The sequence below is a fragment of the Epinephelus moara genome, chromosome 9, assembly GCF_006386435.1.
Source record: "Epinephelus moara isolate mb chromosome 9, YSFRI_EMoa_1.0, whole genome shotgun sequence".
Classification (NCBI taxonomy): Eukaryota; Metazoa; Chordata; class Actinopteri; order Perciformes; family Serranidae; genus Epinephelus; species Epinephelus moara.
The window spans coordinates 33,536,784-33,598,647 of record NC_065514.1 but is presented as its reverse complement, the minus strand read 5'-3'; the positions used below and the strand labels follow the sequence as shown (position 1 = coordinate 33,598,647).

At 39.6% G+C, this 61,864-nt stretch overlaps 2 protein-coding genes across 2 annotated transcripts in view; one reads left to right on the top strand and one right to left on the bottom strand.

The window, feature by feature from the left end:
* Positions 1-17,689: 17,689 nt before the first annotated feature.
* Positions 17,690-51,191, bottom strand: lmo4a (LIM domain only 4a). Its single transcript, XM_050053731.1, has 5 exons — positions 50,876-51,191; positions 35,579-35,826; positions 22,838-22,934; positions 22,562-22,720; positions 17,690-20,737 (listed from the first exon to the last, which is right to left on the bottom strand). The coding sequence occupies exons 2-5, from the start codon at positions 35,818-35,820 to the stop codon at positions 20,729-20,731; spliced, it is 507 nt and encodes a 168-aa protein (XP_049909688.1). The 5' UTR covers positions 35,821-35,826; positions 50,876-51,191; the 3' UTR covers positions 17,690-20,728.
* A 6,663-nt stretch (positions 51,192-57,854) lies between these two features.
* lrsam1 (leucine rich repeat and sterile alpha motif containing 1) overlaps positions 57,855-61,864 on the top strand; it is a 29,214-nt gene continuing 25,204 nt past the window's right edge. Inside the window, exon 1 of the mRNA XM_050053001.1 lies at positions 57,855-58,160. The gene's annotated coding sequence lies outside the window, so the exon portion shown is untranslated. The remainder of the gene's footprint in view (positions 58,161-61,864) is intronic.

Below are 61,864 nucleotides of genomic sequence, written 5' to 3'. Positions count from 1 at the left end.
AAACTATAATCAAAAAAAGCACAATCAATCCCGAGTAAGACAAACTACTTGATCCCCGTCTCCAGTGTACCAGCAGAGAACCTGCAGAACCGAATCAGCGAAAAAACACACCGGGCTACACAGCCTCTCTACCTGAGCAGCTGAAGCTGCGGCTCGCACCCTCGACACACAGACACACAGACGGCGCTTCTGCTTGCCAGCCAAACGTGTGTGCAACTGTGAGAAATAAATACGTGAGGTGTACGCTGCTTTTCTATCTTTTTTAAATTTTTCTTTCTTTTTTTCTGTCAGCGACAGAACGATTAACTTCAAATATTTAAAGTTAGTCCTTAAAATTGCTTTCAGTAATGTAAACATTTTCATGCATGCAGTAATGTCACTGTAGCAAATGCCGTGGGACATTTACACAGTGGTCAAGAGTGCTGGACCGGAAGTGTCGCACAAAAAAACATTCTGTTTTGCCTCTGTGTCTCCATGAAAAATAAGGTGAATAACATGTAAACAGCAGTCAGGAAAAATCGGATATAGTCAACACAGAGGTACCAAAAACTGCAGTTCCTCTACCGACCACTTGAGGCTGGCTCCAGAAGCCAGTCAATCCACACAGACCCTAATGTNTGGACCGGAAGTGTCGCACAAAAAAACATTCTGTTTTGCCTCCGTGTCTCCATGAAAAATAAGGTGAATAACATGTAAACAGCAGTCAGGAAAAATCGGATATAGGCAACAAATTGGAATTGGGCATCAAGACATGGCAGTGTAAAGGCAGCCCAAGTCTCCTGGGCTGAAAAATGAAGTCAACACAGAGGTACCAAAAACTGCAGTTCCTCTACCGACCACTTGAGGCTGGCTCCAGAAGCCAGTCAATCCACACAGACCCTAATGTTAAAATGCCTAACTTTACAGCAAAAATAAACATGTTTACAGCCTGATACGGAAAACAGTTATGGTCTCTGTAGCTAATTTCACCCTTCATGACAACTGCGCGGGGGTGAATTTTTATATCACCCTCCGTTTATGTTTTATTATGGCTTTAAGTTGCACATAATTAAAGGCAGGGCAGCTTTTAGTGACAGGCTGTCTGCCAATAGTGTCCTCGACTTCTCAGTTAGATCAACCCCTCGCTCCTCCACAACTCCAGCCTCTCACCCAAATATGATCACTTTTGGCTCCAAAAAGCCAACATGGCCATGGCCAAATATCAAAACGTGAGTCCACAAACCAATGGGTGATGTCAGGATACACAGACCCTGAAGGATGTCTCCAGAATCATTATATTGAAATCATGAAATCATGAAGAAAACTTTTGGATCTTTTATACTGTGTGCAGGTTTCTCCACTCTGCAAACTGACATTCTCCCAAACTGTAGGAGGCAGTGTGTCAAAAACATACATCTACAATATGGTGGGGGGTCTGATGGTATGATGCGACCCTCACGAAATCAAGCATTAGACTTGACTCAATACTGAATTTGTAAATAGAAAATTAGTTGAAAATTAGTTGAGCTACTCCACATTCTTTCCATGTCCCCTCTGGTAACTGCAGAAGTAGTTCCTGGGGTGCAGCCCCTGGGAATAGCTGCTGTAGATGACTTTAATTTGTCTGGGAGCTGCACTGTGCCATTCTGTTTCAGCTCTGCCTTTCTCATTCCATTAACATTGCAAGGAGAAACCATAATGTTATTAGAAACATAGATTGATTCAAATATGTTAACTGAATGATAGAATAATCCTGATTCCTATATGAAGAGATTTTGTTCGTCCATCCCAAATCCTCCAGGTACCAAACACATGCATGCAAGTATGTGAACAATGTGGTTGGTATTGTAGCAGATTGTTTGTGTAAACATGTTGCGAGTCCCAAGTCCCAAGTCAGAGGACATGCATGTGTGAGCACATACAACATGTTTGAGTGACTTCTGTTGTGTTAGAACGTGTACTAACAGCTTATTGTATCATCATTTCTGCCTGTGATCAGAGGGATGCTCTTCTGTTCATCTTCTCCCTCCTTTTCCCTTTTCTTCCTATTATTACAAAAATGATGAGAACTATCTGGAAGGTTTGCTGTGGGAGGTGGGGTGTAAAACTCAAGCAGGGACCCTCAATGTTGCTAATTCATTTACAGATTTAATTAGATGGATGGAGCCCTTGCCGTTATTAAAACAGAGAGGGAGAGAATGTTGCCAGCACTACAGGACTTTTTAATTACAACTCCACATCCCGCTTGCTGACGTCTGGGGAACCAGTTAATTAAAATCCTCATTATTTTACTTTTAATTAGTTCCCCCCTCTTTTGTTTCCTTGCGCCATATGGCAATGTTCCGTGGTCAAATCAACTTAATTGAGCTAATTAAGTTGATCAGTTTAATTATTCAAAGTACTGTGATTGGATGAAATTACTACCCCATCCCCCCCTCTCTCACCCACCAAAAAAAGATCCCTGCTTTAAACTCCCATCTTACTCACTCACGCTCACACAGCATATCCATTTCATATCATAGTAACTGATGGGTGGAGGAGCTCAAATCTTTCATCAAATCATCAGCAATTTCTGTGTTCCTTACACAAAGACAAAAAAAGGGAGGAGTCTCCTTTAAAGCTTCCATTATACTTTGACCTTCAGGAGTGCTGGGCGACAAGGCAACATTGATAGTTAAAAGATATTTCCCATTTCAACAAAAGGGCCCAACTGCACTACTCACCTTTGAGGACACCAGGTCTGGCCAGTGTATGGCCCTCTGAAGTTTTTTTTTGTTACAAAAGATGTGACGTATAGGTGAGTGAGCCAGGGTGAGTAATGATGGGTAATGTAAGGTGACGCATTAGCAAAGTAATGTAATTACTTTTTCAATAAGTAATGCGTAATGACTAATTGATTAGGAGAGAACAGGGTCAGTTTGGACACTTTTGTATCGATACAGAATGACCTTTTACTTTACTCACAGACTACTTAAACAGTAATGGAAGTAATTTGATCCCTGAACAGATACAGGTGTCTGCTAACAATTTATAATTTTTTTTGGTAAGAGGTACAATTTAGTTAAATGTACGAGGAGTGCAACGGGAGAGCGGGGCACAACCTAACGCAGGGGAAATTGTAACAGAGACTTTTTTACCTGGTTACACAGTGTTGATCCATTTGTGCTTCTGGCCAGCTGACCACACTATCACCAAACAATGACCGGCAAGAATTCCCCAGAGACTGGACGTGTTTCAGTGGTGTTCAGCAACAAAGAGTGTTTTCGGCCAATTTAAGTGCATTTCTTTGTTGTACTTGTTTTTTGATTACAGAGCTGTCTATGTAAGGCAACAAATCCAACCATATATTATCTTAATTTCTGCCTTCTTGCCTAAAACATAGCACCATTTTGGACTACCACCACTGCGGGTGGTGGGCCCACAGGGTGGCAGCTCCATATTATTTATTCAGGCTGAGCCCGACCGAGCTTCATGACCCAAGAGCTGGCCCCAGACACTCCCCAGTGATAGATGGATGGATGGGTGGATGGATGGATGGATGGATGGATGGATGGATGGATGGATGGGTAAACACTGTAAATAAAATGGGAGGGATGGTCAGTAGGTCTCCACTTTGAGTTTAAACTGAAGATGGTGTGGCTGAGCATGAGCATAGTGAATGGTGATGCTTTCTAACTTACTAAAAAGGAACTTTCCCAGTCGACCTCTCTCCCCCCTACTGTTTTGAACTATCTTGCTAAACACTGTCCATCACACAGCTGTAGACAGGACAGATGTGGAGGATCACTTCTTACTCAGTGACCTCTTACTCTGTTTCACCATCAGTTTCAGGCATTCACACTCCTGTTTCTTTCCTACTGTGAATCATTTGTTGACACCTCAATTATTTGATACATTTTTGATTTTCACATCACAAACTGACTCAGATGAGCACCTGCATCAATAATAAACTGACTGTAAAGGCAGAAATTACCAAAACAAAGGTGCAATCATCACTTAATAATATTTACATCATCAAGGACAGCAGCCAGCTCACTACTGCCATCTGGAAAATACCACCAGAGCAGTAAAACACGTACCAGCTGCTTTAAGGTCTTCTTTCTACCCACAGGCGCTCAGGCTGATTAATGGTACACACATACCGAAACACTCTGTACATGCACCATGTAACAACACTAACCCTTTCCCTACAGGTTTAACATCTACAATTAATGTGGACTACAAAATATAAATCTGACTAATTAATTGACTGTATCCAGGCAGAGAGCAAAAGATCAATGAATCAGATGAGCTCATAAATAAAGCAGCTGTAGCAATTTGCAGAGTATAAAAAAGGAATTCTAAACATGCTCACATTATTAGGCACACCTAACTGAAACGAATGCAGTCTAACAGGTCTTTATCGCAGAACGCATTGTGACGTGACAGTATGAAAAGCACAGGTGTAAGTAATTGAATGAATGATGGCTGAATTCCATTTAGCTGCTTCAGTTTCAGGTTCCTGATATTGTCCATGTTATCAGTAACACCTGAGGTTTTCCCATTGACAAGTTAAAATATGTCTGTTGTGAAAAAGGTCTATACAACAACCTTTTACAACCAGGGCTTTACATTTACTTTCACACACCAACCACTGTGACTGATGGTTTTTCAAAGTTAGTGGACAGTCAGCTGGGAAATAATGTTTTATTTGATTTAAGTTGACTATGGCGTGCTACAATTTACTTTAAGAACTATATTTAAAACTCATTTCAAATGCTTTATGCCAATGTACACTGAACAATTTAAACCCCAAACTTTTGTTTTTGCTCCCATTTTTCACAGGTTTAAGCTAAAGATCTTATACTTTTTTTAATGCAAAACTTGCCACATCTGTGGCATTATGTTGTGTGATCAAACAGCTCATTTTAGGGTGGCTTTTTATTGTGACCATTCCAAGGCACACCTCTGTAGTAATGATGCTGTTTAATCAGCACCTTGACAGCCATGCCTGTCAAGTGGATGGATTGTCTTGGAAAAAGAGAAGTGCTCACTAACACAAACTGTAACAAATTTGTGACCAAAATTTGAGAGAAATATATCTATTACATGCATGAAATTTTTTGTTCAGTATAAATGTCAGCTGCTTCAGTCATTGTTCTATCCCTCTGTGTTTTTGCGTCTGAAGTCTGCTTTAAAGCAGCAGAGATAAGGAGCTTGCCTCTGGTTTGTTTTTGCCTCATTCTGGTGATTGGCACATCTGGGTGATGCTGTCAAATATGTGTTAGCATGTTCAATGTATTTTCAAGCAGCGGCTTCTCCACTATGCTCCCCTCTCCACTCAGTCGACAGCAGAAAGCTAAAAGTTTCCTCGCAGAAGTTGCACTCGTGAAGTCGCGTCCCACATCGAAAACATCTATTTACATACTGTGTGACTGCATGCATATATGTTACCTGCCAAAGTGGCTGGTAAGAGTGAGTGTGTTACACACCACTGCCAAATTCTACCTGCATTATGTGGGTTTGTGGGTGCTAATGTCAAGCCCTAAACTCAAGGTATTTGAAAAATTTAAATTCTGAGCTGATAATAGTGCTAGAAGAACATGTAGAGGATATTTCACCCAAGACAAAATTTCATGGCAATCCATTCAATAATTGTTGAGATATCACAGACTGCACCAGTTTGGTGCACCAACTGATCAATAGATAGACGTCACTGTCATAGCAGGACCCATGCTGCTAGTTTGGCTAAAGATACAATTAAGCTTAGCTAGATCTGACATCTCAACAATGCTGCTGTTGACTGTATGCTTGTTGTATTCATTAAGTCATTCTAAACCCTGTACTGTACACACACGATGTGTGTAAAAACCTCAGGAGGGCGGCAGGTTTCATTGATGCAGGAAGCACCACATCTGCCACCAACACACTCATCATTCTCACTGTCTAACCCTCTTAATGCTCAGTCACACAGTCTGTCTGCAGCCGTACATACAGAGTAAAGTTGCAGGAACATGGCCTAGTGTAGAAGAGAGTTGATGAGCAGGTTTATGTGTCATGTGTCTTCTATCAATATATTTTATTCTGTCAGTGTATACTGTAAAGCTGATAGCATAACATTGACTTGATGTATTCCTTTAACATTTCCACTAGGTGAAGCAGTGGGTACTGAATGTAATACTATAGAACATGTGATGCCTCCAGAAATTTCATTACCACATTGCAGGCTTTGGAAAACTGCATCAGTGCAACTAATTAATGGAAAATTCCATGAGGTCTGTCTGAATCACCTGGAAAGTGTTGTTGTGATTTTTGGGAAATGGATGTTAAAGACACACAGCTGACTAAAGGCTCTGCATCATTAGTGAAAAGGCTGTGCCACATCATGCTGTTAGCTGTCAGTAAAATGCCTGGATTTTTAACATCTGGAGAGTGCAAGAGGTATGATGAAACATCTGTCACAACTTTTCTTTGATTGAACACATCTGATATAAAAATACACTTAAGTGCAGAATGACAAAGCTAGATCCAAAGTCACAACTCCAGAGTTTTTTGTTTTTTTCTGATGGACCTGTCTAATTATCTGGCCGTGTTCTCTTGGACCTGTTTTACTTGTAATAAAGTGTAGTATTCCTTTAAAATAGTATAAGCTTGGAACACAACGCACCAAAATGTAATAATGCTGTACGTTTACTGAGCAATAATCTGAAAGTATGGGAGGAATTTAGAGAGAATGTATTTTTTTGTTACTGTTTAACTACTGGATACCTTTTCAGTTACTATTACAGGATACAGTATGACCATATTGAATAACTGTGGTAATGCCCGCATGAGGTGCCCTGGTAGCGCACCTGGTGGAGCTTGCGTCCCAACTGTGGCCTAGTTCCTGGCCTTTGAATGACAGTGCTTTAGATTACAACCCAAATACCCCATAGATATGCCAAGGGCCCCACCATCTCTTCTACACAGGAGCAAGACACACAGATTTTGTGGTGGTTTTGCATTTCTTTGTTGTAGTTATGCTTTTTGTTCATGTTTTGTGTCTCTTTGTGGTCATTTTTATCTCTCTTTGAGTCATTTTGCATCTTTTTGTAGTGGTTTGGGTCTCTTTGGGATAATTTTGTTTCTTACTAAGGTCATTTTGTATCTTTTCTGCTGGTTTTGTGTTGCTTTGTAGTCATTTTGTGTCTCTTTGATGGCCTTTTTGTGTTATTTTGTGATAGTTATGACCATTTTTATGCCTCTGCACTGGCGATAGCCGTAGCCGCCATAAGGGAATTTCTTAAAATTTGGCGAAAATGTCCACTTGGACTCACTGATGAATTGAGTAGATTTTGGTAGTCAAAGGTCAAAGGTCAAGCTCAATGTGATCTTGTCTGTCTTATTCTTGTAAACCCGATATCTCAAGCACACTTAGAAGGAATGTTTTCAAATTTGGCAAAACGTCCACTTGGACTCAACGATAAACTGATCAGAATTGGTGGTCACAGGTCAAAGGTCAAGTTACTGTGACTTTGTCCTCCATGTGCACACGATATCTGAAAAACATCTTAAGACATGTCTTCACATTTGGCACAAACATTCACTTGGATTCAACAACAAGCTGATGCAATTTTAATGGTCAAAGGTCACTGTGACCTTTAATCCGTCTCATTCTCATGAACGCAATTATCTCCAGAACACCTAAAGGGGATTTCTTCAAATTTGACACAAACGTCCACTTGGACTGAAGAATAAACTGATTAGAATTCAGTGGTTGAAGCTCAAAGGTCAGTGTGAATGTTTTTGGTCATAACTCAAAATTTCATACTGATTATGACAAAACTTCACACAAATGTCTAATAGTATAAAATGATGAAGTGATGACAATCACAAAAGTTTAAAGGTTGACTTCACTGTGACATCATAATGTTCTGCATAAAACACTTTCCTGGCCATCACTCAATGTCATATCTCAGGAACAGAAGGGGAGACATTTGGTCAGGTACTGAATTGGTGACTCTAATCGTGGGTGTCCACCTTGAAACTGTCCTGGTTGTACAGTATAGATCTTCTGTACTGTTGGGGTGAAGATGCGAAGCATCCATGTTTTCACAGACACGGATGTAAACTGTAAGAGAAACTTGACTGGTGTGCAGAGGTATACAACCACAAGGCAGTAATTCTACTTGAAGTTATTTTATGTCTCTTTGCAGTTCCTTTGCATCTCTTTGTGGTCATTTTAAGTCTCTTCCTAGTCGATATATGTTAATTTGATTGACATTTTGTAAGTGAAGGTTAGTCCCTTGGGCCTGTGCCCGTTAATCCATCCATGCTATGAACACAGACCCAATATGAGACAGAGAGAACAGCTGAAGCTGGAGCATGAGCTGGGTTCACGTGAGGATTGTCTGTCTTGGTGATGGCAAAGATCACACAGGATACAAGATCTTTACATGTGCATCTATTGCTTTGCATTAATTCTATAGAATTTCCCTCTCTAGTGATGGAATAATGAGGCAGTTTTCAGTTTGTTGACTTCACACAATCATGACAAAGGCAGTTTGACATGCTCAGTGCTGATAGGAAATCAATTATTTACTCCATGTCTGTGATCATGAAAAGCATAAGACAAATTCATTAACTCATGCAAATGACTTTAATTGCAATTATCTCCATATCTTGATAAGCAAGGAGGGGGGTCTCTCAATCTCCCTCCATGGTGCGAGTTCCATGCCACACTCAAACCAATCAAGCCTCATCTGCATATCATTAATTAGCCTGATGAATTCAAGAACCAATTAGCAAGACTGCAAAGATACAAGGTGAGGAGAATAAAAGTTTTCAGAGGGTATGACTCACAATTGGCCTCATATGTACATACATATACAACACCACGCATCAAGGATGTTTCAGGTGTATGTCAACACCTGTGAGCAATTTAAAAAAAGTTAAATGCTGTTATTACAATTATTATCCTTGTCCTGGTCTTACAATAAGATTCAGATTCAGTGTTCCAGACTGAACTCTTGGTTTTACAAATGTGTCCTATAAGTATCAGGACATTAACCAAGCTCACTAGATTTTATAATTTTATCATCTGACGGCTGAAAGATATATTTTGCACAGTAACAATGTTGTATATTCTAAAGTAACATTTTTTTTTAAATTTTTTTTGCAATAACCTCGGTAAGATCATAACTGTATTCTTCATGGAAAATATTGTCTTTGCTATAGATGTTGAACAAAAGGACTGTTCTCTAAGGAAGCAATTCATGTCTAAAGCTACACTAATCAATAGGATTTAATTAACAATGGGTAAATTACATTTTCTTCTGTGAAATGGGTTGTTCATACTGACAAACCCACAGAGAGATTTCCCCAACCCTGCAGTTCCTGTCAGCTCTGTGGGTGTTTTAGCATTTTTCAGCTTATTGTTTTGGTTTTACCAGAGGTGGGACCAAGTCCTTGGTAAGTCTTTGCGCTCAAGTCCCAAGTCCTAAACTTTGAGTTCTGCATCCTTAACATGTCATAAAACATGTCATGACATGACATGTTAAAACAAGTGCAACTGAAATTAGTCATCAATAATAATAATAATAATGATTAAAAAATAAAATAAACAGAATTGTGTATGTTTCTGTCCTGTCTTGTTCTAATTTACTCATCTTATATTGGAAAATGTCCACAACTTTCTCTTTTTACATTTGCAAGATATTCTTCCTTTAAAATGTTATTGTATGAAGTTGCACGTTTTATTTGAAAAGGAAGTAAAAGCTTGACATTAATGTTAGTTGATGCAGAAAATAAAGGAAATTAAGTGATTCATGGTACAGTTTTCAACATACTTTTTACAAGTTACGAGTCTTTTTTGATTTTGTCAAATCGAGTTAAAAGTCATCAAATTTGGGACTTGAGTCTGACTTGAATCTATGTCATATGACTCAAGTCCATATCTCTGGGTTTTACCACCAGAAGCTTTACTGTCTATTCGCACTGCTCCTATCAACTTTGCTTTCAGTGGAAATCCCTGATAATCCCGCTGTGTACTTCCTGCCAGACAAAGTTAGAGACTAGTTTGTGAACATATTGGAGCATTTAGCAGTTGAAGTAAGACAGTATTCTCAGTAGCTGGAGCTAAAAGGAGAGTGAATATTGGACTTCCATTTGTCAGAGGAATGGAAATGACTCTAAATCATTGCATCTCTGTGTCTGCTGGTTGTGTAAACAAGCTAATCTGTTTACTGCTAATCCATTCACTCCAACAAATGTTCACTGTACAGTTGTCAGATGCTGAAAGGAATTTATTTTAAGTACAACACATGAAGAATTCATGTCAAAACTTGTGCTGGTTATCTAACTACTGAGTCTACTTTCACTGGAGCTGAAAATTACAAGTCACAGTCTGAATTGTTTTGTTAAGTTCGAAGATTCGAAGATTTTTTTCCCCCTGTAAAATTCACCTAAATTCACCTAAAAGGCCCATCCAAAGCAATCCCAAAGTAAACTGAAAGCTGTTCCTGTTCCATTTTTAGTTCATGTACATGCATGGTCTCATTTGAAAGGTAACACTGAAGTTTTTTCCCAACAGTCAGAATCACTGTAACTACTTTTCATCACTTCCATGCATTTATAACAGTCTGGGGTCTGGGGGGCCTACAAGAAGTTCACTTCAGTTCTACTGTGGAGCTTTGAAGTACCATTGACTACAAGACCCATAATTCATTGGGCCAAATGGGCCAATCGCTGGCTCTTTAAATGGCTATTAACCCCGAAAATCTGAGACCACATGTGCCTTCAGCACAGGCCCTCAGTGGCTATTGAGGCCATAGCAACAGCATAAGCTCCTATGGGCTCAAAAGAGGTGTCAAGGAGTTGGCCTCCATCTTGAGATTTGCCAGTCAGTTTGATTACATGCAGAACAGGAGAAACTATGGATAATATGTGGAGAAATATGAACCTTTGAAAGAATGCAATGGCAGTTTGTGGATATCTATGGAGGTAATAATGTGTTTGGAATACAAGTTTTGCTAGATTTAGATCATCTGGACTAATGTCAGTGTGTAACAGATCAACTGAGCTTTGTAAGCAGCAAATCTGTCTGGATAATATGGATCTATGGATTATGCCAATGCCTCATAAGTAAGTTATATCTGTTTTTTGTCTGGTGGTTTTATCTTGAAATGGTTCACATCATTGGCACGAGGAGCGTAGCTTTTGAACAATAGGTCATATACCGGTAAGTAAACCACTTTAACAACAACAAATACAGCTGTTGTTTACATATAACCAGTGGTGTAGTGGAGGGTATACGCAGGTATACGGGGTATACCCACATCTTTTTCTGGCCAATTACAGTATACCCACTTATCAGACAAAAAACCATGAGACTATATAGGAGAGTATGCCCACATCCTCCTCTGTAACTTACCCAGCTACTAAGTAGTGCATCCACCTCATCAGCTACCACTACACCACTGCATATAATCATAAAATAAAATCCTTAGGAGGGCCTGCAGATGGACCGTATGATTTCTAAGAGTTTCCTTAAGCTAAGCAGTTGCATCACTGCACATATGCACTTAAGTATGAGTATGACGCATCAATGTTCGTATGGCCCAATGTTTGGCCCAGTTTGTTGCTAGTCCAAGCTGTCACGTTCAGTTCACTACAAAGCTAGCTTGTACAAGCACAGTTCATAAAGTAGACAATTATTTCCAACAAAGTTATCAGATTCTGGCTTCTTTGGCTTTCACTGTCTTTTAAAACCATCTTTCTCCTCATAGTGCTTCAAATGGCATTTGCCACAATGTACCGCAGTCGTTGGAAAACAACTGATCAGAGCCGAGGAGTCCCCAACACAGCTGTCAATCATGTCAATCACTGCTTTTGAACTGTGGTCAAACTGTCACACTAGGCAGCACTGATGAAATAGAAGTCAAGTTTCTGTTACTGCATTGCCTATTTATCACTTCAGATGCTTTCAGATATCTTAGTGTATTGTTTAGCTGTAAAATGAGAAAGTTTGCTCTGGCGAGTGGGCAGTGCTTAGTTTCCACTTGACTGTATCCAACATGGCTGCTGAGTCACAAACTATGTCATTTTACAGCTAAACAGTTCACCGATATATGTTTCTAAGAACATTTTAGGAGAGACATACACAACGCATTAACAGCATCTTGATTCATGTCTGATCAGTGCTGCCTTGTTTGACAGTTTGACCATAGTTCACGAGCAGTGATTGACATGACTGACAGTTAAATTAGAGACTCCTCGGCTCTGATTGGTTGCTCTGATTGGTTGTTTTTGTTTATGTGTGGAGGATTCTTAAAAATTCCATTTAGCAGACCTACAGATGATGATTTTTTCACAGATTATTACCATATCCTAACTGGATGCAACATGAGTGATAATAAGAAAGTAAGTACTCTCCAGTCAGTGGTTACATCTCCAGTCTGACATCTCTGAGCACAAGCTGATGGATATGTGGGGGGGGGTTTATGCAGTGTAACAGAGTTCCATATTTACCTGAGTCAATGTAGACAGAGAGCGTCTGATGTGGTGTGATAGTCAGATGCTTGCTTGCTCTTAGGATGCGGCGTATCTGTCTCATGTACTACTGTCAGGACATATTGACAGTTTTCAGTAAATATGAAAACGACAACTACAGCTTTAATCTGCTGTTGACGAGGAAGTAATGTACTGTGAATCACAGCTGAGCTGACAACAATGCTCTCAGTCACCAGTGAGGAGCTCTAAAGCTCCAGATTCAATACAGTTGGTTCAGTTAAAAGATTCAATGTAAAAGATTTCGCAATACATGTTCCAATAAGCTCTAACAGCCACATGACTCAAATAGAGCCTGGTAAGACCATCCTGATGACGTGAGCTCAACATTTTGTTTCGCTCTCTGTATCAGTGTGGACTCACTGTCGCCTGCAGAGTTACACTTTTCAGAAATTAAAATTCAATCAGGGCCAGTGTTTGGGGTGGCCCAGAGTCCAGACTGATACAGAGAGCGAAGCAGAATATTGAGCTCACATCATCAGGATGGTCTTACCAGGCTAACTCTAATGCACAACCAATGTTGACACTTCTCCCCAGCTCTACTGAGGCACAGAGGAGCTTTAAATACTTAGATTGTGCTAACATGCTCACTACGAAATTGTTGGCACTTGTTTATCACGGCTTCCATCTTAGTTTAGCATGTTACTATGCTGACATTTGCTAACATGCAAATTAACACTTTACCCAAGTGCACCTGAGGCTGAATGCCAACACGTCTAAAAACAGAACACATTATACATGTGTGCATATGAGTTACCTCACTCCCTAAAGGTGCCATGGAATGAAACTTGCATCACTGAAGCTTTTATCCTCAGTCACCCAGAGTATCATAGATCACAGTCTTTAGAGGTTTTCTCTCAACATTAGAACCGCATTGTCCAAAAATAAGAATTTTTAATGACAATCTCTCTTTAAATCACTCAGTCAGGCAGAGTATTGCTAGCTGGTGTCACAGCTGCTGGTAATGTGCTGGCCAGCTCCCCATTCTCTCACACACTTGTACATGTGCTTTCAGATATCATTCATATGGAATGATCTATTGTTAAAATTCATGGAGCAAGTCAGGAAACTCTCGGGGCTTGTTATTTACCAGCTTCAGAAATTAGGAAAATAATCTGATTTATATTGACACGTAATATTTTCATTTTGCTTAGTCTACCTCAGTTTGACTTTGTTACATATACTTACATACTTAATTTCAGCCTTAGATAATTTCTGCTTTTTGTTAGTGTGCCTCCGTAAGTGCTGTATGACATGAGTGAGCTCTATCATTGTGTCATTGTGACAATATACTGACCTGAGGTGGTGCGGAACAGAGTTTTTATCAGCTTGTTGTGATTTCCCGATTTAGAAAAAAAATGATGCTGAGGTTGAATAAAAGCCAGAAAAGTGTTTTGGCAGAACTTCATGATTTCACAGTCAAGCTGACCTTTGACCTTTTGGATATAAAACATCATCATTTCATCAATTTATCCTATTAGACACTTGTGTGAAGTTTTGTCATAATTAGCTTGAATGATGGCCAAATGTTGGCCATCACTGATGTTTTATGAGGTCACAGTGACCTTGACTTTTGAACACCAAATTCTAATCAGTTTATTCTTGAGTCCAAATGGACAATTGTGCCAAATTTGAGGAAACCCTCTGAAGGCCTTAAGATATTATTATTAAGAGAATTATATGGACACAAGGTCATAGTGACCTTTACTGTTGACCACCAAATTTTAATCCATTCAGTCTTGAGTCCAAGTAGATGTTTGTGCCAAATTTAAGGAAACTCCCTCATGGCATTCTTGAGATAACTTGCATTTCGAGAATGAGACTGACACCAATACATGTTTTGTGAAGTCAAAGTTACCTTGACCTTTACCTTACACTACAAAAATCTAATCAGTTCATTGAGTCCACTTGATAGTTTGTGCCATATTTGAAGAACTTCCCTCACAGTATTATTGAGATATCATGTTCTCAAGAATTAGAAATATGCAAGGTCACAGTGACCTTGATCATTTACCTATGACTACCAAAATCTAATAATTTCATTGTTGAGGTCAATTCAAAGTTTGTGCTAAATTTGAAAAAAAAAAAATCCCTCAAGCTGTTCTTGGGATACTGCATGCACAAGAATGAGACAGACAAGAGCTGTGTTCGAAACCGTCCACTCACTCACTCACTTACTATTCCCTATTTCGTGTTTACTATATAGTGCACTACATGGGGAACGACTGAACGAGATTTCGGACACTAACCGAAATTTTCTGAACGTCGTTGCGTCAGTAGCTGCGCCGCATACTCCTGTGACGCAAGTGGAGCATCATGTAAACAAACCGGGCGCTTTGAGGATGATCGAACTGTATGGTGGTTGTACTTTTTGTCAATAAATTGTTGAAATGTCAATGGTGTGGACGTTTGGTTTTGTCAGCTACGGTTGTGTGTCTGCATTGTGAGCTGTAATAGCCCACGATAGTGCATGAGCTACAAGCTACCTGGCTCGTGCGAGCTAAGTGGCTATTGTTAGCTCGTGAGCTAACGTTACCGGCTAGCATCCTATTCGTTTCTTTTCTTTTTGTGTATTAAAATAATGATTCCGGTGATTGTTTGGATGCTGCTGACCCAAGTCCTGCTCCTCAGGCAAAGACGGAGGCGAAGGCAAACGTATCTTAGGCGTTTAAGGCGCCTTTTGTTGATTCGCCGACATCAACTGGTAATTAGCCTAAAAAAATCGAAGCTAACATGCTAGCTGCAAACTATTGGCTTGTTGCGCCTTTCTTCTTCTCCTCTGGCAAAAGACGACCGCATTGCATTGTGGTTTACAGGAGTAAAATGTAGGGTACATCGTTTGTTCACTCACATTTGCTGTGCATTGTGGGTATTTTATAGTCCACTACATAGTGAATGAAATTAACCGCGGAGAATTCGAACAACACTACAAAATGGTGAACACAATATATAGTGCACTATATCCGTGATAGGGAGCGATTTTGAACACAGCTAAGGTCACAGTGTCCTTGACCTATGACCGCCAAAATCTAATCAGTTCATCAGTGAGTCCAAGCGGATGTTTGCCTCAAATTTGATACTGCATTCACATGAATGGGAGTACAGATGGACAGACAACCACAGAACATGATGCCCTCGGCCACGGCTAGCACCTGTGTGGAGGCATAAAAAGGGAATGCTGTCAGTTTTGCTGGTATTTGGTCAAAAACCAAAGTACTGAAAGGACTGAAATTTTGACCTGATGATGAGAGTAGAGAAGTGAAAGGTATGCTATGTAAAAACTGTCAGTCACTCGGTTACAAGTTAGTGTGGGTTTGTAAACGCAACATTCAAACTTGGCCCCTCTCCCTAAGTTGCTTCACTGTTAGCTACTGTACTTTTATAGGAACCTTACATTTGTTGTAATGCAAAAGCCAATACTAGCAAGCTAATTACGCTAACTGCCTCCACCTACCTGTCCAACAGAAATCAGGCCAAATAAGTGTTGGTCTTCATCTTTTCCTTCAGTGCTCGCTATTGAAAGTGAAAGCCAACCCCAGATTAACTCTCGTTTTGGATCAAGCTTTATCCGCCTGGTGTTTCTCATTGCTATATTTTTAGTGGCTTCTTCTTGAATACCTGTTTGCTACTTTTTTTACAAAGTCCAGACCTCACCTGTTATTGGCTAAGGGCTACACACTACTGGCCAAAGGTTGCAGCTCATACAAGTCCCAAACACAGCAAATTAAAAGGACAATCAGAAAATAGGTGTAGAATACACTGCCACACACTTCTAGGTCATAAGTGATGAGTGAGAGGGATGACTTTTGAATGAATGGATACAATGTTGTGTAGGAAAATCCTGCATAGTATACCTTTAAAGGTCCAGTGTGTAGGATTTAGGGAAATATATTGGCAGAAATGCAATAGAATATAGTAAGTATGTTTTCTTTGGTGTATAATCACCTGGAAATAAGAATCGTGCGTTTGCTACCATAGAATGCGCCATTTGTATCTACATAGGGAGCAGGTCCTTATCTACAGATATTGCCATGTTGCACTGCCATGTTTCTACAGTAACCTAGAATGGACAAACCAAACACCGGCTCTAGAAAGGGCCATTTGCATATTCATTTGCATATTCACTTTGGCAACTGTAGTTAGTAGCCCCTCTGCAATGACTCTGTTTTTACTGGTTTAACCACTGTGTCTGTTTGTTTTGGATAGGGAGAAACCTTTATAGATAACCGGATTACCTCCTAAACAATGAACACCAAAAGAATTTTAACATGGACAAATTTCAGCTTGTTGCAATCTGCAATCCTCACCACTAGATGCCACTAAATCCTCTTAAATCTGACACGCTCTACCGTTAAGGGATTACCATACCATTAGTATTTGTGAAAAATCCCAAAGCGGTGGACCGACAACTTTAATATGTCACTACTCAGGTAAATATCAGGCACTGGTTTAACATAATGTGGGGATTTATAAAAGAACAGTAGCAATGTGTTCCAATAAAAACCTCTCACAATAATTTCTCGATATTGTCCAGGGTAAGAGAAACTTGTGTGGCAACATGCCTCTAAATCGACCCTTTAATTGAGTTGAACACAAAGCTAACTGTGTTGGTAGCTGCTGTATTTTGTGACATTAGATGCCTTTTTATTCATTATTTACTCCACAATCTTCATGGTGATCTGAAGCAGGAGCCTGACAAAACAAAAGCATTAGAGTGGATTGAGAGGAAACTTGGTGTGACTCAGGTTTGGAGTCATGACTGAAAAACCAGAGGAATGTGTTCACCCTCCATCATTATGAAAGAGCACTTTGAAACACTGCCATTAAAAGTCTCATTGTTACTGTGAATGTGAAGCTAATTGGACTAACCATGTGAGGGGAGCTGCTGAGTTCTGCGGGCTGTTAATTTGAAGAGTCACAGCTGGCTACTCATGTGTACCTCTACCCGTCCTGCCTGCTTCACATCAGCCTTTAATTCGGCTCTGCAGAAAGCCACACAAACAATATGGAAAAGGAGTGATCCTAAAATTAGCATGGAAGAGATGATCTCGTAGTTTCCATGCCAAATGTCCATATAAAAAGGGCTAATTTAAACGCACATTTCATGCCAAAAAGCAATCATGACAAACCAGAGCAGAGACCTTGGAAAGATCAGAGACCAGAAAACATGTTAAAAATGTCAAGTTAAATGTTTTAATTTGAACGGACAGAGAATGGAGGAATACCAAACTTCTCATGGATGAAAACAATGCATTTACTGACTTGCTTTTTCCCCTCAGACAGCTACGGAGAGCACAAACTGCTGGCTGCATGGTGCCCACAGGAAAAAGCTCCCTCCCTTTTAATTAGACCAGCTCACCAGATTAGGCCTCATTAGGCTGCAACACTGGAGTGCAGCTAAAGCCCATGCAGGCCTCCAGCGCATCCCACTTTAATTGCTTCTGTAATGGCTTCGGCTCAGGCCTTTGAAATCCCATTCCTGTGGGTAATCAGCCATGTTTGTCTGAGAACCACAAGCATTTCTTACTTACTCCTCAGTCTGCATTGGCTACCTGTAACTCGTTGCTGCACTCTAAGTGTAGCTTTAGCCAGATTATTCTCAACACACTCCTCACATGTCAGCTGAATGGCTAAATCATTACTACTATAAGTTCTTCTGAGGAATTATCTGTTTCCATACACAGCTTAGAGCATTAATGCTCTTGACTGAAACTGAAAAACACAACTTGCAACACAGAAAACATGATTCATACATTGTAGCACACAACATAACAGGATATTAGTGCACTTTGAATATATCCAATCCAATCTTCCCCCACTTATTCATGAACTATGAACAGATCAGGTGAAACTGTAAAAACTTGATCCTTGCTGCAATAACAATTAGAATGTACATTATACGTCACTGCAGCTAAATCTCTTGCAGAGTATTATTAATAATAATCTTTCCAAACACACTTACAAACACTTATAGACCCCCAAAGTACTTATAATGTCTGGAACTACCGTCAACAGCTGAGGGACAGAGGGTACATCATGATGAAGTATAAAGAAAAGAAATTCATGTGGATGGGGACCGTTGATCTTCTGGGCTCTGTAGTACCGTTTTCCTAACAAAGTCAAGAATCACTGTGTATATCTCCACTGACTGTGTAGAAATGATTGTAAATCCAGAAAAGCTTAGTTATTGGCATCACAGGCCTTTGGAGAAATATAAAACAATGAAAACAAGGAAGAACCCCCACTGTTAGAAAGCCTGCTGTAAAAATGTTGTTCCGTTTCTTCATCAGATATTTAGAAGCAATAAAGGCTTGCTTAAATCAACTCTAAGTGGCATTGCCACTGCTGGTTTTGCCTGTTACAGCCCATTAACTAACAGGACTAAGAGTATACCTACCGCCAGGCTAGCAGCTCCTTGAGGCTGTCATGCTCATTAGAAATAGAACCAAATTGTAAGATGGAGAAAAATTGAGGTCCAAAGTTTGTTTGTGGCGAAGTAAACCTTAATATGAATGTGGGTGTCATGCACCAGAACACCATCTAAATTTAGAATTCCAATATGCAATTTCCATAGCCTAGGAAAGTTTAATCAATATTTGTGAATATGAGCTACCAGAGAAGGAAGTCTCAAACTTGTGATGTCATGGGTATAAAGTCTGGAGCTGTTCCACAGACACTGAATGGGAGCCTGATTTTGTGGACTCAAAAACATTTTTCTTTTTTATAACCAAATGAGCTTAATGTATTGTAGTGTTCTCAGTTGTGCAACAGAAAATGTAGACAAAGTACTCAGGACATCCAGGGGAATGTCCTGAGTACTTTGTCTACATTTTCTGTTGCACAACAGTGGAACAGTGGTTCCCAACTGGTGGGTCGAAAAGTGGGTCGCTGGTCCATAATGAGTGGACCGCAATGGACTTGAGAACATGTCAACTTTGTAAAAAAAACAAAAAACAAAAAACAACTTTATTTTGAAGTACAGCGAATTTCCTGAACAGAGCTTTTATTTTGAAGTTGTGTTTTCTCCTGTAGATACTGTCTTATATCAGCAGGTGTTAACGGTGTTTTTAAAAAACATGTTTCATATTTAGTGTCTGAATATTCTTAAGAAATAAAAGTTCATTGCTCTTTGAAAGGGCGCGGTTGAATTATTATGTTATTATAATTTTATTATCATCACATCAGTGACATAAAATTGTCTCAAAATGCTGTTACTATTGTTTATCACAATTTTATTTTTGGGACGATAAATCATCCCACATAAGCAGTTATTGTGGCAGGCCTAAAGTCTAAAATAAAATAGTCTAAAATAAAGGCCCCGGCTTCTATTTGAGAATTTATGGTGTACACAACTTGTGGCTTATGGGCTGTAACAGGCAGAAAACTATGGTATGGTCCTTTATTACTGAGATATCAGTTTTTTTCCCAAACATATTTGGAAAACTCAAGCTACCTCTATCTGAGGTGGGAACACTACCACCAGAGGGTGACTATCACTTCCCCAACCCACTGTGTGAACAAAAAAAAAATGCCAACACTAACATGTTTGTTGAAAACTGGAAGAGAATTACACAGAGAAACAGTTTAAGTATCAATATGGATGTTTTCTTTTTCACCTGTCTCTCTGTCTGGGAGGACACACTCAGCAGTAGAATTCATGACTCAAAAGAAACATACATTTTTTTCCTTAAACCAAAACACAAAACAAAAAAAGGTCAAAATATGTTTGTGGTCTGTGTGATTTTGAATGTGTTTTAGCTCTTGCAGAAATTGCACTGCTGCCAGTCTTCCCTTAGTAATCAATGTCCACTGGTTAGCTGGATAAAGGTAATGAATTCCACGGTAGTCTTCTATTTGTCCCCCACTAGCCATGCCACTTCTTATTAGTCATATTGCCACAGTTCACAATAGACTTCAGTCTACTGTATAAATAAGTTCCAGCCATCCTCGGCATCCTCAGCCCTCCAATGGGGGACTGCACTTGTCCAGATTTCACTCCTCTCAGTCTACTAAGAGAGACCAGTGTCTGTTGGGATGTTAAAATCTAAAGGAGTAGCAGGAGTGGCTACATCCAGACTGTAGAGTGACAGTTCATCAGGCTGAAGGGTGGTCAACCAATGGTAGGATTTACAGGTAGAGGGGGGGGGGGGGGGCTCGGTGAAGGAGAGACAGAGGAGTAAGGTGGGGGAGAAGGCACACATTTGGTTTTTTTTTATCTTCCTCCTCAGCAGACCTGAAAGCAGTGGAGAAAAGAAGCTGTACATATTACTGGTAACACAGCTGTACAGCATTGCATTGAATTTACGCCGTACCTTTGCCATAAGCTCTACGTAGATGTGTACCTTCCTGTATCTGCTGTAGCCTGACTTGCACCTCACCAAAATTAAAACTACACATTGCGGCGACAGAGTTGAAACCATTTCCCTAAGTGGAAACAATGCTTTATTTTTACTTTTTTCCCCTCACAGACATGAAAATATAAATTGGCAAGACGATAAAGCTCTTCTAAAGTAGCTTTTGAAGTCTTGAGTGTGATTTATCCTGGCTTCATATCATTGCTAGAGGTAAAGTCTGCTAGCCACTAGGCTAATTTATGCAATGTAAAATGCCATTAGTTTATGCTAATAATGTTAGCATGTTGTATACGTGGAGAAAATGTGTCTAGTATAAGTCAAATTGTTTTGTCAGTGAAGTTAATGAGTTATAATGGAGCCAAAATTTCTAACTTTACCTTTTTAAAATTTTGCTGTTGTTCCTGGCTTCATATGAGTAGAAGATAAGTCCACTAGACACTAGGCTAATTTATACAATGTAAAGTGTCATAGGCTTATGCTAATAACATTAGCATGTTGTATTTGTGGGGAAAGCATGTCTAGCAAAAGACAGTTGTTTGTTAGTGAACCCTGTGAGTTATAATGGAGAAGAATTTTGTAACATTATCTTTGTTAAATGTTGCTGTTGTTCCTGGCCTCATTTAAGTAGAGGAAATGTCTGCTAACTGCTAGGTCTGTTAATTAGGTGTAACAGACACACCACTGCACAAGTATAAATGTTTACATGGTGTACAACTAAAAATCAGCCTTAAGTGCGTTTCCGTTCACCTGTTTTTATGTTGTTGTTTTTTTCAATTTGTGCATTAAAAAACCTGAGATTTGACTGGAGCTCCTTTCTTTACATTATCTCATTGTGCCATCTCCCGACTGGAGAATTATGCCACCAGCTGTTTATCTCTCTGCGCCCCATTCAGAATGTTTGCATCACAGTAGTTGATGGAGATGCACATTAATTTGAATTTTCTTTTGCAGATTTGCTGTAATTTAATGAAATTTTATGCTATTTAAGGATGAAAAGTTGATATTTGACAAGCCAAAAATTCCAACCCAACCACTGATGGTTGTGTGCTACTGATTTCTTTTCAGACTGCATTGCCAAGAAAGGGTTATGTATATAACCACAGTTCTATAAATTCTGAAAGACAGTATGTTATAATGAGATTTCCACCATTTCTGGTGGTCAAGAAAGTGAATCAGACTGTTCACTTGGGCAAGAATTGTTTTATTCTTTTTTTTTTAATAGGTAATTGGCATTGCTGAGATTGTCTTGAAAACGGGCTGTCATTGATGCAAAAATACAGTTTACAACAAATAAGGACTAACGTCATTTGTTAAAATTAATTCAAACACAGATCTCATAGCCTAATATTTAACTAACCTTACCTAACCGTGCTTAATGAATTGTTTTATATACAACTGAATTAGACCCTATGTATTGTAAATCTTGAGGATTAAAGTGCCAAGATAAGTACGCATTACTTTATACAAGTCCTTATGATTCTATTTACCTCACTGATTAACTCCTTTGTTAATGACAGTATTTCTAATTCGTAACATTTCATTTCTGTGTATTGAAAATATCATCAGTTCTTCCATTCCTGATACTGATGAATAGTTGATGACTCCTTTTAGGTCCCTGTGTTAGAATGTGCACATTTGTTTTTTTTTTACTCCTTATAAAAGGTGGATAAAGAAATGCTTACTAGCATTGCAGGGCCTCTCACCTTCTGGTCAGACATCATGCTGTTGGCCTGCAGTGGAGTTGGATGTCCACTGAGCAGACCACCTCCCGGCCGGTCGTGTTCACAGAAGATCGTCCCATTGATGTAGTGAAAGCGATCGCCAGGCACCAGGCGGTTCCTACAGGTCGCACAGGTAAAACACTAAGAGGAAAAAGACAGTATTATATCATGAAGCTGTCAAGATAAGCTCAGCAATGACAGCCTGGAGAATATGGTAATGTAAATGTTTGAGTGATTTGGTTACTTAATCACACTCACCTTGAGGTGGTACACGTTGCCTTGTGCTCGCATCACCATCTCACTGGCAGGTATAGACTGTCCACAAGCACTACAGGCCCCACTGTGTCCAAACAGCCTGCAAATGAACCATATAACAAGTCTGTCACCTCAACTATTTTAACACCACTGCAACAGCAGATACATCAGCACTTTGTTGTCCAATGGAACTCACAAAATGTGACTAATCTGCATTAAGTTTTTGTAGAGTAATGTATCATTTCACAACAATCTAATTTATTTTGTGTTATGATGTCTGTGGCCGTCACACTCAGATCCTGAAACTCCGAAGGACTGGGAGGAAACTGTGTAACCACTGGAATCTATTAATTGTAAGTGACAGGAAGTCAAACATATTCTGCTGTTCTTTGTGAAGGAGCAAACTAACTACAAGCTTTTTAAAGCCATCTTTCAAGCCTAGAGAACAGTGTTGTAGCCAGGACCACATAAATCAAGACCAAGTCATGACCAAGACCAAAGTGTATCAGATGGAGACAAGACCAAAACTTTAAAGGGTTGACACTGAGTCAAGACCACGACCACGGCAGGATGGGACTGAGTCAAGACCAAGACCAGAGGAGCATGACTCCCACAATGCGTGAGAAAAATGTAGACCATGCAAACCATAAGCACTCCTCTAACTGATTTGAAAGATCCACGACCATAAAAACACCCAGAGAAAACAAATGAAGATTCCTCTTCATTCGCATTTTTAAGCATATGTGTATGTATTAGTGTACCATGACAAATGGCATGATAAAATAATCAAAAGCCATTGCAGAGGTGAATATTATGTATGGGAATTTTCTTTTGTTTTCTATGAGCAAACAAACACTAAAGAGCTGATCAACTTAACCATGTTTATTCACTCTCCTTTATTGTACAGGAAATTTGGTTATATCGCAGTTGTGGTCTCGACCTAGCCTTGAAATCAAGTCCCGAGGCCTCTTTGTCTGAGGGTGAGCCAAGACTCAGTAAATTGTGAAAAAGAAAGTGACAACAGGTGCAATGCAGAGGCTAGGCCTTGAAATCAAGTCCCGAGGCCTCTTTGTCTGAGGGTGAGCCAAGACTCAGTAAACTGTGCAAAAGAAAGTGACAACAGGTGCAATGCAGAGGCAAAAACAAGACAACTCCCAAAAAGAGAATGGTTTTTGCATGTGGTGGCCACAGAGAGTTGTTCTCTCCTTATCATTCCTGACTGATTCTTCTCTAGTTTTGTTTTCTGCTAGTGTCCTTGTTACTACTGGTAGCATGAGACAGTACCCCCAGCCCAGTCAGGTTGCACAGGTAGTCCAGCTCCTCTAGGATGGCACATCCAGAAGTGCGGTCACAAGCAGGTTTGCTGTGTCTCCCAGCACAGTCTCCAGAGCATGGAGGAGATACCAGGAGACCGGCTGTTTCACTAGGAGAGCTGGACAGGGCCGTAGAAGGGCATCATCCTAGCTGCAGGACCGGTATCTGCTCATTTGTGTGAGGAAGAACAGGAGGAGCACTGCCAGAGCCCTACAAAATGTCCTCCAGCAGGCTACTGGTGTGCATGTTTCTTGGCAGGTCCGCCATTGGTAGTCTGTTCTCTTCACAGATGAGAGCAGGTTCAAACTGAGCACATGCGACAGGTGTGAAAGAGTCTGGAGACACCGTGGTGAACATTATGCTGCCTGTAACATCATCCAGCATGACCGGTTTGAAGGTAGGTCAGTGATGGTCTGGGGAGGCATATCCTTGGAGGGTCGCATAGACCTCCGTGTTACAACGATATGTAACGATATGTGACGGATGAAATCCTCTGAGCAGTCCTCAGACCTTACGCTAGTGCAGTGGGCCCTGGGTTCCTCCTGGTGCAGGACAATGCCTGGCCTCATGTGGCCAGTGTGTAGGCAATTCCTGGATGATGAAGGCATTGGTGCCATTGACTGGCCCTCTCATTCCCCTGACCTAAATTCAATTGAGCATCTATGGGATGTTATGTATTAGTGCATCTGACACCACCAAATACTGCCACAAACTGTCCAGGAGCTCACTGATGTCCTTATCCAAGTCTGGGAGGATATCCCCAAGGACACCATTCGCCGACTCATCAGGAGCATGCCCAGACGTTGTTGAGAGTGCATACAGGCATGCGGGGTCCATACAAACTACTGAAACACATTATGAGTGGCTGTGATAAAATTCCCACAATTTGTATCAGCCTGTGACTTAAATTTTTTTACTTTGATTTTGATTGTGATTTTGAATCCAGCCTTCAGTGGGTTGATGATTTTGGTTTCCATTGACCAAAGTTACGTCATTTTGTTCTCAACTAATTACACAACGTACATCAGTAAAGATTTTCAGCTTGAATAATTCATTCATCAAGATCTGATGTGTGATGTAAGAGTTCCCTTCATTTTTTTGATAAGTGCATATTTTAGGTGTTGCATCACTAAAGTGCCCAGTCCCCCAATTCATTTATAAATAAAAGAGGAGGGGGAAGGTAGGATGGCACAGGCAATCTGAAAGGCGAAGCAGCAAGTGTGCGCAATCCAGTGAAACTGTTGGAGTCATGCTCCTCTCACCCACTGCTGCCAGAGTTGATTTGTCCTGACCTGAAGTTTTTTCTGTGATGCACAGTGCAAATCAGTGGATGAGAGATTCGATCCTCGTTGTAAGAGTTGAAATGTACGGTTGAACTGTTGTCTAAAAAGTTATCTGGACATACCTGATCCTGGACATGGTTTTTGCATGGCAGAGCATCGGCACAAGACAAGATGTATCAGGAAATGTTAGATATAGTTTTAACTTCTGCTAGGCTATAAAGTCATGACTGTGCTAATTTAGCTAACTTTAGCCATCAAGAATAACAGTCTGTTGTTGGCATCAACAATAAGGAATGCTGCAATGTATCAATACATTGACCTGTGATGAGGCATATATGGTATTGCTGCCATGGTTATCACACAGAGGGCACAGAATTCACTCGTGGACTGCTCGTCTGCCTGTCTATTCAGATGAGGAGCACAGTGAGACCTCATGGATGGCTGCTGTATTTTTGTTGTTAAAATATTAAGTTGCAACCAAGTACCGTATGGTTTTGACACTTTTCTAGCTTGTTAAAAAAGGACATACAGTAAAAAAAATAAAAATAAATAATAATAATCTCTCAAATTTTAGGGGTGCTTCAGCAGCCCCATAAATGGGCTAGAAACACCTATGTGCTGTAAAATGACTTGAGTGAGAGCTCACCAAACTGCATTTTTTCAGACCCTTGTGAGCTTGATTAGACAGAGGTTTCGTTACAGGAGATTAATTGAGCTGGTGTTGTCCCTGACTGACTAAAAGAACAGAATACAGAGGCACTCTGAGGGTTTAAAAACAGAAAGAGAATATGTGTTGGAGCTTTATGTGGCATAGACACTAATACCTTTAAATTCCTTTACGTACTTTAGTCTAACTGCTTCTCTGGCATTAATTCATTGGGTTAATTCATGTATACAGTATGTATACAATATAATGTTAGTGATCAGAGAGGTAGCAGAGGGAGATGGTATATTTAGATCTCAAGCAAAATTAAATATAAATATATAATATAAATTTACGACACTTGATGCAAACAGCATTCTTTTGAGCTCAATGGTCCACAGCTTGTCATCAAAGGCACCTAAAGCATTACTTGCTGTAATAACTAATTATGCAGCTCACCCTGGATGCTCAGTTCTTGTAACAAGGGGTTCAAATTAAAACTAGACATATGGCTGTGAAATACGCCACTGGCTGATCAGTTCTCTTAATTGAATTATCTGCCTTGGCACAAAGCCACAATGTTTTGGTTTTTTTTGGTTTGGCACAATGGTTTTTAGTGGCAGTCTTGCTCCTGGATTTCACCAGGTACAGCTGCAGCATGTTCCAGTTGCAACCCGGTTTTGTGCCACGGCTGGGGTGTTAAAGCAGTGAGGCATTTTGCAGCAGCAGCAGCAGCAGCAGCAGCAGCAGCAGCAGCAGCAGCAGGACAACAGTGTATGTGAAGGGGGCAAAAGTCTGAGTAGGGTGGCTGGGAGGGGTGGTAGATCCGTACAGCAACCACTGACCTTCACCCGGGGGGCCAGAAGTGTAATTTGAAAATACACAATGCAGATGACAGGCTAAAGTTGACACGGCATCCCAGAACGTCAACAGTTAATGCACCCAGGGTACCTTGCACGTCATATGTCAACATGGAAAGTCCATGACCAAATGCCGATATGTGACAAGGTCAGAATAAGAATGTGTTGCTTTTTATTTATTCTGTTGTTTGTCAAATGCTGTTTGTTACATTTTATCAATACATTCCATGGTTTTATTATAATTTTAATATAATTATAATTTACCTTTATCCTGTGTTTTTATTTTAATCATTCCTGTGTTTTACTCAATCTCTTTGTGAAGTACTTTGGTCTTTAAATGTGCTCTAAATAAACTTGACTTGACTTTAGTATCAGGCGTAAGTAGATGGATGTTGATGCTAATTCAGCCCCAAATCAACCTGCCTGCAGCTACTTTTCTCCTGTGGTGGACATGATGAAGCAACCTACTGGACATTAAGTTAAGCCGCAATGCACATAAGCTGAATGGTGTCCTGCAGGTTCTTACCGACAGGACAAACTGGACAGTGATATCACTCTCAATGTCAATCTGATCGAACCTCAGAGCATCAGTGGTGACACACAGACAGAACTTTCTTCATACTTCCTGGAACAGAACTGACTCAACTGCACTTTGGTGAAATCACTTCAGTTCAGATCACAGGTAGGTATGTCATTTACAGTTTGTTGTCTCTGCTGTGTTGCTTGTAATTTATTGTGCATTTGGGCTCAAGTGTTGTGTTACAGTTTCTGTGACCCTGTAGATGTGCTCCTTCTACAGCTGTGTGACTGCCACCATCGTACCTTTTCTTGTCACAGTTCTGTCTTATTGAATTATAAACAGCTGTGCAGCATGTGTTTGGAATCTGATATGCTTTCAAACCCGTGGATCCATTGCTCAAACCAGTTTCCCTGGATATTTCATTGTCACAGCAGTACCTTAAACAACACGCCAACACCAACACAGACCTTTGTGTTGTTCTAACGCAATGCTGTTTTCAGTTACAACATGTTACAACGCACACTCTCTGGGCTCAAATACACACAAGTAAAAGACAGAGCTGGTGACAAAAAGCTGGACTAGTTTCTCAGGTCTATTGATATTCAGCCTTCAGCAGAAATTAACTTCTTATTGGTTTCCTGTTGAGTTGAACGTGACAAGGTCTTTTTTGTTTTTGAGTGTCGTAAAAGCTCATCAGAGTTTACGGCTTTGGGATTTGTCTGTTACCTTAACTGCTGTAAGCCATGGTTCATGTGTTGCCATAGCAATTGCAGCCACGTGGATTTGTGATTTGTTGTGGTGTGGCACTAGGTATGCCACAATGTGAAATTCTAATATCAAGATAACTGTCAGAGGGAACAGCATGGTTCTCACAATTTTGAATTAGGAAATTTGTTATTATAGAAATGATTATAATAATAATTTCTTACATTTATTATCATTATTAGCTATATCCAGTTAGTTTTTATAGTGTAATGTTTGGCTACTTAAAAATAATTTATATTGATTAAATGGGACTAAGCCATAAAGACATAAGTTATGTTAGAAAAGACAAAACTGCGTTGGTGCAGCTAACTACATATGTTAAGGCTTTTTTTTCATTTTTTTCATGCCTCCCATAGGTGTGCCCAGAGGCGTTACGTTTTCGGGTTGTCTGTCCCTCCTTGTGTCCATCTGTCCGTCCAATCCATTCTCATGAACACAATATCTCAAGAATGCCTTGAAGGAATTTCTTCAATTTTTGCAATAATGTCCACTTGGTGATGAACCGATAAGAATTTGATGGTCAAAGGTCACTGTGACCTTGCATCGGTTTCATTCTCATTAACATATTTTCTCAAGGACACCTTGAGGGAATTTTTTTAAATTTGGCACTAATGGCAACTTTGAGTCATGAATTAATTGATTAGAATTTGTTGGTTAAAGGTCAAGGTCACTGTGAAATAATTATGTTCTGCAAAAACACTTTTCTGGCCTTAAGGATCAGAAGGGGAGATATTTGGTCAGATACTTAATTGGTGACACTAATTTTAGGTGTCCACCTTGAAACTGAGCTGATTGTATAGATCTCCTGTGTTATCGGATTGAAGATGTGTGTGAAGCATCCATGCTTGACATGCAAGACATGGATGTAAACTGTAACTGAGACTTGGGTGGTTTGACGAGGCATTCAATCACAAGGTGGTACTTCTAGGTTTACCTTGACTGGGCATACAGGGCTGGATGATTATCTTCAAGATGTTATAAGATGTTGGAACATATTTGAAGTGTTTGACCCCTTTGCAGTAACTTTTGACAGCAGACTTTGCAACTGGATGTTCATCTTCTACAGCCACTTCCTGGTCCTTTTGTAGATATCCAAATTGCTCCCACACAGCCAATTTAAGGAGCATTTTTGGCAGATATAAGGCTGGAATGTAACTTCCCTTTGACATTTCTACATCTTTTCCTCTCAACCCCTCAGGTAAGCAGCATGACTTTCTGACACAAAACAAACTGACACACACACACACACACAACCTGACTGGAAGAGTTGTTTTCATGGGGCAACAATGTGGGAATCAGGACACCAGAGATATCGCAGCTTCTACAGTTCTTACGGTGTGAACTGTGACTTAGTGTTTCCAGTGTTATGTCAAAACTGGTTAATCCCGATGAGGTACTTTGAGGTCATGTGCATTTTTTACAGGGCTATCTAGATTTCATTACGTCTGTCAGAAATAAACCAATTAAACTTTGGTCATGTATCTACACTATATGGACATTTGGAAAAATGCAAAAACATTCCTGCAGCTTTAAACAACAGCTTCGAACAAAAGAGCACATTAATGCTGGTGCAAATAAAACCAGCACAGAAGAAGAATGCAGCCACACAGCAGCAGTCAGTCCTTATCTATCAGAGGCTGGAAGCATGTCAGCGCCTGAACTGCAGCAGGTTCAAGTTTTAATAGGAAACCTCTGTCATCATTACAAGCTCTTGTGAAACCGATGCCTTGTGACACTTACTTGACCGGTTTGGGTGCTCTCTGTCTCTCTCTTTCAATGACTGCACAGAGTAATGAATTTTTTATCTTAATCCAAACAGTCATTTAATGAGTACGCCTGAGAGGATTCCTGTTCTCCTTAATTAACCCCACCCCCACCCCCACTCCAACACACACACCCACACACACACTCCTCTCAGGGCTCAGTTACATCTTCTCCTGCATTACTGGCATGAAGGGCAAGAATCTGAGGACCCAACATGAACCAGGCCTCGGGGCAGCACTTTCTCGTCCACCTCAGCTCAGGGTCTGATCCCACTAACTTTGCTATGGGTCTCAGGCATGATTTGATTGGACCTGACAGATCCACAGGGCCACCGAGCAGTCTGATAACATCAGCAACACATGCTGCATCATTTGTTAACCACACAAAATATAAATGTGTACTGTGTTTTCATCATGTAAGAGACCTGTAAAGCCTTTTATTACACATTTATGAGCTTTTTATTTGAATAGCTGCTACAGAACTGAATGCTCAACAGTATAAAAGGTCCAGTGTGTAGAATTTAGGGGAACATACTGGCAGAGATGGGATAAAATACAACTATGTTTTCTTCAGTGTAAAGTCACTTGAAAATAAGAATCATTGTGTTTTTGTTACCTTGGAATGAGCTGTTTTACATAGGGAGCAGGTTCTCATCTACAGATACCATCATGTTGCACCACCATGTTCCTTCAGTAGTCCAGGATGGACAGACAAAAAAAACACTGGCACTAGATAGGGCCATTCCCATTTTTGCGTTGACCACTGTAGTTAGCACCCCCTTAGCAATGAACTGCTTAATACAATATTATTATCAATATAAATAACCGGGTCTATTTGTTTTGGAGAGGAGGAGACCTCTGGGGATATCTCAGCTCCTGGTAAAAACCTCTTGAACAATAGGGGTTGACAATACCACAAAGTTTGGTTTTGATGTGATACCTAGGGCCAGAGGTGCCAACATTGATATCAGTACTGATACGATACTTCTTCTTATTAAAAGTGGCTCTTTTTTTGGTAATGTAGGGGAGAGCAGCGTGTCATGATTTCTGAGGTAAATAATCAATCTGCATAAGTAACAGTTAATGATGACTAATTACAGTTTGAAACTGTAATGTTAACTAATGCTAAAGATCTAATTTGACTAGAATATTCATTTCACTACTATATACCTGTATATTCCTTGTCTGAGCTTCTCTGAACAGACTCTCCCTGGGAACTCTGTCACTATGTCAGAGGTCTGGATGCTGAGGCATTTCCCTCCTCCCTTCTTTTCAGCTGTTGTTCCAAGTTCTCTTTCTCAAATTTATTTCCTCTTTCATTAAGCCATCGCCGCTGTTATGTGTCGGATTAAAGTAGTCAGGCTCGGGCATACTTTCTGCATTGAAGGTCTGTGGACAGCTACAGTCACGCGGACACACACTTGGTTCTGTTCACAGCACAATTGAGGGTCTGCGTCAGCCCTCAGCAGTAAATGGGAGGGCTGGGAGGTGAGCTAAGCATCCTCCTACTGCCAACATTGGGTAAAAGTGAAACTAGGAGGCAGTGGAGAAGCAAAGAGTCATTGCCCTCATACTTCCATGCATCCTTTATGATAGATGACACTAGAGGGCAGAGTCAAGTTTCACACAACAAACGAGGTGATGGTGGAGGAGGTTGTAATATTGTACCTTTAAACAGAGGCAGCGTTGTAGATGGCAGTGATCTGTGCAGCCACTATGGGGGCCTACATCCCGTGTGGAGGGAGAATACTTTTCACTAAATTACCAAAATGTTCCATTCTGCCATTCTTTAAATTTCTTGGTCGCATGGACGGACAACCCAAAAACATAATGCCTCAGGCCACAGCTATCGCTGGCACAGAGGCATAAAAACAATGCCTGGAAGAAGATCAGCTACAAACTAGGGATTATTGGTACGTAGATTATGGTTGCTTAGCAACGTCAGGCCCAACCAGCCTCCTCCCCTTGAAAGTTGGCACAAAAGTAGCACCCAGTGTCAGACCTTGCGTTTTCCAGGAGGTAAAAGATGCTGCATGTGTCTCAGCCTTAAGTGATCAAAATAAGCTGTAAATGTGTATTTAATGCTTGTTAAACACAAAAAGTCCACAAACAACTCTGAAAATATGTCTGCTGAGGACCAGACTGGTTGACCACTTCTTAAACGCATCCTGTGGACATAAGAGGTGAAGATAGTGGATTGGAGCATCAGTTGGACACTGGTACACTGACTAAACTGGCAGCTGATTGTCTCTGGCAGCAATGATGGAGACCAAACATGTCACAGCCACATCCTGTGGACAACGGGACATAACATAAGTTTTTGAGATTGCTAAGAATTCCTTCAGAGCCAGATTTTTGCAATTTACTATGGACATGTTTGGTTTCAATGAGTTTAAATAAGCTCAACCTGGAGCTAGTCCCAATTACACCAGGAACCTATCCACATCCAACTTCTAATTTGGATTAACGCCACTGTCATACCACATGAATATTAATCAGGGGCATTTTAATGTGCACCTGAATAAACATCAGCTGACCCATTTTACTTGTGAACTAAATGTGGAATTTCCTCCATATACAGCGGACCTCTCATGACTATAAAGTGTATCTTATTGCAGATTGTGGTGTAATCTGAGTGTACACTAAAAACTTTATTTATTTCATGAGAGAGGTCCTGAAAGCCACTGTATTATTACTGGCCTGATATACAAAGTCTGCTGTGTCTCAGGTCGTCTTTAGCAGGCCTTGAGCTGCAGCTTTCAACATCCAGCCCAGCATTTGCCCCGGACATGTGGGCACCCACAAAATCTCCATCTGTCTTACACCAATCTGCCACACAGACACTAAATGCACAGGCACAAGCTCACACACACATATACGTTTACCAATACCATGTTTACTATATCATTTTTAACCTGACCTTTAACATTTGCTTTCATTTCAGAATAATTCCCTCAATGTTGGTTCCCTCCCTCCCTGCTCTGTTTATCTCTGTCACAGACAAAATATGTTACTCAGCTTCACTAATGAGGCAAAATATGTGTTTGCATACTAAATTTAGACCATGAATTAGCGAGGTACAGAATGAGTACAGTATGAATAGGTTTAATGATCACAAACAGGATCATTACTTTCTGCAGAGAGGTTTTGATGTGGTAAGACCGTAAATGCGGAAAGGCTTAACAGGGTTCTTTGTTTTTGAAGAACAGCATTTTTCCAGAATTCTGATTGGCTGCATTCATATATCCTGCAATGTGGTGTCCATTTTACTCTCACTGTAGCGTTCTATTCCCTTACATGTAGGTCTCTTCGAGCAGCCCTCTCCTGTTTATCAGCATCACCTTTGACTCTCAAGGCTTGGTAAAGCTGCAAGGCATCATCTAATCAACATTTGATAGATGTAAGCAAACTGTGTTGCATGCAACAAATGTAACCAGCTAACCATGCTAGCATCAAACAGACTGTGTATTTCTTATATGTTGGTATTCATTTGGTGAACTTTTCGGTTTGTTTATACTTTGGGCTTTTTGGTGGAAGAGAAGCCTGTAACAATGGGAGCAATATTCGAATCTCACACTACTGAAAATAAAAGAAGACAATGAGAGCAGGTCGTAAAACTATTCTACCTCAGCTAAATGTTAAAACTTTTTTGATGAAATGTAAGTGTTCTATTATGCTGGAAACCACATATAAACCCCGTAAAGTCAAATTTGTAAAAGTCTATTGAAGTATAAAACACAAAAACTACAAAACAAAATACATCCTCAATCCAATTTCATCATATCATTCATATATTACCTACTGTGTGGAGGTCTGGGGAAGCACATACAAAACAATCACAAATCCATTTTTTTTGCTACAGAAGAGCACTATAAGAATCATAGACAGAGCTGATTATCATGAGGCAACTAACAAATTATTTATAAACTCACATGCTCTCACTCTTAGAGATTTGGTGGACTTTAAAACTGCACAATTAATGTATTAAGTAAAAAATAAGACGCTGCCAGACTGTACCCAGAAGTTGTTTCAAATTAGAGATTATACAACAGTTAGTTCCGACCAAGTAATTTGATTGGACGAGAGGCATTCAATGAGTGCTGATATAGAGTACAACATCACTGGGACATGAAACAGTAAAATCACTCTGCTCACAGGTGTTATAAATATAAATACAACCGTTAATTAACCAACTGTCACACTCGCTACATTGATGCAAACTGACACTATAGACTATATACACTGACCTAAAATTGTCTTTGGCACGAGGCCACAGGCCACAGCCGTGACGATATACAGTACAACATCACTCCCTCTTGTGTGATATTGCTTAAGTGTCAGCATGTCAAAGGAACTTGTATGTTTATAAAAACACATATTAGAACAAATGCAAAACAAAGATGTGTAACAGTCAAATGAGTTAATGGGTGGAGTAGCTTTGAATGGGAAATGAAAATGTGTCCAAAACTTGATGAATTAAGATGATTAACAAATAAAAAACCAAGTTATGAACACCAGTGTGTATATGGATATTTGTTTGGGACTTAAGGATATATATATAATATATTGTGTTTTGCTCATTTCTTCATTCTCATTGTATAAAACTAAAGAGAACAGTACAAAACTGTTCACTGACAAAGGGCGGGTGCGATAAGCTGAGACTTCAGCCTACACCTTTTTGGTTGAATTGTCTTTTGCTAGACATGTTTTCCTCACAAATACAAAATGCTAACATTATCAGCATAAGCCTATGATATATCACATAACATATATTAGCCTAGCAGCTAGTAGACTTTACTCTACTCATATGAAGCCAGGGTAAACCACACACAAGATTTAAAATGCTATTTAGTGAAGGCTTTATTGTCTTTACAATTTATTAATTCCTATCAACGAAATAAACATTTAAAAAAGCTTAATTTCCACTGAGAGAAATGGTTTCAGCTGACAAAAATAAACTATGCTACGGCGTAGGGTATGTGTCTACACAAAACCAACAGTGTAGGTGAGCTGTCTATTAAACGCAGGAGTCTAAAGCCTGCTGAACTCTTTGTCAGTGATGTGTTTGAGAATAACCAATTGTGAAGAATTACTAGTAGCATGATGTTTTTTGTAGTTAGTAGGGGAAATTAATTTTTTTTCACTCTTTTGTCTTATACACACAGGCCCAAAAATACACACACAAGCACAAACAGGTCCTGTATATGCATTAAGGCGGTTCAGTGCCTTGTTCAAGGGCACCTCAGCAGTGCCCAGGAGGCGAACTGGCATCTCTCCAGCTTCCAGTCCAGGCACCATACTCAGCCCATACAGGGACTTGAACAAGCGACCCTCCGGTTCCCAAGTCAAGTCCCTATGGACTGAGCTACTGCCGCCATTTCTTATGCGTGTATCCCTTTTCTGACTTTAGAACTTAAGAAAACTAATTCAAATCACTGGTAAACTTAGTTTAGACATGTGATGCTGTCAGTTTTGGGAATGTTACTTCTAAAATGCATTAAGTTACAGATTAATAGTCACCCTATTAAAATATAATAAGTAATGTAACTATTTTCTGACATTTTTATGGCTCACTGCAAAGATCAGCAGGGCTCACCTGATGTAGTCGTTCTTGCAGAGGATCATGCCTCCTTTGCTGTAGCAGGTGCTGCTGTATTCGCCCAGCTGAGCATGGCAGCAGGAGCACTTGAGGCACCGTGTGTGCCAGTACCGCTCCATGGAGAAGAGCAGGAAGCGGTCTGCGATTCGACCTCCACATCCTGCACACAGCCTGCCCGCTGTCCCTCCGCCACCGCCCATCACTGCCACCGCGGGTGCCTCCACCCTGCTGTTCACCATAGCAACCTGAAGACAGGGCAAGGAGGAAAGTGAAGAGGACAAACAGTTGAGGCAGGACAGTGGAAACAGAAGTGGAAACAACTGAAATAAATACATGGCACCCTATGAAAAGCTCCAAACTAATTACTTATCTAAAATTAATGTCCGCAATCATCCTTATCCTTATAAAAATGTTTGTCTGAATGTAGGTCGATATAATATTGTTTATCAAAATTTGGTATTGACCTAACACACTAGTGTGTTTATGTGTGTGTAGTTGACACAATTTTAAAAGTTTTTCAGGAGGTTGTTGGCTTTTTTTTTTTTTTTTTTTTAAATCAGTACAAAAAGTTAATTTAGGTGACTAAATTGTTATTGTGATCAGCAAAGTAGACTTAAAACTATAACTTATCATGCAAGCCTACTAAGGCTGTATAATATCTGTGAATTATTATAGATAAATAAACATAAATTGTATAATTATTTTCTTTAAATCATTTATTTTTCTGTTACTCATGGGGCTGCCCCCAATCGCTGAACAGTCGAGAAGCACTCCGACCTGACTCACATTTTGTCTGTTGAATTTCTGCAGTTCTTCTGGCCTCTGTCATTGTTCAAAGAGCAACAGAATAACAGCATGGAAAACTGTACACTTTTACAAACTAAGTCTGTGTATCATTTTGAGACCATTTTATGCCACTGATATAATAAGAATGTGGCACTGGAACTGGAATATGAAAAAAAGGAACATATTTTGTTAAAGTTACAATGTGTAATTTACATGGTTGTTTATTAGCAAATATCAACTATTGCTTTCATAAATATATATTTACTAAAGTGTAATGCAATTCACATACAAATGGAAGCTTTCTCGTAGGCTTAGAATGATTTCTCTTTATATACACAGGCAGGGCGCGGTCTGCTGGAGGCTGCCTTCTTGCGTCGCCATATTTGAATACAGTGGCCGAAAGGGATATACGCGCTTCGCCTTTCACGTTTACCTAGAACTTGCTGTCACTGGAGACGGTTAAGGTGAAGCTCAATCCGGGGCGCTTCTGCGTGAACCTGCTTTGTACTTTTATGATTCTGTCGCACTTTAAATGGAGGACCACACACATGTTTTGCCTGGTAAGAGGGAAACCACGCCACCAAATAAAAGAAAAAGATCAGATAAGAGAGGACGGGACAAAACGCGAGTGAATATCGGCGTTGCTTATTCCAGGTGGAAAGAACTCCTGTGGAAGAACACTCTGGAAACGCATATATTATAATCGTATCAACCTATATTTGCCACACTGTGCCGTGACTATCACATAAAATGTGTTATTTTAGCATTACTGTGCTAATGTTTGCTCAAGTTACCAAAACAATTAGAGATAAAACACTCCTAACATAACGTTATATTTCACAGATAACCTATATCTCACTGATAAGCTATAACATATTCTAGCGCCCACCAGGACATGTGGAAAGGATGACGCAGCTATTCGGCAAACCACCCAAAACAACCAACAAACAAGAACATAGCTGCAACTCCAACAGTGCACTCCTGCTCTCTCCTCCAACTCGCTCATACACACACCAGCACCCGCACTCACACAGCTCTCATCCCTGTCACACTCGCACCCCACCCCCCTACCTATACTCAGTCAATTCCAAACATGCCATTAACTCACAGAACATTGACATTATAACAGAACATTTACTGCAGGGTCGCTACAATATCGTAACATGGTTTAGATTCCTAAATAAATATTCTCATCGCTAGATAGGCCTACTCCTGAAAAACTTGTGGATGATACCATCTCTGTCTGCGCAAGGCTTTTTGTCCTACGAGGCCACTGTCACTTACCCGACGGAAGGGGTGAGCGAGTGAGCGCGAGTGAGAGCTGCAATCTAGAATTTGCTTGCTGATGTCACTGTTACTCAACATTTTTACAAACTGAGGCTTTAATAAGTAATTTACACCGGTTAATATATACAAGAAAGTATATATAAAGTTACAGTACCTTTATAAGAATAGCCCCAAGTAGCATCGCACTGCTTCTCTTGCCAAAAAGCCTATGGGATTTTTTTCATTGGATTTTGAGTTATTGCAGAAAATAATCCCGTTTTGTTCAGTGAGATAATCTTCACAAGTAAACACCACATTCATTATTTTTTCAAGCATAAATGCAACTGCCAGAAGTAAAAAGCTGACATTAGGCTATAAACCAACTACAACATACTTGCATGACTTAATGTTGCCACCACAATGAGACAGTGAAGCCATGTTCGGCATGATGATATTCTGTAGTCTCATTTAGCTACCTGTCAGCAGCTGCCTTTTTAAAGACACCTAAAAGCTAAAAAATTCCCAATGGGGTATTTACCGATGTTTAATGCCATAGAACGAAAAGTGAAGGTCTCTTAAGCTTGTGTTGACGACAGACCTTATTTCAGGCATCTAACCAAAAACCCATTCACTTTGAGATGAAGGAATGGGGAGTACAAAAATGCTTACTCATTTACGGACTTCAAGACTCATTCCTGGAGCACTCTATGTTGGTCAAGAAAACCTGCTGTTTATTCTGAAATTCGTAGGCAAACAAACATGCATGTAAACACAATGAGCAATATTGAGGTCAGCAAAAAAAAGGTCATATCCACATATCGTACGATAAGTTCATACTGTAATTATGTAAAAGTCTCAAGGTTAACTTAATGAAGCTCTGCGTAAGTTCAATCAGGCAGACTTTCTTTATGCTTTATCTGTTTAAATCAATTCTCTCTCTATCCTACTCTCACCACTTCCTCCAATCAGCTGATTATTGGCGTTCCTTCTCCTAGATAGCCAATCAAACTTTTCCACAATCTCCTTCAGTCATTCATGTTGCTGCTGCCAAACTTTAAACCTGTTCTCCTTTCTGCTCGTGTCAGCTGTCATTTTAGGCCGAATTGTCGCACCCTCCTTCACCCCATTCACCTCCAGTCACCTTATCCAGAGTTCAGGACGAGCTTACTAAAAGCCCACTCCTCTTTACATCCACATCCTCAGTTTCCTCTTCATCTCATCTCATCACCACTATTACTACCACCGGCGTCTTGGCTCCAAAGGGGGGGCTCCCCCATCTACTACATCTTAATCGCCCTCCTGTAATATATGACATCACGATGGGGTCTAATCGCCAAGGTCTTTTCACATTTCTCATACTTATGTGCACATGTAAAAAAAAAATTCTCACAAAATGAGTCTCTCCTGATTGAACTATAAAACTGTGTAAAAAACAATAAAGAGAAAAATTCTCAGCCCACAGTGACATCTTCAAATGTTTTGTTTAATTTGACCAACTGCCCAAAAGCCAAAGATATTTGGTTTTTTAATGATGTAAAACATAAAAAGTAGAAAAACATCACATTGGAGAAGCTGAAATGTGAATGTTTGGTATTTTTTCTTTGAGAAATGATTTAAATGAGAAGCTGACATTTACAGAGGCCCTAACTTAAACATCTAGGTAGGTCATGTGGGATCAACCCAAAAGTCTGGCTGTACCTGTGTAAAGACTTGAGAAGAAAACTTGAGAAGAAAACCAACAGCAAGTTTTCACATCTTATCCTCAGTACATTTACTGTGCTCAGAATTTAGAATTACAACAGACAGAAAACACAGCTATGTCTTCCCAAATGTGGCTCTTGGCACCAGATCCAATCGATTGGTTTTGGAACTTCCTGGTAAAAAGCTTAGGGCTATTTACTTGTGGGGACATGGGAATGTGAAACCCCAACAGGAAAACAAAAACACACACACACACACACACACACACACACACACACACACACACACACACACACACACACACACACACACACACACGCATTAGAGAGTTGCTTTTTTACACCAAACAAGTTCAAAGTTGTGTCCAACTGAAACAAAACCACACACGTGCTTTTTTGGGCCTGCAATAACTCTTATTTTAACTTGATAATATGTCCCAAGAGAAGGCTCTTTGAAGCTGTGCAGCATTGCTGCTCTATGACAGGATGCAGAGGCCTACACTTTCTGGAAATGAAGTTCATTTGATTCAGCTGCTCATTTCTTTATCATATCTTTTAACCGTTGTGGAAACAAAACCCAAACTTTTAGTAAATCCATTATAACATTATAACAGTAAAGTAGCTATAGCTGCTGGTGGAAACAGAGCTTAACATATGCCATCAGGCAACATTTACTGTATTTCTCTTTTCTTCATTTTTCCATTACAAAACTGAACTGATTTCATGCACAGCTGGGAGTAATATTGCTTTTGAATCACACTGAGTACAACCATAGCAGTGTGTGCTACTCAGCAATGAGTCAGCAACACTGCCTCTTCAGCCGCTTCCATGATTTATAATTAGTGCCAACAACAACATAAAATAATTGCAGGGCTAGATTTCATTTTCCAAATGAGCAACAGCAGCACAATTTGTCCTCTAGAGCGTCTAATTTCAGCAAGGGCATGTTTAGCTTTACAGCGAGCCTTCCCACAAGATTATTTGAGATTGCAGCAGCTGGTCCTCTGCAGTGAAGCAGACTGCCCTCAATACCCTCATTTTCTAGAGTAGACACCTGGCTCTAATCAGCCACAGGAACACCATGTTAAGAAGCCCAAGGCTGCATTAAAACCACAAACAGCCTCATGCACTGGGATCAAACCTCCCTGTTAGTGAAGGCTTATTCATGAATGAGCTGATCTTTTGAATGACTTGAAAAAGTAAGTCCAACTGTCTAATTCACATATTTCACTTTTCACTATATTAGCAACAAATTCTCTTTTTAGAGCCTGAAATAATTTTAGGGGTTTCTAATATTTTGCCCTTTTTCAACATTTACAGTGCATATACAGCAACAGCATGGGTAAAAATTAGATCACCCCCCACATGACCATCTGTTTATCAGTTACTCTGTTACATTGAATTCATGAAGAAAACCTTCTTGCATGCCTCCACGATGAACAAAGAATCCAAAAACAGAGACAGTATCTGATGAATTGAAGTCATAGGGGTTAACAACAGCAAAACTATAAAATATCTGTTACATACTTACACACAACTCACACAGGATAATCGAAGTCTCATTTATCCAACCATATGCTCAGTACTTCCCAAACTGACAGCCCATATCTACAGTGAACTAAACTAAAAGTGAAGCTTATCTATGCTCTCTTCAGAGCCAGACAACATTGACAAAAACATTTAATTTTACCTCGCTGAACACTGGAGCTGCTGATCTACTGCTGCCTTGATCAGTTAGTTTGTGTGTGTTATTGTGTGACTTTGGTGTTTTAAAGGGTTAGTTCAGATTCACCAAGTCACAAAATAACACAAACAAACTAACTGATCAAGGCAGTGATAGACCAGCAGCTCCCGTGCTTAGCGCAACTCGGTCTCTTTTCAAAGTTGTTGAAAATCGCCTCTTGGTCAGTGACTTCCTGCATCAGACACCGACGAAAAAAGCCGTCCTTTCACGTCTTCATGATACGTGGCTAGTCGCCATTATTGTTAAATGGTGCCTGGCAGTGGGAGCGTAAGTCTGAGTAGGGAAGGGTGGTGAATAGGTCCACCAACAACTGACTTTCACTTGGGCGGCTGGTGTTTGCTTCCAGTATGATTGTAAAACCAAATCCTGTTTTTTTTCCTAAACCCAACCACCAGCTTTTGTTGCTTAAACCCAACCACATGCGAGTGTTGGCGAAATGTAACCATGTGCCTTTGTTGTTGAAGGAAAAAAAACACCAATTCACAATGTTGTACCAACATAGTGCATTTATTTTGAAAGAAACTTTATGCCAACTGTACATTTCCTGTGAAAACAAAAGGTGTATATTTGCTTTTGCCATAAACTCAGCATTAATGGAAAGCAGAACTGCAGGAAAATGTAGGCTACCCTCTGACTTACTGGTGTCAGATTTTAACTTTTATTTCAGCTTGCAGATTAAATAATTCATCATCATCATATTTGTTGGTTTCCTCACAAACTATTTATGTACCGCAGCATCCTAGTTGTTAACAGTCAGCATATTTGGGTTTCTAAAACCAAGATAAAGCTTATCCAGGATTTTGAGACCACGATATGATAATTGCTTGCAAAATCACATAACTGAGCTACCCTGAAAACCCAATCATAACCAGAATGTCCACATTATTGAATGCCTGCTGAATACATTTCACACACATGAAAATTTTCCAATTTAATCAGTTGACAAGGACTATGTGAACACACCACAAACAACTGAGCAAAGCACAAAGGATTTTGGCAAACTGAGGGCCACAATGGGTACTAATGTTCACCAGATTAATGCATAAAAAGCAGAGCACCTTGACTGCATTTGGAGGAGCCTTTGAAATAGCCTTGCCAACCTGTTATGATAATAAGAGGTGTGAATGACAAGCAATTTGAGTGTACTTTCACACCTAACCTGTTTGGTTTGGTTAAAATGAACTCCGGTCCGTTTGTGGGGTCAGTACGGTTCACGCGTCTTGGGTGACCAAAGCGACCGGAGCAGGTTCGGAGGGGAGTTAATACTCGTTTAACTTTACGGTAATGAGCTCTGACGTGGTTCAGTGACAACCAATCAGAATGCTGACGTGCTTCGATGAAGCAGGTCCCAGAGAACAAGCCATGTAACTTTGGTATCTACAGCACACTTGTTCCGACAATGGATATCGAGAAGTTGATTACTTGCGTTCGCGCCCACTCAGTCCTTTATAATGTGTCGCTGTTTGGTTACAGAGACATAAATAAAAAGAATAAGGCTTGGGACCGCGCTGCGGAGGTAGTTGGTTGGTCTGGTGAGTTTTAAAGTGTGTAATGTTAGTAATAGAGAAGAGAATTGCAGGCTAATGTTGCGACGTAGCATGCAAGTCTTCCTTGCTTGGTTTCAATGCTGCAAAGCAAGGCATTTTATCAACACAGATTTCGCATAATGATATTAAACTACAGCAAACTATCCATCATAATTTCTTTAAATGTGCATTGTGCATATGCATTGTGCCATGCCACAGTTTTGCGCGCACCTTAAAAGTTTCTGTAGGCCAACTATGAGCTTTTTGACTGGACAACAGCAAGCAGCAACTATGCTGTTTTCAAGCCAGTAGTCCGCTTTGGGGCTCCTTTAAATTGACAAGCACGATCGAATGCTCAAATGATTCATGTGATGAGTGACTAAAACGACCAAAGCTGCCACAAATATTTTTGACAGTCGTGCCTCTTGGGCGTCAAACCACACGTTGACTCAATAATTCTTAGTTAATTTGTGTGTTCATCAAATAAACCTGTGCAATAATGTGAGACTTCCAGTATGTTATCATTATTTTCAATGTAAGACTTGTTTTTCATTGTGCTTTTCCAAACAGTAGCATCCTACAACTTGCATCAACTGTACTCAGTTATTGTGAGTGAGTTCGCGATTAGTAAAGCAAAGCAGAACCTAGCGGATAGATGGACCTCTACAGATTCGCTGGTTGGGGAAGCTGTGCTAAAGACTACACTTGAATGAATAGTGAGCTTAAGTAAAAGCTGAACTACCTGGTTCTGTTACAAAAGGAATACTTCATTCAAAATCCCATTGACATTTATAATAATGTAAATAACTACAAGTCTGTTCTTGGAACATAACCTTACTTAACAGTATATCATGTGATTTACCCAAATCTCTCTTTTGCTGCCTTTAACAAACAATATTTCCCATGAGCCCTTGAAATTTGCGAGCTGAACGTCAGCTTGAGAAATGAGGTGAGTCCACGAGTGAGTGGAGAGGCCAGGGACAGTTAAGACATGTCTCGTACTACAGCAGGACAGAAGGGACTAAACGGTGTAGAAATTATTAGACAACAGAGAGTAGTACTAAAATTCAGGAAAATACCTTTAAAGACTGTTTGTTAATATTATGGATATGGACAAAACAATGAAAACAATGCTAAATGAGTGACTGCATTGAGTTATAGCAGCTAGGCCACATGTGACTTAAGTGCAAGTTGAAAGTCGATAATTTTAGCCCCGTTTCCACCAACCAGTCCGGTACAGTTCGGTTCAGTTCCGTATGCATTTTTAACATTTCCACTCTGAAAAGTTGCGGATAGTACCGATAGAACTGTTCCTGACATCATCATTTTTAGTCACCCCTCTGTACAGAGCACACTGATCAGGTACTACTAAAAGGTGGAGCTAGAAACACTGCAGTCTGTTGATTGGTTAATGGCGGACAGTCACTCTTGCTCAGGGCTGAGCTGTGGCTGTTTTTTTTCAGGCTTATGTAACCACTGTTCATTACATGGCAAGTTTTACATACATTAGTAAACTATAACTATAAAATGAAAGGATGTTACTGGGTCAACTGCCGGCAAATTTTAAGGTGGAACGTTAACTTGTAATGTTACTCAAAACATGTGCTGATGATGTGAATTCATAAGCACATCTTAAATATCAATGACAACTTTGACCACTCCATTAGTTTTTATTGTCTCTCTTGGATGACATAAACTCTTAGTAATGAGTGGATCTTCAAGCGTTTAAAAATATCTATTAATTTCGACCGGATTATGTGAACTACATATGTTCTTATCTTCACTTTGACAACAACAAAAAGCATCGCGGAGTGTCATTCCTGTGGGCTACGGTAACACTAAACCCCTGAGCTTGCCTGAGAAGGACTAAATGCACAAACCTGCTATTTTTAAATATCCCATTGAGAGAGACTCTCACTCAGCCTGTTCTTTTTTGTTCTGAAAATGGCAGCGTCCAACCCTGTTCTGTGGACAATAAATATGTAGTGTAGACTTGTCTCTGTGTCACTGGTAATGAGGAAATACTGCAGGTGCTAGATCGAGCAGTGAGTGACAACAACCCCACCCACATTTAAGAGAACTGTTTGCGGTGGAAATGCTAAACGGATCTAGGGTCTAGGTACCATGTCTGAAGGGTTACTCTTGATTCCACAGGTACCATGCTGAAAGTGTTTGGTGGAAACGGGGCTTTTGAGTTGGTATTCCAAACTTCCAATCTAAATGCATCTGCTCAGTGAAAACATGGAGATCTGCAGCAAACTGATATTTGAATGTCAAGTCTCTGAGCTTCACAAGCATCTGCAGAGGCCCTACATCCATTACCACAGGACCATTAGGGAAGAGAAACAACATAAAGAATTAGTCAACTATCTTGCTCATCTTTGCACATTAAAATGACATATAACAGCTAAAAATGTTGTAAACGGGTGCTGAGCCTAATAGAGAACCACCACTCGGAACCACCACAGCCAATAGCACACATGGTCGCAGGCATTCATTTTGAGGGAGATACACATGCTTGCAAATTCTGTGATCAAGCACTAAACAGCTGAATGGAAATGGCAAATATGTTTTTACAGCATGTTTCACAACACAAACACTACATAAAACACTACATAAAGTGAAAACTGATGAAAAGATTATTCTCTGTATGGTTGTTGTTGTGACATTGTGTGTTTATGTCAGCAAACTCGGGCTTGATGTAATTCCACTTTTCTGTGTCGGAGGTCATTTTATTCCGAGTTCCGAGTACAATGGATTGCAGTGTATACTTTAGCCCAGAGCTGTGACATCAGAACATCAGCATATTTAGAGCACTGTTACAATCAGGACAGTGGTGTAGTGGAGGGTATACTCAGGTATACCCACTTGTTTTTCTATCCAGTGACAGTTTACCCACCTATCAGCTAAACAGCCATTGTAATATATAGGAAAGTATGCCCACTTCCTCATCGGTAACCTACCTATCTACCTAGTAATACACCCACCTCATCACCTACCACTACACCACTGAATCAGGAGCACTTTCACCAAACTAGATTTATACTGAGAACACAGGATGTCTGATGTCACCCTGTCCCTCAATGGACTTGCTATTTTTCCTCCATCTATTTCCTGTCTTCAGTGCCAGATTCCTTTGGGCGGCACATCACCAGCTATGAAATCAATTATCGGGCTGAGTCTGCATAATACAACTGCTTCCACCCTGTGAAATAAAGTGAGAGCAATTTTGGATGGATCAAACAGCTCATCCACCAACATGAAAACTTCTTCTACCTTGCAGTTTGTCTCTCCTGTTGTCATTCACTTGCAGTTATCACTAGCATCTATATAGATATGAACACTTCCTCTGTAGTTTCCAGGTGGTTGCTGGTAGAAGCAGTCTGGGTGCCCCATGCTTTGACATATAATGAAGTGTACAGCAGGAAAAAGCAACCAAAGAGTATAAGAGACCTTGGATAATGGATCCAGAAAACCTTCAACAGTAAACACAACATGGACACTAACAGTGAAACCTCAAACATTTCCTTTATCTTACAACAAGTTAAATATTCTTTGCCATGTGTGAAACTAATTGCAGAGCAGCAGCCAATGTAATCATCATGCAAACACCTGTGTTAATTCAAGACGTTCAAAGACATCTGCTGAATGGCTCTCTGATACAATTTTTGTCCACTTAAAATGCAAATCCTGCATTTAATCATCTTCTGCCACACAAAGCCTTGATGTGACTGACATACCGGTAAGTCTCAGGAAGTGGAAGCAGTGATGGTGATATTTTAGTGTAAACGACTAAGAAACCATGATATGTATCTGAATCGATATCTAGGTTGGAGAGTTAAAAATAAGTAGTTCATGGCATGGGGGTAGGTAAAAAATAATTTAAGAACACAAAACAGGGTTTCCCTAACATTCATTTATTTTTGGCAGCCTGCCACAATTAAAACATCTGCTGCCACAAATATATTTTCTATTTTTGTAACTGGACCGTTCATTACAAGCACAATTGGAATATATATACTATTCAGTTTTTTATAGCACCAAGTGCAGAGCGCACTCGAGGCAGAGACGGAGCAGGAAAACATCAGGCGCATTGAAAGTGAACCTTTACTGTTCATTCTGCTGGGTCTAAAAGTTTGCATTTGCTCGCAGCACCTGCTCCTCTCATCCATTGATCTGATCTGATCAGCTCTGAACGGGTCAACAGATCAATAATCCACCCTTCCATTCACAAACTGCTGCTGAGGAAAAAATGAACTCATGGAGAGCTCCACCTGTGCTGCATCCATTTAGAGACGAGACACAGAATGATACAAAGGGACACTAGAGTTGCAGTGATATATGGGTTTCAAGGTATACTGTGATCTAAAAGTTTTCATATCGTGTACATTTGCTCATCTACGATATTTAAAAAAAAATGCAACTGGATGTTGAATCTCTCCTTTAGTTAAGTTATTTAGGGGAGACTTTTTAAACACACTTTAAAATTTAAATTATAGTAAAAAAAAAACAAAAACGTTTGTTCGAACAACAATAATCCTTCCATTTCTATTCCTTTAAGGGTCATTCTGACTGATAATAATATAAATTCTGTAATACCATAATTCTGTGATATTTTCTGAGACAGTTTTCGTATTGTAAAAATGTCATACCATTGCAACCGTAAGGGACACACAGACATTAAAAAAAAAAAAAAAAAAAAAGAAAGTTCGCAGTGGTCATCAGACCACCTCCAACCCCCCATCATCAGCTATCGCCACACATACACTCTAATTCTGACGGAAACACTGTAATACAGGACACAACTGCAATGCTATGTATGTAGAGAGTACTTGACTTAAATGTGTAATTCTTCCAGGCAGTACGCTTGACCATGGTGAATGCAGTCTACTTTAAAAAGTTCTGAAAAAAGAAAAAAAAGGACTACCTTGACAATGATAAAAGAAAACAAATAACATATACCTCTAGTGTGGAGCAAGGCTAAAGAATTCATTCTCTGATATCCTTCTCTTGAAGTAGCTTTTATTACTAACAGGTAATCTAACGTGTGACTTGATTACATTCAAACTCCAATTAATATCTTCTGTGATTGGTAAGATGCTCTAAAATTGAATTCCCCCTGGTATTTATAAAGTAATTCTTTTTAAAAAATTTTCTATTAGGACTACTGTACTTCACATAGGAGCTTATCAAAGCATATATTAGGTCAAAGGCAGAAAAACACCACAGACAGACACTGACACACAAGGATGCCATACACATTTCCAATGGTGTACATTTTTTAAATGTTCCCTTTTTTATTACAACCTGCTACAACTTTAAAATGCTACTAACACATTCATACTTCAGCAATAATAAATAATAATAACATACAAAATATAAACAATTCTGTATAATAAGTGTTTTCTCTTCTGAGTACATTTTGCTGACTGCTATCTTTATTTCATCCATCTATTTACTGCCCTTACATGAGCCGATGCAAGTGCTAGTCACAGAGGCTGAAACCCCCTTTCCTGCTGCAGAATTGTTAGAGCTGCATCTGACAATATTTATTTATTTATTTTTAACGAATGTGGACTGATGACACAAAACCTTGTGTTAAGTCTCACTCTGCTGCATACAATACAATTTTTAAGATCTTATAAATGTTTGTGACTTCCTGTTTAGATTGGTGATGAAAACTGTCTGACTTGACTTGGTAGACATATCCACCAGGTTGACCTATTATTAATGCACAAACTGAAGGAACTGACAGGATTACATTTCACTGGCATTGCATCTTATATGATGTCCAGTGACAAATAAATTGACTGACTGACCATTTAGTTTTAATCACTATTGTTCCGTCATGGTTAGATATCTGCCCCCTCCCCACCCAACAGAAAGGTGAGTGAATTAGCAGCTATTTGTATTCTGCTAATAAACTGGCTGATGAAGCAGTCAATAGAAACAGGAGCTAATAATGAAGAGAAACACATTCCACTGCAGTCTGGACGCACTGACGAACTGCGTGCACTTTCAGGTTGACAGAGCCAATAATGGCTCATTTTCCCCAAACTGAATGCAACTGACTAATGCCCCTAACAAAGGGCTAACAACTGTACCATATCATATTCCTGGACTCCACGACAACAGTACTATCTTAATTAGCATAAAAAGGCATGGGTTTATGGGTACATTATGTATTGCCAAAGCCTTACTGGAGTAGAGGTCTTATGAGGCCATGACATTGTGTGACACTTCTTTGTGTGAGTGATCCTGTAGTATAATTTATCAGATTGAGTAAATTATCATAGTATCTCTGACCCTTTAGGCATGCAGAGGTATGTGTTTCAAAGATGATGAACAGTCAGTGTCTCAGAGCTGACATAGTTTTATACATGTTAGAAGATTAGCACTGAAAAGACGGCTGATTCGTTGATTCGTCAACAGAAACATTAATGCCAAACATTCTCTCAAATGTTACTCAAATGTGAGGATTTGCTGCTTTTCTCTGTTTTATATCCGTGTGATCTCAAATCTCTTTTGCATTGCATTTGCAGATGTGGGATGAGCATTCATTTTCATTATTTTCTGAGAGAGATATTGATAATGTATGTTTTAATATTTGCTTAAAGGCTTGACTGATCATTCTTGTTAGCCATCTCCGGTCAACTTTGTTTTCCTGACATTTAGGTAATAACTTAGGCACTTTATGGTGGCAGTTGATAATCTTATTCACAGATGCTGATATGTGAAACTTTGTAAACTGACACCACTTTATTGGGTTACTACCTATTTCCTTCTCTCATAAAACATACACTAATTAAATCATGGATCCCCCACATAAAACACACACACACACACACACACACACACACACACGCTCATCATATGAGGTATAATTAATAACCTCAGCTCATACAAGTCTAGGAAAGCTATGACTGAAAGCAGCAGAGACACTACAGTCTCCAGTGCTACAGAGAGTGATGGTCAGACTGGCACTGCACTGAGCTACATTCACTTTCTTTCTCTCGGTTTCATTAAAACTAGTCTCATTTTAATTAACACCAAGGGCATCAGTTCCTCTGGCAGTTGCCTACCACAGTTGCAGTCAAATTCTACAGATGCCCTTTCAGTACTGTAGACCCACATAAAGCAAGGAAGGCAGTATGCACAGAGAAAAATATTCATATTTTAAAATCTACAGTAACATGTTTGATAAGATGAGGAGAGTAGCTTTAAAAGAGAGGAACATTTAATTTTCCTCCTCCCACCACCACTACTAACCTATTATTATTATTACTATAATAATAATAATTAGCCTATTATGATTATTATGATCATTAAAAAGAAAGAGGCATGTCAAATAATGTTTTAAGCTATGGAGAGGGACTTATGTTTTTTATTTTGGCTTAGTCGAGGGGCATTCAAATGGTTGTATTTTGGATGCATTTCACCGCACAGGTTTGGAGGGCAAGTTTTCTTTAAAAAATTGCAACAGAAATCATCTTGGATTTTCACATTTCTGACAGTCCTTGGACACATCATGTGTGACAAATGCTTCCAAATCTGAGTTATGATATATAAATATATATAATGATATTGACATTTCATCAGAATCACTAAATTCTATGTCTCATTTGAAATTTGGCCAAAAATAGACCATTTGCACAAACTAACCAGCATGCATGACAAGAGTGTCAAACCAAGGATGTTTTCAACTCCAGGATTTGGTCTTCAACTTTTAACTTTAAAACATCAAATGGTACATTTAAAAAAAATAAAAATTAATAACTAATTTAAAGTGGAGGGAGGGTCATTCAGGGAAGCTCAAGGGAAAATATTTGTAACTTCAGCGAGGGTCAGAATAATGGCAATATTATTAATAGAAATAACAATCACTCCCAGCCATCCCCCTCCTCTGATAAGTAAAGAACAGTCCCTTAGCTTAAAATGACCATACAGGGTAACACTAACTTCAGCGATGGAAAATGGGAAAGCATAGTGTGGTGTCATTTTTAGACCAGCTAATAATGTTATTATTTTTTATATTATTATTTCTACTACTACTTTTATTTCTACAAGCTGTAGTTAGACGAAATTTGCTATCATATTATGAAAAAATACGGCCGTCAATTTCCGTCGTGTGACGTTAGCTAAGGGTAACAGTTACAGTGTGCAAATGTGGGTATATAGTGGGAAGATAGAAGTGTGAAAGGGTACAAGAAGTACGTTGGTTTATGGATATGTGTGAACTAAAGGTGCGCTGCAGTGACATGTATTCACTCACCTTACTGCTGTGAACTTGGAGGTCGTCGAGCTGTTGATGAAATCGGCTGTTAACGTGAAGTCAGCCTCTCTCGCCTTCAGCTCAAGTAGAGCAAAGTGCCAGATGTTACAGAAAGACCCGTGAACTTCTCAGCTGCTATATTCTCCTCTCGCTCGTTTGTCTGTGCGGTGAAAAGCCGAACAGCGTTGAATGCAACTCCTCTTCTCTTTTCCCATTACAGAGCTTTAGTCTGACTGTGGCTGTGGACGGACACCGACAGCTCACTGACAGCTTCGGTCCCTGCACGGCTTCTGTCTTTGTTCCTGGAGAGAGAGCGTAGAGAGCAGAGGTAAGTTGTCTTGAGTCATTTAAACAGATTTATAACTCCTCCTCTGACGCTGTGAAAGGGGGCGTGTCTCCCGCCTCTTGTCAGGATAATGGATGACTGCTGGGGAGAGTTTTGCCTACTTTAGGATGTTCATATTAAGTCACAAAATCATCCTTGCAGCTGCAAGATCAGCAATGATTTTGTTTTTTTAAGCTTTAGAATAACGAACTCTCATTACCTGCTTATTATTGTTGGTGGGAGAAGTATTCAGATGCTTTTAATAAAAGTTGATGAAGGTCAAAAGCGGTTCTTTGCGTGGAAACATAGGACTTAAAGCTGCACTGATCAATATTTTTACATTAACAATGGCTTAAATGAATGTGTCATGTAAGCAGTGTCACTGGTAGTGACAAACCTACGATGCTGCATTTTGTGTTAAGGCTCATTTACACTCACTTTACATACGAAAATATATTTGTTCATTTCAAAGGTTGTGACCATCACTGCCCACACACCTCCATGCATCCTTTATTTGGCATAGATACAGCCACTGGATGGCACTAAAGAGCAGAGTGAAAGATTTTTGACAACAACAAACATGACGACGACGATAGAGGAGGTCGTAATAAAATACCTTTGAACTGAGGTAGTGTTGTAGTCGGTGGTCATCTATCCGGCCTTTACACACATTGCAACACGTGGATGGAGAATTCTTTAATTATATTACGAATTTATTCTATTCTGCCGTTTTAAAACTGTCTTTGTCGTGTCCTATGTTTGTATCCCACTTGAATTATACTGCCCGCATGATCTCTGGTGGTATGGTGGTACTGGACAAAATGAACGTAGGGTATGGACAGAGGGCTCCATACATGTCCATATACACATCTGACATTCAGCATCAACAAGCAAGTAGCGCGACACACCTTTTTCAGTGTCTTTCAGTTGTTTTGGTTTTACACACAACTTTTGCTGTTTGTTTCACTGTCACTGCTTGACACCATAGGCGTAGATTTTGGGGGGACCCAGGGGACACAAGCAGCAGAGGACATTTAATTTGACAAACTGCTAGAATGCAACTCACGCAACAATGCCTCCGGTAAACTAGGTGGTAGCATTATGCAACCTCAATGGTTGCAATGAAATGGAAAAACCAGAAGCATCTATGCACAGTTGATCAACAAGGTTAAAAAGAGGAGAAGTCATGGTGTCATATCACGTCATACCAATGGGTTACAACACACTCACAGTGAAATATGATATGCACTTGCCAAAAGGCTCAATAGCTGGCTCGCTATCATAGATCATGGAGGATGATTGATTTGTTTCACTAAGGCGTTTATAGTCTGCCTTGGATTGGAATGTTTTTGTACGAAAGATAAATATAAGGGTGAGGATTGCAAAAAGTGCACACCCAAGGAGGCTAAAAAAAGCGCACCCAGAGAGCACCTGTGGACACCTTTCCTTTATTTCTGTGCCATCTGCTGTAACCCTCCAACATGACATCTCCAGTTACATTTTCACTTACTGTGTAGCTCCCAAAAAGCATGTCCCAGGCTACCTTTAATGGCCTTGAGTTGAATCAGGATGTGCCATGACATTTCCACCATTATTTGATGCAAAAATGGCACAAATTGGTGCATAACAGTTCCCCAGAAGGTAGGAAATGGCTGTATAAAGACTACTGGATACAGAGCTGGAAAGGGGGCCCCATTCATACCCATGAAAGTTGCATTGTGATATATGAAGCCAAAAGAGGGCCACATATAAAATTATTGTATGATCAGCGCTGCATCTGCACTGTGTGGCCCCTAAAGCAGACGCACTAGAGACTTCCGCCGGCCGAGCTAGCTGCTTCCAGTTAAGTGCTTTGTTAACAGATCGGGATAAAATGATCCAATCGTGCAGCTCTTCTAGACTTTACTAATGTTATCAGACCACATGGATGAAATCCCAAAAGTGAAACGAGGGAATAAGTCTTTTTGGGCCCAATGGCATGACATGACCCCCAAGACCCCCCGCTTATTACGGGTACCCCCAAGTGTTGAAAAAAAACAAACTACGCCCTTGCTTGAAACATTGTTTGCAGCAGCAGCAGCAGCAGCAGGCAGCAGTTTTCTGTGAGAAAGCTCTGATAAACCCACTGTACACTTCCTGCCCAGCACTAGAAAGCTCACAGACAAAGTTAGTGACTAGCTAGTGGACATAGTGGAGCATTTAGCAGCTAAAAAGACAGATTTTAGCTCAGGAGTTGGTAGAAACCATCGCAGAGCAAAAAGGAGAGTGAATATTGGACTTATATTGGACAGGAGGTCAGACACATGACTCCAAATGAATAATGATGTTGCTCCATGTCTGCTGGATGTATAAACAAGCAAATTTTTGTTAACACATTAGCGATGTTAACTTTATATGGTGAAAAAATAATTAAATGAATTAATGCTGGTTTTATAGAAGAGGCTCAGGTGAATGTGTTAAAGCCCAAGTGGTATAGACTTTTTCTGCTTTGTTGCTTCTGCTCTGTTTATTGATGGCCCACTAGCAGAGGTGGCACCAAGCCATTGTTTTGTCACAAGTAAATCTCAAGTCTTTGCACTTAAGTCCCAAGTCAAGACAGCGAGTCTGGAGTCAAGTCCCTGGTCAAGACTGACAAGCCCCAACTCCCAAGTCCTAAATTTTGAGTTTCGAGTCCTAAACAAGTCATAATGTGTTCTTCACTGAATGTAATGCTGTTTTAGCAACAGAGTAATAATATATTGAATTTTAAAATGTTGTATTTATTTGTTAAGGTAAGTTTGTTGGACGTTGTTGCGTCTCCGTCTGTAACTTTTGACCTGCACATTTTACGTGAAAAGCATTAACATCAGACGATAAATAACATATCTTTTAATCTTTGGGCCCTGGAGGAAGGTATCAAGTATTTTCAAGTTAAAAGGCAAGAGTCATTAAAGTCCAAGTCGAGTTGCAAGTCTTTTTTGATTTTGTCAAGTCCAATTTAAAGTTGTCAAATTTGTAACTAGAGTCTTACTCAAGTCCAAGTCATGTGACTTGAGCCCACACCTCTGCCAACAATTATAATGAAATCACTTTACAGTTAGTGTTAAGCTTACAGTGATTCTAAATAACAATCAAGGAATACTCTCATGATGCCAAGATATTAGGTTAAAGTTTACCACAGAGTCTCCATTGATAAGCATAAACATGCTCATCTTCTAAAGATACATTTGTATTTTTAAGGCTACAGTGCAGTGAGACTTTTTTACCCAAAGGGGGGCTCAGGGGGAAACTGTTTTAACCACAGTGTCAGTTCCCTGTCAACGCCTTTAATTATGTGGTTATTTATAGTCCGCTGTGTGTGTCTCTTGTGGTCTAACTAAGCCTATGGCCTGAACCACAGTCCTACATCACACCTGTAGAGGTCTGTAATAAGCACAGCAGAGTTTTACTGTCTGTGATAGTGCTGCTCAGGATCCAGAGTCTCTGAGGTTGTCTGGTTATGTTAATAGTCTTATTAACCAGAATGGGCTTATATGTGAAGACGTTAGGGAACCAATCTGTTTAGTTAATGGGCAGGAATAAAAAAAAGCACAAGTTAAAGTCGCTGTGTTATTTGCTTCAACTGCTAACAGCTAAGGTGACTCTACATTAAGATGTGGTGGAGCTTGAAACAGCATCCAAACACATTAGCCTGTATCAGTTCATTTAGCTGTAAAAGGGTGGAGGCTGCTAAAATTTCTATTTCATTTGACATGTTGGACCTCAGTCAGTGAAGACAAAAGAAAACTCAGATTGTAATCATTACCACATGCAGGCATACTGTATGTGTCAGACCCTGCACTCTGTGATTCCAGCAAAAATGTGTAGAGTCTGACCTCTGGTGGACAAACTGCTAACATGCAAGGTTGAATGCAGAACCATTCATATGAAATACAAAATGTATGACAGCTTTTTGATTCATTTATTTATCGTTATATTTTATGCATGATATTGTAGTGTCCCAAGGGGTTGGCATGTAGGGACATGGTTTACAGGGTGATAGAGTCATAGACCTAAATCTCATGCTGATATGTTCCTGTGATGTTAATGAAGTTGTGTGTGAGTGTGTTCTACAGTGTGTTCTGCTTTGTTCCCATAGTTTCACATGCATTTATTACTTGCAGAGGTGTTGGACCATAAGTTTGTCCAGGTGCACTGTCAAAGTAATAATAATAATAATAATAATGATAATCTTTATTTACAGTGGCATGCAAAATTTTGGGCACCCCTGATCAAAATTCCGTTTACTGTAAGTACTTAAGTAAGCAGAAGATCAACTGATTTCCAAAAAGCATGAAATTAAAGATGACACATTTCTTCAATATTCTGAGCAAGATTGTTTTTTAATTTCAACCTTTTCCATTTTCAAAATAACAAAAAAGGAAAAGGGCCTGAAGCAAAAGATTGGGCACCCTGCATGGTTAGTACTTAGTAGTGTCCCCTTTGGCAAGTATCACAGCTTCTAAATGGTTTTTGTATCCAGCTAAGAGTTTCAGTTCTTCTGAAATGTTCCCGGTGTCACCGGCTGCAACACAAGCCCAAAGCATGATCGATGCACGCCGTGTTTAACAGTTGGACAGGTGTTCTTTTCATGAAATTCTGCACCCTTTTTCTCCAAACATACCTTTGCTCATTGCATTCAACAAGTTCTGTTTTAACTTCAGCAGTCCACAGGACTTGTCTTCAAAAAGCATCAAGCTTGTTTAGATGTTCCTTTGCAAACTTCTGACACTGAATTTTGTGGTGAGGATGCAGGAAAGCTTTTCTTCTGATGACTCTTCCATGAGGTCGTATTTGTACAGGTGTTGCTACACAGCAGAACAGTGCACCACCACTCCAGAATTTGCTGAATCTTCCTGCAGGTCTTTGCAGTCAAACAGGGGTTTTGTTTACCTTTCTAGCAATCCTACAAGCAACTCTCTTGGAAAGTTTACCGGTTGTCAAGTCTTCCACTTGACCTCCACAGTTCCTGTTAACTGCCATTTCTTAATATGAACTACTACTATGAACAGAGGAAAGAGCTACCTGAAAACACTTTGCTATCTTCTTATAGTTTTCTTCTGCTTTTTTTGGCCATCAGTTATTTTAGTTTTCAGAGTGTTAGGCAGAGGAGCCCATGGCTGCTGATTGTTGGGACAAGGTTTCAGAATATTTAGAGACTCCGAAATTTGTATCACCTGGCCTTTCATAACAATTATTGTGAACAAGCCAGAGCCCTAACAAGCTAATTAAGGTCTGAGACCCTGGTAAAAGTTGTCTCAGAGCTCAAATATCTGTGGGTGCCCAAACTTTTGCATGGTGCTCCTTTCCTTTTTTCCTCACTCTAAAATTGTACAAAACAAAAATAATACTGTAATTTTGCTTAAAATGTTGAAAACCATGTTTCATCTTTCATTCCATGCATTTTGTAGATCAGTTCATCTTCTACTCACTTAACTATTAAAAGTAAACAAAATTTTGACCCGGGGTGCCCAAACTTTTGCATGCCACCGTATATAGCACCTTCAAAACACAGTTACAAAGTGCTTCACAATAAAACCAGAACACATTTAAAAATATAAAGAGAATAGGTACATAGTAAACAGGGTAGGATGCATTTAAGTGTCATAAAACACAAGTAAAATAACCAAAAAGCAGTTATAAGTAGCTTAAATGATGATACTTTGCGGCCCTGATCTTTATTAATTTGGACTTGAGAACAACAAGGAATGACACATGTGAGTAGGATTGTATATACCAGTTTCAAGGTATACCATGATATAAAAGTTGACAGTTATCATACCGTGGACATTTGCTTATCTACGATATTGAAAATAAATGCAATTGGATGTTGAATCACCCCTTTAGTTTAGTTATTTTTTAAGGGGAGACTTTTTACACATGCTTCCATTAACAAAATGGTTTCAAGTTTCAATTATAGTAATAAAACATTTGTTCAACCAACAATAAGCTCTCAGTTTTTATTCCTTTAAGGGTCATTCTTACTGATAATATAAATTCTGTAATACTGTGATACTGTGAAACCGCAATATTTTCTAAGACGATTATCATATTGTGAAAATCTCAAACAGTTGCAACCATACATGTGAGTATCGCAGGGTGCAACAAGGGACATAGGGCAATACCAGATCAGATAAGTAACTTGGAGCAAAGTGTCTCAGGGCTTAGTAAGTCAATAATAACACCTTAGAATCTATTCTAAAAGCAACAGGTAGCCAGTGTAAGGAAGCCAGGATCAGTGAAATGCGGTCATGTTTCCTCGTCCAAGTCAACATCTTTAATTTATTTCCCTTTGAAATGAAAATGCAACAACTTACAATATTTTACTTTAAATTGAGGAGAGTCTTACAGAAAATGTCTTACAAATTTAAGAAGAGAAAGTTCTAGAATTTTTTATTAGTATGAGATGAGTAAATTACAACAAGACAGGACAAAAACATACAACATTCATTCTGTTGTGGTACTGGTTAATAGTACTATGTGCTATGAACGTACAGTATCAGCACTATTTTTTTAACCTGTGACTTGCAAAACAATGACTTGGTCCCACCCCTGCTCTGAGGTCATGATACTACACACTCCGTCCTGCAGAGGGCGTCGTGCATCATATAGCTAACGCTAGTTGCAATCTGCTATTAACTAAAAGAAGAAGATGAGCCGCAGTTGTTGTGATTTCGATAGGCAACCTTCGTATGGGGAGGAGATATCAGCTGGACAGGGCTCATATCGGAAACACTTCTGTATACATCGTATCTTAAGGAACTAGGGAAATAGCGGAGAACATACTTTCGGTTTCACCGTTCTGCTCTCGACCACTGACTTCACCAACTAACCTTAAATGTTAATGTTCAACGCTACCAAACACCGAAACTCCTCGTTTAACGTTACTTTCCCCGGCTACTCAGAAGAGTAAGGGGTAGTGAATCAACCTCCACACAGCCTGTGAGTATGAAATCTTCCGTTAGTTTAACTTCGTCATGTTGTTCCAGTTTGTGGGTTGTTGTTAACGTGCTAGCTTTGTTAGCTTGTGTTTGCTAAATTTGCCAGAGTGGCAGGTTGCCATGGGAAGCTAACGTTACCTGCCTTGACATTAAGCTTTTATTGGTGTGAAGCAGGCTAACTAACTACACACAGCGAGCTAATATTTATATGGTTGCTTAGTTGGCATGGGTATCTTTACAGGGGTTGTTAGCCTATAACGTATAGTACAAAATGTAGCTTGGTTGATAACCTTTTGGCTGTATTTGTGCTAGTTACGCTCTTCACGTCAGCTACGTAATTTACGATAATCCTCCCTCTCCTTGCCCACATCCGCACCCACTGGGCCCGTATTACTTAAACAGATACATACAAATAGATAACGTTATCTATACATCTAAACTAATGAAGTGAATACTAAATGGTTTGGTATGGAATAACGTTACTAAATTTGTTGTGAATGTCACTGAATATGATAACACCAGCGATAAACTCCTCTAGCTCAGTTAACTGAACCCTCTCTTAGCTAAAGTGCCTGATGATGTGACAGGAGGGCCTACTTTGCGTTTATCTATAAATGGCAGAATACATTTAATTACGATGAGCAAATTACCTAGATTTTTATATATTTTCTAGTCGATTCCCCTGTCACCACCACCTTTTTCTCCCAAAAATCAGAAAGCTGCTTTCAAATTTTATTTGTAATAATAGGATGCCAAGGCACGGCCCCTTAATATTAAGGGGTCGTGGCATATATCCTTACATTTCTGTATCTACCTAACGACAGGAGTGGGTTACAAATACCAAATTTTCTGTGGTACTAAAGGACGGCCCTGTTACGTTTGGCAATGTCTTGGTTTTCCAAAGAGGTTGATTTTCCTTAGTTACAAACTGAATTGTTATCTGCAGAAGGTTTAGCTCTGGGTAGCCTTTTATACTCAGCTCCCCTTAAGAAATAACAGAAAATTACAGTTAATCCTTTAGTCAAAACAAACAAACAAACAAACAAACAAACAAACATAAAAAACATTATTGTTTGGCTTGAAGTACAGAAATATTTGTGTTACTCCCCCTCACTTCCATGTTTTTCATCAATACGGGGCAATGAACCCTGGCTAAAAAATGACATGGGCTTTAAAATATGGTCAGGTAAGGGCTTATGGAATGACAGGATCTTCATAAGGACAACAATTAATTGTCATTTGATGAGTTGAGGTTGAAATATGACTTGCCACAGGACCATTTTTCAAGTGTTCACAACTTAGAAGCTATGTTTTATCATGCTTAAGGAATTCTTTGCAAAAACCATCAGTGTCCACATTAGAAGCATTTTCTACACGGAATTGCTTTTGAAAAGGTCAGGCTACTAATTTATACAGTCTGTTGGTTGATTTCCATAAGGACAACACTGAAAGTAAGAGAATGGAATGGATTCAAGACTTACAAGAGGACATGTTAGAGAGTTAATGGGATACAATATATATATATAGCTCAAACTCAAACTATCAATACTTGACTGAGATTACTACAATATAATTGGGTAATGAGAACATACATCACACAGCTGAAACTGAACAAATTTGATCAGAATATTGCTGACCAATGCTATAAGTACAATATACATCAAAGGACCTTGACTCACTGCTTATGGGAGTGTGTTCAGATAAAAAAAATTCCTGGAGGCCGGTGTGGCAGTTTGTGTCTTGGATGACCTCATCCCCAATACCTTTAAGTCCTAGGCTGCTTGTTAGGCATCTTTCCAGACAGTTTTATCCTGCCTAGGAAAGAGAAAACAATGATTGAATTATGTTTGCTACAGGCAAGGAGCTCAGTTGCACTCTGTTGGAAGAATGTGAGTTGCCCCTGTCTTGTCCATTGGTTGAAAGATTTAACAGCTAGTTGGGCTCTTGAAAAACTCACCTATATAATGAGAAATAGGGCTTCTGAGTTTATTGATATTTGGGAAATGTTTTTAGAATTGGTAAAAAAAAAAAAAAAAAAGGTGACATTGAAGATGCTTTGGAAATGTAAGGCTTAGATAAAGGATGCAAACCAATGTGAGGATAGCGTGCTGTACCCAGTCCTAAATGTGTGCTCAAATGATATATTTTGTTTGACTGCATTATTGATAATAATAATGATAATAATAATAATGTTATTTATTTCTTTTTATGTATGTTGTTTTTTATGATTATTAATTGAAAATTATTATTACTTCATATAGGCTATAATACCAAATGTGGGGCAGGGGGTTCTTATGTATTTGTGTAACTTGTTAAATGTTTAAAATCAATAAATATTAATTTACCAAAAAATAAATAAATGTCACATTCTGATAAATTTAAAGTAAAAATTAAAAGATGAACAAGTAACTGAAATAGGTTGAATAATCATAGTTTATTTAAGATTAAAATATTCAATATAACCTTTCCTTTTGTGTTATTTATTTAATCCCATTTTACAATTGCTCATTTTCACATGTCCTGGTCCTGGGTGTGTTATTATCTATTTCCAGTTTCCTCACACATTCTTCTCACTTTTTTCTTATCATTACTAAGATAAGGGGAGTTAAGTGTCTAAAGTACCTGGGCGATAACAGCTCCTGCGCATAGGGTCACCCTTGAAATGTGACATCACTGAAAGGTTTCTAAATCAACAAGGACTGGTTGTCTGCTGCTTGCTGCAATCTCTTGTAATATCTATCTTGTAATAAGTAGCTCATGTGCGTGGAAAGCTGACTGCAGTCAGTCTTGGCAAACATCACATTTTTAAATCTTGTAGATCTCCTCAAACATATATTAGGAGAGGTGACATTACAAGGGTGGGCTGAAAAGTTTGTAGGTTGACCATGATGCAATGGTTGAATTTGACCAAATGTGGTTTATTTTTCAACATAGTCTCCCATGCGGTCTACACACTTCTTCCGTCGGTGTTGCGGTGCTTGGTTCCCCTTGGTATAGAAGCTCTCACCCTGATGGTCAAAAAAGTCCTCAACAACAAATTTGACCTCATCATCAGAAACAGAAAATATCATGGGTAAAAAACTGTGGCACCCACCAAGTGGAAAACTTTGACATGCCAAGTTCGTTGTACAGAATGTTCTCTACTCTTTCATGGGAGATGCTTACAGCATAAGCTATCTGATTAACAGTCAAACATCTGTCATCCATAACCTTGTGGTGAACACAATCAATGTTTTCTTTGGTGGTGGCTGTGGCAGGACGGCTGGACTTTGGGCCATCTTCAAGGCTCTCCTTACCCCTCTTGAATTCAGCAGCCCACTTTTGCTCAGTTGATAAAGCTGGAGCATCATCCCCTTATGTAGCAACCATGTCAGCATGAATGTCCTTTTTCTGCAGATATTTGACAACACCATAGTTCCAAATTTTGTCTGTGTTCATGAAATGTCTCTAGTACTGATATTCAAAGTCCTCAATTAGCTGTCAAATGTGGGTTTATCTAGAAGGAAACAATGCAGTTAGTATCAGGAAAGGTTGAATTCAATGCATGCCATTTCAATCAATCAATCAATCAATTTTATTTATAAAGCCCAATATCACAAATCACAATTTGCCTCACAGGGCTTTACAGCATACGACATCCCTCTGTCCTTATGACCCTCACAGCGGATAAGGAAAAACTCCCCAAAAAAACCCTTTAACGGGGAA

Excerpts from the sequence above, each read along its gene's own strand:
- lmo4a (XM_050053731.1), bottom strand. The coding sequence starts at position 35,820 with ATGGTGAACAGCAGGGTGGAGGCACCCGCGGTGGCAGTGATGGGCGGT. Across the intron at positions 22,935-35,578 it reads TGCAAGAACGACTACATCAG|GCTGTTTGGACACAGTGGGG; the intron begins GTGAGCCCTGCT and ends GTTCATTTGCAG. Across the intron at positions 22,721-22,837 it reads GCAACGTGTACCACCTCAAG|TGTTTTACCTGTGCGACCTG; the intron begins GTGAGTGTGATT and ends TTTTCCTCTTAG.